This window comes from Sapajus apella, unplaced genomic scaffold, assembly GCF_009761245.1.
Source record: "Sapajus apella isolate SASKATOON/1434 unplaced genomic scaffold, GSC_monkey_1.0 scaffold108, whole genome shotgun sequence".
In the NCBI taxonomy this organism is placed as follows: Eukaryota; Metazoa; Chordata; class Mammalia; order Primates; family Cebidae; genus Sapajus; species Sapajus apella.
Genome location: NW_022437048.1, coordinates 5,283,502 through 5,355,590, shown reverse-complemented (window position 1 = coordinate 5,355,590; position 72,089 = coordinate 5,283,502). Strand labels below are relative to the sequence as shown.

Here is a 72,089-nt window from a genome sequence, read left to right as displayed (position 1 = left end):
TTCCCAACTAAATCTTTAGAGTTCCCTTTTGGTGTTCCTTAATATCTTTTTGGGGGGTGCTTTCTGATATTACTTTTTATGAACGCCCCTCCATGTCTAGAAAACATTAATATAGAATATAAATTACATATATATGAAGAAAAGTGATAAAAATAAAGTGATATGCCAACCGAGTACAATGGTATACAAGATATAAGATAAATTTATTAGCAATGAAGAAACAGAGTAAAGGAGTGAACAGAATGGAGTGACATTAAAACCTATTTGAATTAGTTTGAAAGATTTTAGGATTTTTCATGAGCATGAGCAGGAAGGAAAGAAATAAATTTATCGTAAGGAAAATGATAGAATAAAAAAGATTCTGAAACAGGAATTAGCAGATCATATACAGGAAAAGGAAAGCAGACAGATTTGATTAGAGCAGAAGCCTCTCCCAGGAATCAATCAAAAGTTCCCTTAAAGCAGAGAAAGACCAGACCACTGGAGTGGATGAAATGAAGGGAGCATATTCTTGTTTGAGGGGTATCCTGGAAACCTTATTTTTATTATAGTGTCCCTAGAGAGATTACTATGATATTTTTTTTTTTTTTTTTTTTTTTTTTGGTGCCATGACTTGGATGAGAGATTACCATGAAATCTAACCAGATTTTTTTCAAATGAATTTTTGGAAATAGGCCCTTTTTAAATTAGGATCTGCCAGCAGGTAACATGGTGAAGGGAAATAGCTCTGTGTGATGATCAAACCACTGACATGTAATATCTCAAACAGCAGTTCTATGAAAAGCCACTGCAGGTGCAGGTTTATTTAAAAGCCGACCACAACACAGGTGCAATTCTCCATATAAACATTTAACCACAGAAGACTACCCTAAAAGTCTATATGGAAAGCTGTTGGAAAAAAATGTCAGTTTTTTTTGTTTGTATTTTTAAATTTTTAGTAAGAATTTGAAGTTTCTTCCTCATATTTTGAATTCTTTTAAAATTCAGCTTTTGCTTTTATTTATTTATTTTTTTGAGATAGAGTCTTACTCTGTCGCCCAGGCTGGAGTGCAGTGGCACAATCTTGGCTCACTGCAACCTCTGTATCCCAGATTCAAGCAATTCTCCTGCCTCAGCATCCAAGTATCTGGGATTACAGGCATGAGCCACCACTCCCAGCTAATTTTTGTATTTTTAGTAGAGATGGGTTTCACCATGTTGGCCAGACTGGTCTTGAACTCCTGACCCCAAATGATCAGATTGCCTTGGCCTCCCAAAGTGCTGGGATTACAGGCGTGAGCTACTGTACATAGCTGACTGGATTTTCCCTCCTGATATCTAAATATAAATTTTTCATATAATGTGCTTAGATAGAGATCAATATTTGAAGAAACTCTGCATATAAGAGCAAAAATGTTTGTGGTTAAAAAATGCCAATTAGTATTATCAGACATTTAATGAAGTAGGAAGTCACAAAGACTGGGAAGGAGGGTAGCAAAGGGTATCAAAAGTTGAGTAAAAATTCTCTGTTTGACTTTTAATCATTTAATGCTCTTATAATCTCAGGGCAAAAAAACCATTCAGTGTATAAATAAGCTAAAGATTATTTTTGAGACAGAGTCTTGCTCTGTTGCCCAGGCTGGGGTGCAGCAGCATAATCTTGGCTAATTGCAGCCTCTTCCTTCTGGATTCAGGCGATTCTCCTGCCTCAGCCTCCCAAGTACCTGGGTTTACAGTTGTGCTCTACCACACCCAGCCAATTTTTGTATTTTTAGTAGACATGGTGTTCTACCATATTGGCTAGGCTGGTCTCAAACTTCTGACCTCAGGTGATCCACCAGCCTCAGCTTCCCGAAGTTGTTACAGGAGTCAGCCACTGTGTCCAGCCAGCTAAAGCATTTTTTTTTTTTAGATAAAATCATTTCTCATTATTTCACATAGCTACTTAAGTTATGGATTTCTAAGTTTTTTATCTATATATTTATGGTGTACAATGTGATGTTTTGATGTATGTATACATTGTGAAATGATTAAGTCTAATTTTCAATTCCCCCAACTCCCAAAAATGCCATTTAGAAGAAATTTCTCCATATGGATGTGAAAACATAGTATTAATGGGTCTTGGTATTGTGAGAGGTAAAATGGACCGGAAGTTAAGAGGCTTAGGCTGTCTACCTTTAGCTTTAGAATGACTAAGATTGATTCTGAAATTCAAAATAGATTCTAAGCTTGTACAATTGAAATGGGGGAAAGAACTGGGCCCAGTGTCTCAAGCCTATAATCCCAGGACTTTGAGAGGCTGAGGTGGGTGGATCACTTGAGGTCAGGAGTTTGAGACTAGCCTGGACAACATGGAGAAACCCTGTGTCTACAAAAAATACAAAAATTGGCTGGGCCCGGTGGCTCATGCCTGTAATCCTAGCACTTTGGGAAGCCGAGGTGGGCAGGTCATGATGTCAGAGATCGAGACCATCCTGGCCATGGTGAAACCCTGTCTCTACTAAAAAACAAAAAATTACCCGAGTGTGATGGCATGTGCCTGTAGTCCCAGCTACTCAGGAGGCTGCAGCAGGGGCATTGCTTGAATCCGGGAGAGGTTGCAGTGAGCCGACAGTGTGCCACTGCACTCCAGCCTGGCGAAAAAGCAAGACTGCCTCAAAAAAAAAAAAAAAAAAAAAAAGCAAAAATTAGCCAGGTGTAGTGGTGTATGCCTGTAGTCCCAGCTACTCTGGAGGCTGAGGCAGTAGAATTGCTTGAACCCAGAGGGTGGAGGTTGCAGTGAGCTGAGATTATGCCGCTGCACTCTAGCCTGGGTGACAGAGTGAGGCTCCATTTCAAAAAAAAAAAAAAAAAAAAAAAAAAAGAGGGAAAAAAGTTAATCCTATAAAGTGCATAGTATTGTTATCTACTATGATTCTCCCTCTCACTCTGCTACAGCTACAAGGGCCTTCCTTCCTGCTCCTCATCCTGTGCCCTTTCTTATTTTGTGCCTTTTACTTGCTGTTTCCTTTCTTGGAATAGTATTTGCCTGACTCTAGGTTAGGCAGAATGTCCCTCCCAAACATTGCAAATACAGTTGCAATTGCTTCTGTATTCCTTAATATTATTAAACTTATTTAGACACTTTTTTTGATAATGATTCTGCGTAAGTCATGTCTGCTCTTGTGGGTTTGGACAGAGAGTGCCCTACAGTAGTTTAAGGAAGTTCAGAGCAACCCAGCAAGGATCTTGGTAGGACAACAGATTGTCAGATCAAGAACTTTAGCTCAGTTTTGTCATAGCAACCAGGCTGGGCACAATTACTCTCACCTGTAGTCCCAGCACTTTGGGAAGCTGAGCCCAGAGGATCATTTGAGGTCAGGAGTTCAAGATCAGCCTAGCCAACATGGGGAAACCCCGTCTCTACTGAAAATACAAAAATTAGCCAGGTGTGGTGGTGCATGTCTGTAGTCCCAGCTACTTGGTGGGGCTGAGGCACAAGAATTGCTTAAACCTGGGAGGCAGAGGTTGCAGTGTGCCAAGGTTGTGCTACTGTACCCCAGACTGGGTGATAGAATGAGACTCCATCTCAAAACACACACATACACACACACACACACACACACACACACACACACCCCTCTTTCTCTTTATCCTTTGTTAATAATTTTATACATGAATGATTTTCGAAATTCTGGGATATTGGGGGAATTTTAGTTTTGTAGTAATAGCAGTTATATATTCATGATATGCATATATACACATACATAGAATGAATTTTCCACGTTGAAAGCTTTGTCTTGTTTCACTTCCCTTGGAGATGGTTTTTGCTGTTAGGTTCTCTTGGCAGCAGATCTTTCCTCTAGTGACGATAGAATCTTCCCTCGGTTTATTTCTCTGGGTTGATTCAAAAGTTACTTTTGTATTGTCTAGTGTCTCAAAAGTATAGAAGTTAGAGATATGATATATATGGAGAAGATTTAAAGGCTGTGCTTTTGATGACCCTTTAATATTTTAGAAGCTATATTTTAGGGAAATAAATATCTCAATTTCCTCTCCATATTCCTTGCAAGTGTGTCATTTAATTCTGGGTTTCTGGGGTTGTTATGTGTTCCTGGGGTTGTAAAAGTAGACATGGAATTCCTCTGTAATAGACTTTGTAAATTTTTCAGATACAAAATGCTTATCTCACGTATACATTTTACAGTGTTCTTTTACAATTATTTCTTTGTATATCCTCTGAAATAAATAGATTCTGGAATCTATTCATGAGAGTGCTAAGGAGATGAAAGCAGATACTTTTTAAGGAGATCCAGGACTGATAACACTAAAGATTCTGTCAAATATATTTAGGGTATTACACATGCAAAAAAAAAAAAAGATTTCTTTTTTCTAGCATATTTGGGAATGCTAATAAGTTATTTCTAAATCTAAAAGATTTTTGGGTTACTTGGAATTTACAGATTGACATTTAATTCAAGGTTTCATGTAGACTTCATATTTTCCCTCCTGATTTTTAGAGCCAATTGAGCAATACTGTTTATTAGTAAATTTTTTTTTTTTCACATAAAGTTCAAGGACAAATGGGAAATGTGAATTATTACACTAAATGTAGAAATTAATCCATTAAAAGGAAAACCACGAGATTTCAGCTGTGTCTCAGATTTAAGGCCAAGAGGGCTATTAAAAAACATCATCATCCCTTTTAAGAGTTTAAGTGGCAAAATGCCAGGCTGCTATCAGGACTCCTTTTATATTAGGGAAGGCTTTCAAGAGGAGAAATGAGATGATATTAAAAATAGAGAATAAAGGAGAGATTGGTCTTTTATGATAAGTATTTATATTACCTTATGGATGAAACTCAGACTTTGAGTCTGTGTGATAGTATGGATGTTTGAGTTAACTTGAGCTGAACTACTGTACCCAAAACGTGCTTATTAATGGACTGGTGTTAATAGAGCTAGGACTTTAGATGTGTGCTGCAAAAGTCTATCTTAAGTACTATCCCATAAAACATTTTTCTTAATGACTTCAATAAGGATCTGATGACGTGTCAAGTTTGCAGGTACTGTAAAACTGAGAGAAATAACTAATGTGCTAGGTTTCCGAATCTGGATTTAAAAAAGAATCTAAGACGTTTTAATGTTGGTCTGTGTTTAGCAAGATAAAACTTATGGACCAATGCTAAATATCATGCCCAAACCTAAGTTGTTTAAATATTAAATATGGGAAAGTCATTACTTTATAGAAACACTTATTTTTTAAAAATGAGATGGTACACTTTAATTGAAGCCAAAAGTGTAACATAGCTGCCAATAAAGAGATATTATCACCTTAAGTGGCATTTATTGAGAAATGTTAAGTTCTGCTATTATTTGTACTGGCCATTTAACACTTGACTATTGAATATGTATCTAGATACTACTCTTTAAATAGGACATTGATAATATGGAGCCTATCCACAAAATAGACTAATGTTGTTAGAAGATGTAAACTTAGAGGCAGTTTTCAACTTCTTATAAAAATGTTCTCCATTCATCTTTCATTCAGTCAATATACGTGAGGCAATCCTGCACTTGTTTTTGCAAATAGGAGTAAGCAGCAAGACAATACCACTGTTAAGGAGCTTTTATTCTAATGAAGAGGAGACAGATATGACTAAGTAAACTAAAGAATTTCTAATAATAATAATAAATACTGTGAAGAAAGTAAAATAGGGCAATATGATGGTGATTGGTGATTGGTTAGGATGATTCTCAGCCAAAAGAGTTCTCTCTGAGGCAATGACAATGGAGTTGAGACTTGATGATAAGGGGCCAGCCATGCAAGGCTATGGAAAGTGTTGCAGCCCATAGAGGGACTAAGACAATACGAAGGCCTTGAGCAGAGTAGCTGGAGAGTGATGAGTGGAAGGGGGAGTTGTGGGAACTCAGGAAGGCTAATGACTCTGAATTTATTCTAAGTGTAATGAGAAGCCACTGGAGGGTTTTAAATCAGGTACGATCTGGTTTACCTTTTGAAAAGATCACTTTTCATGGTAAATGGACAATGAATTGTGGCAGTTAAGGCTAGAGAAGAGTTTGGAACAGTGAACTGTTTAATGAGTTGTAACATGAAACCATATTTTCCTCCAATTATTGCCTCTCATTTACTATAAATGAATCTTTCTTTGCCTTTTTGACAAGGTTTTAAGAAGATTCCATAATTTTAAAATACTTTTTCATTATTATAAATCTAGCTTATTTGCTGTGATCCTAAAACTGCTATAAAAAGTAAAGCTCATTTTTAAAAAGTCTAGTTCAGTCTAAAAATTTGTATCTCAAACTCATTTTAGTTGTACATTTGAACTGTACAATTTGATCAGTTTTGACATATGTGGTATGCCTGTGAATTCATTATCATCACAAAGATAATGAACACATTCATCTTCAAAAGATCCCTTATGCCCTTTTATGGTCCCACCTTTCCTTCTCTGTGTCCCCACCTTCCCAGATAATCACTGATCTGCTGTCACTATGCATTTGCTTGAATTTTCTAGAAAAAAATTTACATATATCCAAATATGGAATCATATATACTTTCTTTTTTTTTTTTTTTTTTTTTGGGACGGAGTTTTGCTCTTGTTACCCAGGCTGGAGTGCAATGGCGCGATCTCGGCTCACCGCAACCTCCGCCTCCTGGGTTCAGGCAATTCTCCTGCCTCAGCTTCCTGAGTAGCTGCGATTACAGGCACGCGCCACCATGCCCAGCTAATTTTTTGTATTTTTAGTAGAGATGGGGTTTCACCGTGTTGACCAGGATGGTCTCGATCTCTTGACCTCGTGATCCACCCGCCTCGGCCTCCCAAAGTGCTGGGATTACAGGCTTGAGCCACCGCGCCCGGCCGCATATATACTTTCTTTAAAAAAATTTATCTGGCTTCTTTCCCTGAGAATAATTATTTTGAGAATTCATCCATATTGTGTCTTATCAGTAGTTTATTCATTTTTATTACTGAGTAATGGATATACCACAATTTGTTTATCCAATTTGTTTTTGGACATTTAGACTGCTTCCAGTTTTAGGATATTACAAATAAAGCTAACGTTTCTTCCAGGTGTCTTCACCCATCCTAAGTGGGAAACTTTGGATATTTTCCTTTTTACTTGCATGATCATGTATTCTTTTTGACGTTCCTGCATGTCCACAACCCAAGGGGACATGTCAAGTTCTCCCAGGAATGCTTTCCCCAAGCCTCATTGCTGTTGGTAGCTGCATTTTCTGCAACTCCATGAGTTAAGACATAATGATGATAAAGATGATAACAATAATAAGTAACTAGTACTTATATAACACTTATTGTGTGCCATGATCTAACTTCTTCACATGGTGTAACAGATGTAATGCATATTAACCCTGACAACAATCCTATGAGGCATATATTACTTTTACAAATAGAGGAACTTAAGTGAGATTAAGTGATTTGTTCAAGGTTTGTCCAGTGTTACCCAGTGAGAGAGGGGTGGAGTTGGAAGACAAACCCGATCAGTCAGGCTCAGAGCTCTTTCTCTTAACTGTGCTATATTGCTTCTCAATTTCCCCTTCTTTCAGGGTCCCTGATCTCTTTTGAGTGATTTTCTTGAAACTCTCCCCACCTGAATAGAGGAAAGTGCCCCACTTTTACTCTCCCAAGGGTGAAGCAAGGTGGGATATGTGTGTGAGAGTCTCTTATTACAAACACTATGATTTCGACAAGGTGACAGCTGGTGTTATGACATCCCCCCTCTTTCCTCCCTAGTCTTCTAAAGACTGGAGATGGGAGTATATGGAAATGGTAGAGTGCTGGTTGATGGAAGTAAATTGAGTTCTATTGCCTCTTTTTAGAAAACATGTTTATGGGTTATAGAATAGTTATACATTGAAAACTCCTGCTGTCTTCCTTAGCCTGGACTTGAATTCCTGGCCTCAAGCGATACTCCTGCTTTAGCCTCCTAAGTAGCTGGGACTACGGGCATGCACCACTGTGTCTGGCTTTGTTGCCTCTTAACAAACCTTGGAGGAAGTATTTGGCTTGCTTTAGATTTGTGGTATTTAGTCATTCTTGTTTATGATCTGTGTGCCTTAGTCACCAATGCTGAGGGAGAGGAAAAGTTACTTTTTATTTTAGAAGCTATTGTGGTAGTCCAGGAAAGAGGATGGAGGCTTGGACTAGGTTGGTGGTGAAAATGAAGAGAATCAGATGAATGTGGGATATATTTTGGAGAGAAAGCCAACAGGTCATGCTGGTAAATTGGATGTGAGGGAGAGGAAAATAAAGGAACTGAAGAAGAGGATTTTGGCTTGAGTAACTGATAGAAGTACCATTTACTGAGATGGGAGAAAACTTGAGACAAAAAGAGATTGGTATGTGAGTGTGAGGGTGGATTGGTCATCAAGAGTACCATTTTACCTAGTGAAGTTTTAGACGCCCATTTAGATAGCTACATTGAGATATAAAATAAAAAGTTGGACATAGGCATTCAGAGATCAATGGGCAAGGTCAAAGTTAAAGTTATACATTTGAGAGTCCTCAGTGTGCCCTAAGTTTAAAGGCATGGGATAAAGTAAAATTAATTAGGTAGAGGCTAAGATGATATAAAAGATGAGGATTAAGGCTTGATGCCTTCAATATTCAGAGAAAAATTTAGCAAGAGACCCAGAAGGAGTCGCCAGTGAGATAGGAGGAAAACTGATACATATTCTCTGTGTCCCTTAAGAATAAAGTCTTGTTACGACTTGAGTATCCCAAAATATAATAAGCTGTGTCCACAGGGAGTGAAGCATCCAATTATTTCGGATGATTTTCAAACAAATGATGAACTCAGTTAAATAGAATATTGAAAAATAAATTTGAGTGAGAGTCATGAAGGTGAGACTAAATTACCTTTAAGATCTCTTTTATACAGCTGAGTCTATCACTGAGCATCTTACTACACAAATCTTAAACATGAATGTAGAAAAATAAGCCTTTTTTGGCTAAGAATTTAGAACACATGGCTAAGTTCTCAATCACTTAACACGCATGTAAAGGGTTCTACTATTCACATTTTACATTTTTTTGTGGCAAAAAGTAACTAAAACTGGAAAAGAAATGGTTTAAAAATTAAACTGGAACTTCTATGTGTATATAGCAGGTTAATGCTAAAAAGAATATACAGCAGTTCACCTATAGCACAGAATTATAAGCCAATACAAACCTTAGCTGACTTTTCAGTATGGCTATTTATTTAAAAATTACCTTTATTAAACTTTTGTTCTTTCCGTAAATAGCTAATGTTGCACCCCCTTACCTCCTACTCCAGGCCAGGCTTTTTGTCTATTAGTTTTCAACCTTCAGTGCACATCAGAATCAACTGGGATGCTTTTGAAAATATATATTCCGGCTGGGCGCAGTGGCTCACGCTTGTAACCCCAGCACTTTGGGAGGCCGAGGCAGGTGGATCATGAGGTCAGGAGTTTGAGACCAGCCTGGCCAATATGGTGAAACCTCGTCTCTACTAAAAATACAAAAATTAGCTGGGCATGGTGGCATGCACGTGTAGTCCCAGCTACTGGGGAGGCTGAAGCAGAAGAATGGCTTGAACCTGGGAGGTGGAGGTTGCAGTGAGCTGAGATGGCATCACTGCATTCCAGCCTGGGCGACAGAGCGAGACTCCATCTCAAAAAAAAAAAAAAAAAAAAGAAAGACAATATGTATTCCAAGGGTACATCTCCAGAAATTCTGCATGTAGCCCATAAATCCATATTTTAACCAGCACTACGGGAGGTTCTAGTCAGATGATCCCTAGAGCACACGAGGCAAAACACTAGTCCAGATCCTAAGTTGCCAGCATAGGTAATTCTCTTTTAATGGCAAATGTGTACACCTTATTTTTATTAACACAATTTATTTGAGATTTATAGTTTACATAATAAAAATATAAAAATGCAGGATTATAAGAGTGAAAATATCAAATATAGAGTTTTCTCTAAGTTAGTAATTTTAAGTTAAATAATCTTTGCTGTTATAAAAAAGAAGATTTGGGGGAAACTTTAATTTGTTTCCAAGGATTTGTCGAACTTGCTTTGGGAAGACAGTCTAGCCTTGAGTTTATTTTTCGAGAATTAACATGGTATTCAGCTATTAATTACTTTTTTTGTGATTGAACAAGTCAGTTATTTAGAAACTTCAGTTAGGGGTGAGGACATTTTAGAGTGGTCATTTGTTTTGACATTCTGACCACAAACTAAAATAATGTGCTTTCAGGTCTGTTTCTTTTCTTAATAGGTAAAACTGTTCATGCCATGTCAGTATATTTCCCCTGAACTCAAGTAGTTGCTAAGTCCTACTGATAGTAGAAATTAAAATAAGAATAAACTTTGACAGTATAGTAATATTGCATGTGATAGTGCCTGGCACTTTGTTCTTGCAGACTTTCAGAACATATGCTTTGAAGAAGTGCAATCATATGCTACCCTTTAATGTCTCTCATCTTGTCATTTCCTGCTTCTAGCTATGAAGTCTGTTTGCCTTATTTATGATCATGAAGTACTCCTAATTACCTGTTAAAATTGTAGGAGTCCCTCCAAAAATTAGAGCTGAGAACTGAAAGTAACACAGATTTGATGCATTTGTGTAACTAACACATTCTTGGAACCAACCTTGCTTAAAAGACAGGAAATTCTAGCACATTGGAGTGGGAGTGTTGGGGGTGCTCTGTCCAAAAGCTCAGTTAAAAAAAATGACATTAGGCCGAGCATGGTGGCTCACACCTGTAATCCCAGCACTTTGGGAGGCTGAGGCGGGCGGATCACCTGAGGTCGGGAGTTTGAAACCAGCCTGACTAACATGGAGAAACCTCATCTCTACTAAAAATATAAAATTAGCTGGGCATGGTGGTGCATGCCTGCAATCCCAGCTACTTGGGAGGCTGAGGCAGTAGAATCACTTGAACCTGGGAGGCAGAGGTTGCAGTGAGCCAAGACTGCACCATTGCACTCCAGCCTGGGCAATAAGAGTGAAATTCCCTCTCAAAAAAAAAAAAGACATTAAGTGAAAAAAATTTTACACAAAATACTGCAGTGATTCAGTTTTCTGTTGAGGCATCTCAAATAAAAATCATCTTACGGGTTTACAATTCTAAAAGGTATAACTAGACACAAGGCCAGCCTTAATGCTATCAAATTGAAATATGGCAACTTATTTATCTAGTATCTACCAATCTACCAGCTTTTTCTGAGTCTCATTCAGTTGCCCAGGCTGGAGTGCAGTGGCACAATCTTGGCTCACTGCAACCTCTGCCACCCGGGTTCAAGCGATTCTCCTGCCTCAGCCTCCTGAGTAGCTGAGATTACAGGCACCTGCCACCATGCCTGCTATTTTTGTAGTTTTTAGGAAAAATGAGGTTTCACCATCTTGGCCAGGCTGGTCTGGAACTCCTGACCTCGTGATCCACCTGCGTTGGCCCCTCAAAGTGCGCTGGGATTACAGGTGTGAGCCACTGTGCCCGGCCTTTTTTGTTTTGTTTTGTTTTGTTTTGTTTTGAGATAGGCTGGAGTGCAGTGGCGCCATCTTGTCACTGCAACCTCTACCTCCCAGGTTCAAGCAATTCTCAAGCAGAGAATCAAGTGGAGGCCCCAGCCTCCTAAGTAGCTGGGATTACAAGCGCTGGCCACCACATCCAGCTCATTTTTGTATTTTTAGTAGAGACAGGGTTTCACCATGTTGGTCAGGCTGGTCTTCAATTCCTGACTTCAAGTGATCCACCTGCCTAGGCCTCCCAAAGTGCTGAGATTACAGCCGAGAGTCACCGCGCCCGGCCGGAATATAGGCATGAACCACTTTGCCCAGCCGAGTATCTACCAGCTTCTAATTCCAATTCTATATTTGAGTTTATAAGATAAAGTAGTCAAAATATATACAAAATGTGTATTTTGTGAAATATATACAAAATATATATTTAAGTCCGGTAGCTTGGTTAATTAAGGACTAGTATGAAAAATTAACATGAGATACAGTTGGGACCTTAAAGGGCTTTCATTTCTCCTTTCCTTCCTGCATCCCTCCTCCTTCTCTTCCCTTCATTTATTATTCTAGGCAGGACAAATGTCAGATATCTGATTTGAAAACTGATATGAATATATCCAGGTAATAAAATGGAAAATCCCTATTTCAACATTCTTAATGGAATCCTGACTTGAAATTATTATTAATCTTCTGGTTTAAACATTTATATAGGGTAGATGCAAAATAAAAATGACTGCATCAAATGATGTTTTTCTTTTCTTGGGATGCTTTGCAAGAAAATACTTAAATGTGAGTCATACATTTTTCCAGTTCAGCATTTAAACTTCAGACTTTAACCGCAGTTGTGATTGTTTTTAGTTTGTTAGCTGCCTGGAGTGTTATTTTAAGAAAGCAGAAGCACCATCATTTGCACACTCCTTATAGATCACACACCTTAACTCTGACTTTTGCTCCAGTTTTTCAAAAGAAGTGAAGTCAAGATGAAGAACCATTTGCTCTTCTGGGGAGTCCTGGCCATTTTTGTTACAGCTGTTCATGTGAAAGGTATGTGATATTTAGAAAATGAATCCAGATAAAAGGAAAAACATAGGACAGATCTGTTCTTCAGTTTTAAACATTTATGTCTATGCTTTGGTTGGCCAGCTAGCCAGCCACTTTTTCCTAACATGCTTTTATCTCTCTATGGCAGTTGTCTTTACACAAATAAGATACTTTTTATTCTTTTTTCCCTTTTCTTAGTTGTTTGCTACAACCTAGAGAATAAGAAATTAGCTAACTACAGATAGTCCTATTTACGTGAATGTCCGTATTGAATCTTAAAAATCAAGAATCCTTTCCTTGAGTCTCTTAAATTAACATTCTGGAGAAATGAAATAATAATTACTGTAAATACAACATGGGATGCATTGGGATTTTATTTCTCCAAAGAGGCTGGTATTGGTTTTAACAGCTTTCCTGGATCTAAGCCCACAGATTTATTATGATCCCTTAACGATGTTTAATGTTATACAGGTTGCCTATAACTTAATGACTGAACTTTTGTTATTTTATTTATTGATCTTTTTTTATTTTTTCTTATTTTTATTTTTATTTTTTGAGGCAGAGTCTCCATCGGTTGCCAGGCTGAAGTGCAGTGGCGCAATCTCGGTTCACTGCAATCTCCACCTCCCGTGTTCAAGCGATTCTCTTGCCTCAGCCTCTCGAGTAGCTGGGATTACAGGTGCACACCACCACACTCAGCTAATTTTTTGTATTTTTAGTAGAGACAGGGTTTCACCATGTTGGCTAGGATGGTCTTGATCTCCTGACTTCGTGATCTGCCCGCCTTGGCCTCCCAAAGTGCTGGAGTTACAGGTGTGAGCCACCGCACCTAGCCTATTGATCTTTCAAACAGCTTCAGAAAGTGAAATACATTCTGAATTTAGAGGTACAGTATTAAATAATTTTCATTGAGAAGGTCACATTAATAATTTTTCTGGATTGTTCCTAACACTGAATCTATGGTTCTTATTTCAAGACAAAGAATGACAGAAATGTAATTAAGAATAGTCATTTTATACTAACTTACCATTAAGAATAACTTTCTAATGATTTAAAATATAAAATATTAGTAGTAAAGCATGTACAATATAAGTATATATAAACATCTAAAAATATGTGATATTTATGATAGGGTTACTTCTCTGTAAACCCTATAAAGCTGAAAGTTGAAAATATCATGCTTTCAACTTACAGTGGCTTTATAGGGAAGTAGCCCCATCGTAGGTGAGGAGCATACTGAATGCATATTACTTTCACAGCATCATAAAGTAGAAAAATTGTAAGTAGAACCATGTAAGTTGGGGACCATCTGTATATAAAATAGCTATCACTTACTGAATATGATATTCTAGGTATTATACTAATTCCTTTACATATAATATTCCATTTAATTATCTCAGTAACCGCCTGAGCATAAATACTATTATTATTTCTGACACACAGTTGAGTCAGTTGAGACTTACAGAGGTGAAATAACTTGCCAAAGTCATACAGCAAGCAAGCAAGTAGGTAGAACCCGGGCAATCTGACCCGATAGCCTGCACTCTACTGTCCTATTCTGCCTTGCGTAAGGCAATCACTTTAGTAAACTCATTATGGTCATATCTGGCATATGTTGTTAAATCTATTTTCTTATTTGTTTGAACTGAATTAAATTAAATTTAACAAATATTTATTGAACAGCTACCATGTATCAGATGCTCTTGGAATAAAGTAGGGCACAGTCCTTAATAATAGGCTTGTTAGGAGAAAATACTGCCTGTTGGTGAGAGCAAATGTTAGACTCTAAGTCTTGGTGAATTGAAAGTATTTGTACCTTTCTGACAGCTATGTATTTCTGATAGATATTAGGCTGCCTAATATTTTTATATATTAACTTCCCAGGTTTCTGGTAAGGAAATAATGATATGTCATAATAGAATATAGACATTTTTCTATTTAAGACTTAATAATCAAGTCATTTGTTCCTCAATAATCTATATTTTTGGTCAGACATTATGTGCTCATTTATATTTCATTGAGAAAAAACATTTAAGAGTCATGGATACACAAGTAGGAAAGAGGACATCATTTAGGTCATTTTACCTCTTTCAGATGTTAATGAGATATTTCATTACCTTGAATTGACTCCATAATGTTTCTTTTCAATATTACACAGACTTGTGTCAGAAGATTCATTAAGAACTTATGAATAATGGTGTAATAATGCATTATAAATTACTTCAAACAATTACAAGTACAATAACAATGGTCTTAAAATGTTTTTGTAATGACTCTTATCATTAAGGCTGAAATACTGCATTAGGTCCTCTCTGCTCTGGGAATCATCTCAGGAATAGATTTCCAGTTAAAATGATAGCTATTCTGATCATTTAAGCTTTATAACTTGAATTTGTGTGCCAAATCTGTTTTTTTGTTTTATTTATTTATTTATTTATTTAGTTGAGGCTTAATGAGAGGAATTGGTAAAGGTCAGTTAGCTAAAACTATAGGAATAAAAAATATTTAATATCATTGTTATTGTTTAATTAGCACTCTTAATAGTATTACTTAAGTAAAGTTATTATTTAATTTTTAAAACCTGGTAATTGGCTGGTCACTGTGGCTCACACCCAACACTTTGGGAGGCCAAGGCAGGTGGATCACCTGAGGTCAGGAGTTTGAGCTCAGTAGAGACATGGTGAAACCCTGTCTACACTAAAAATACAAAAATTAGCCAGAAGTGGTGGCACATGCTTATACCAGCTACTTGGGAGGCTGAGGCAGGAAAATCGCTTGAACCTGGGAGGCGGAGGTTGCAGTGAGCCGAGATCTCGCCATTGCACTCCAGCCTGGGCAACAAGAGTGAAACTCTGTCTCAAAAATAAAAAATAAAAGTAAAATCTTTTAATTGATCCAAATCCAGATCATACAAAATTACCTTTGTTTATTCTGTGCAATAGTTATCAAGGCTGGGTGTGCTCGCTCTGTAATCCCAGCACTTTGGGAGGCTGAGGCAGGCGGATCACTTGAGGTCAGGCGTTCAAGACCAGCCTGGCCAACATGGTGAAACCCCATCTCTACTAAAAATTAAAAAAAAAAAAAAATTATCTGGGTGTAGTGGCGGGCGCCCATAATCCCAGCTACTTGGGGAGGTGAGGCAGGAAAGTTGCTTGAATCAGGGAGGCAGAGGTTACAGTGAACCAAGATTGTGCCATTGTACTCCAGCCTGGGTGACAGAGTGAGACACTATCTCAAAATAACAACTAAATAAACAACTTATCAGACCTCTTTGTCTAATATTCAGATTAGACAATAAATGTTGACATTGAAAGTTAAGGCTGTAATGGTCATATGTGTATTAATTCATTTATTTATTTTTTTCTGTATACAGGCATATTTAATTGAGTTTATACCTCAATATTTCTAAATTGCTTTTGCAAATTTATAGCACTTTATGTCTATATATACTCTATCTTTTAAAATAATTCTTATAAGAAATATAGCCCTTATTTTTTGATTGAATCATGTATCATGATAATCTGATTGTTATTATGAAAAGGCAAATAATTAGCTTAGGAAAGCTGGGGTAGAGAATATTTAAAACTCTTACAAAATAAGGTTATCTTGGAGGAAAACATGCCTGTTCTTAACTATAATACAATTTATGCAAAAAAATTTTAAGTACAAATGAGAGTTCAGGAAGGTTGTGACATTTTAAATTGGGTTTGTAAAGTCGGGTGCTATTTTTTTTTTGTTCACATTTGAATGAATTGCTTTGGTCTGGGAGAAATCCAATCTAGATTTTTGTTTTCTGTCTCACATTGGCATTTGACACTGGTTTTCCCAAGGCTACATCATTCAGAGAACTGTGCCTCTTTCAGAAGCATTAGATGAAAATCAGAATTTTTTCAGCCCAGATTTCCATAGAGTGGTTCAAGAAAAAAGTGAAATTCCTTTTAGAGTACATTTGGATTTCCTTCACTGCGATGTGAGATTCTGCTTAGAGAACAAATGGAGAAAGCTCAGACTAACCAACAATAAAACTATTTTTCTGCAGGCAAGAAAGATAAAATAACTCAATACAAAATATATAAATTGACTTTTGTTTTCCTTTCTTTTTAATATGTTTTACCTTTCAAGCCCAAGAAGATGAAAGGATTGTTCTTGTTGACAACAAATGTAAATGTGCCCGGATTACTTCCAGGATCATCCGTTCTTCCAATAATCCGAATGAGGACATCGTAGAGAGAAACATCCAAATTGTGTATGTGGCATTCCGTATATTCTTTTTCTCCTGTTCTAAGCAGAGATACTTTCTGATACTAAGCCATTGTTTGAATGTAATACCTGTGTCTTTACTCCCCTTTTTGCTGTGTAGCACTTTACATGAGTAAAGAATTGAATCTTGTGAATGAGCTTGAGGCACTTTTATTGAAATTAGGGGCAAGAATGAAAAATTACAGGCAAGCTAAAATCAGTGGGCTATACAAATTATAAACAAAGGTTCTAATCTAGTAATCAACATGCACAATTTATATGGAGTTATTTCTATTTATTTATTTTTGTTTGTTTGTTTTTGAGACAGGGTCTCACTCTGTTACCTAGGCTGGAGTGCAGTGGCAAGTTCACTGCTTACTGCAGCCTCGAACTCCCAGGCTCAAGCAATCCTCCTGAGTAGATGGGATTATAGGTGTGCACCACCATACCTGGATAATTTTTTATTTTTCTCTAGAGACAGGGTCTCACTGTGTTGTCCAGGCTGTTCTTGAACTTGTGAGCTCAAGCTGTCTTCCTGTGCTGGCCTTCCAGAGTGCTAGAATTACAGGTCTGAGCCACCATGCCTGGCCTAATTATTTAAGTTTGAATCAGAACTTTCAATTGCCCTTGAGCAGCTCAAACTGAAACTTCAGATAACACTAAAGCTTTATTTTATACCATATATATATGACTGAGTCTTTTACACTGTAATCAGATGTCTGCATCAAGATAAGGCAGACTGATCACATTAATTAATTTGATTCAGTCTCACTTTTAGGTTGGATTTCAGATATTCATTTCATTTCACACACAGTACAGACTTATATGCTATATAGCTCTTTTTCAATAGCAAGAATGCTGATACAGTTTGAGAAATTAGATTTCTATTGGATCCAATCAGTTATAAGCTTTTCTTGTAAACTACTCCTACCTTAATAGTTTTCCTCCAATCAAATCTCCTATAGAAAGAGAACACAGTATTCAATCCCATTCAATCAATGGGAAAAGTATAATATGTTTAAAAATTTTATTTTAAAAATTTTTAAAGATTTCTGGCTGGGCCATTTAATAGCTTTGTGTTCTTCTATGCAAGTTACTTATCTACTTTGAACTTCAACTTTTTCATCTTTAAATAAGGAAAAAAATCATGCTTAACCAATAGGATTATTGTAAAAATTGAGAATATCTATTCCTTTTAGAGCTTATATATTTCTGGGATATATTAAAAATATTTACTGTTATTAGTCACCTAATCTATGTGCCAGTTATTGTCACGATCCTGCTTAAAACCCTTGTGATGGTTTCCCCAACATTGATCTTAGGATATATTACAAAGGGCTTGGCCTCACCTACAAAGCTTACTATAACTCTCAAGATCATTCATTGCCACTTTTCTTTTACTTTATGTTTAAAAATTCAGCACTACTGTAGCGTTTCTATTTCCCCACATTCACAGTGCTTTCTCCTTTTACATCTGCTAGTTACTCTGTTTGAAGAACCCTGTTCCACTCCTCTTAGGCTAGTTAACTCCTTCTCAATCTGCATGTCTTAGTTCAGCCATCACTTCCTCTAGCAGGTTTTCTTTGACCACTCAGATCCTGCCCACATAGCTTTGTGTTAGGGATGGAACAGCTGAACTAGTGGGTAATTAGAAAGAATGGTATAAATGACATTGGCACTTAAGCCATGGAGAGATTTTTAAAAATGACTCTCCAAGATCCTCTAATTCATCTTTTTATTTTATGAAATGAGTCTTTTTATATTATATTATTTACTGAAATCAGATAATTCAGTTACTTTATGACACTTTGCCAGATGTGTTGATGTTTCCTGTTCTGATTTCTGAAAGTATATTACCATTGCTATGCCATTATGGTATTTTTTCTTTTCCTTTTTTTTTTTTTTTTTTTTGTCAAAGTCTCATTCTGTTGCCCAGTCTGGAGTGCAGTGGCATGACCTTGGCTCACTGCCACCTCTGCCTCCTGGGTTCATACAATTCTCCTGCCTCAGCCTCCCGAGTAGCTGGACTACAGGTGGGCATCACCACGCCCGGCTAATTTTTGTATTTTTAGTATAGGCGGGGTTTCATCATGCTGGCCAGGATGGTTTTGAACTCTTGACCTCAAGTGATCCACCTGCTTTGGCCTCCTAAAGTGCTGGGATTACTGGCATGAGCCACCACGCCCGGCCTGCCATTATGGTATTATTCCCAACTCTATCACTTAATAAAATGATGTGACGTTAGGCAAGTTACTTAACTAAGCCTTTTTCCTAAACCTTAAAAAAGGAATAATTATGTATGTATGAATATATACACATATACTTTATAGGGTTGTGAGAATTAAATATGATAATTCATAAAAGAACAGTGTTTGGCTTATAGTAGCCTCTCAAAAATGTTTATTCCCTTGTCGCTCTCATTATGTAAAGCCATTCAAGATATTACTAGAGTCTTTAAAGTCTTATTAAGAATAGATTCATGCATTAATTCAACAAATGTTTATTTAATAACTGCCAAATATTAAGGGTTGGTGGTGGAGATAAAACAGTTTATTTAAAATACAGTCCATTTCTTTTTCTTTCTTTTTTTTTTTTGAGACAGAGCTTTGCTGTTGTTACTCAGGCTGGAGTGCAATGGAGCGATCTCAGCTCACCGCAACCTCCGCCTCCTGGGTTCAAGCAATTCTCCTGCCTCAGCTTCCTGAGTAGCTGGGACTACAGGCACGCACCACCATGCCCAGCTAATTTTTGTATTTTTGGTAGAGACTGGGTTTCACCTTGTTGACCAGAATGATCTCGATCTCTTGACCTCTTGATCCATCCTCCTTGGCTTCCCAAAGTGCTGGGATTATAGGCGTGAGCCACCGCGCCCGGCCCATTTCTTAAGAGGATTTACAGTCTAACAGGAAACGTTAAACAATGAAAAAGGCAATTAGAATTCTGTATTGTAAGTGCTATGATAGGAACGGGCAAGGATTGTTATAGGAGCACTGAGGAGGGGCACCCAGTCTAATCCTCAGGGAGAGGAGAAGGGTAGCAGTGGGAGGCAGGAAAGGGTGTTTGGAATAAGTGGCGGGATGAACAATGGCTGTTAGCTGAATGGGAGTTTGCTGGGTAAATGTGTGTGGGGTGTGAAATAATTACTCAATTATTTCAGATTATTGAGGGGGTGGGACAGATCATTCTAGGAAAATGAAACAGGATTGCTGTGAGGATTATATGAGATCATTATATAATATGCTTAGCGTAGTACCAGGCACACCGTAAGTAGTAGTATATGTTAGAACTGTTATTGTTAAAATTGGAGATGAGAAAAGCATGGTACATTTGTGGAATTGCAGTTGTTTATAGCTGACATGTATTGTGGAGGGTGACATTGTGAGAGATGAAGCTGGAGAGTTAGGGGCGTATTAGGAAGGGCCTTCTATGCTATTTTGAGGACACCCTGTCTTCTGTGGAGAGACATTAGAGGTTTTAAGCAGAGAAGGAAATTAAGCTTGCATTTTAGGAAGGGTGTTTTGGCAATAATGTGGCCAGTGGTTTGAAGGGGTCAAGACAAAAGGAAGACATTGTTGCAATCTAGGAGAGGATGGAGGTATCCTGAATTAGGCAATAATAATGAGAAGAGAGGTAAGTGTATGGATTTCACACATGAAAATAATTAGAAAACTGGACTGTGAGATTGATTAGGTATGTGACAGAGGGGAGGATTCAGGTATGATAACCAGGTTTTTGGCTTGGATACGTATGTGGATGGTATTGCTAAATACTGAGTTAGAAAACACAAGTTTTTTGTTGTTTATTTTGGTAGGGAGGGGTGCATATGAGAAGGAATGATGAGTTAGTTGAAAAAAATTTAAAAGTTAAATCACCAGAACTTGTTGACAATCATTATCTAATTTTTCATGGGATATCGCCATGAAAAAGTTCCAGCTTTGCTACTTAGTTGTTGTGTGAACTTGGGTGGATCAGTACCCTCTCCTATTTATGATTCCCTCTCCTCTAAAATCTGGATAACAATATCCGTCTGTCCATTTCACAAATATTGAACATACTGCATATGCCACATACCTAGCACTGGGAACACATAAATGTTTTTGCCTCAAGGAACTTATACAGCCCAGGGAAGTAACTACTCTGTAGACAAGCAGCTATGATATGGCATACACATACACACACACACACACACACACATACACACACACACAAACACACACACACACACTCGAAATAAATATATAGGAGCATTAATGAGACTGCAGAGGAAGAAGTTTGTTGAAGGGTGGGAATAACATCAATGTAATTATTACAGAGGTAAAATGTGAGTTTTAGAGGAAAAGCAAAGGAAAAGTTTTAAAGGAGAAGAAAAAATTGCCAAATCAGTAAAGATAGTTGACAGTGGAGTTGCTGTGAGGTTTATTCTGAATGAGAAATATTTAAAATATAGCAAGTCACTGTAAAAAACTGAGTAATGGTATTATTCTAGAGTGCTTATAGAGTACTAAATACAGCAACTACTGTTCTGATGAGATAGTGGCAGTATACCTATTATCAAAAATAACAATATCTGCATTTCATTATTTTACTTTGTTTTCTTTCTTTTCTTCTAGTGTTCCTCTGAACAACAGGGAGAATATCTCTGATCCCACATCACCATTGAGAACCAAATTTGTGTACCATTTGTCTGACCTGTAAGATATATGTCTTTCCCATAGTTTGTAGATGTGGAAGTCAATAGCTTTTAATTAACCTTGTTAGTAAGAATGTTTTTGTAAATATGGTGGGGTATAAACATTTACAAATATAATCTGAACTTCTGAATACATTAATTCCTATGTTAATTATTAGGTAACATAAATTCATAAAACTTTGTCACAGATAAAAATTAGCTATACATTTTTTCTAAAGAAGAAATTGTTGCCATTTATAGAAGGGCCAATTTCTCTTATTAGTTCAATATGTGGATTTGATCTTATAAACAAGCAGGTGTTTCTTTGGAAATTAAGACTCTAACAGAAATATTAAAAAAATTCCTTTCTTGTTACTATAAATAACTTGTTTAAACAGGTATGCAGTTGGGAATAAGCCTAACACAGTAGAAATTGCTGTATGGTGTACAGAAAACAATCGTATTATCATATCATTAATTATATTGCTTACTTTCAACTAATATTTATAAATTAAAGATTGGAAAATCTCATAAGCTATTCTGTATTGTGGAGCTGCTTACGTCTGAGAGGAGTCATCCTTTGTTGTCAGGTCAGAGCTGCGAGACTTAATTGATTTTGGATTGAAATGTGTAGTCAGATTTTGAGACAGCATTTGAGGAGATTGTCTAATACATGTATTTGCTTTTCAGCTGTAAAAAATGTGATCCTACAGAAGTGGAGCTGGACAATCAGATAGTTACTGCTACCCAGAGCAATATCTGTGATGAAGAAGACAGTGCTACAGAGACCTGCTACACTTATGACAGAAACAAGTGCTACACAGCTGTGGTCCCACTCGTATTTGGTGGTGAGACCAAAATGGTGGAAGCAGCCTTAACCCCGGATTCCTGCTATCGTGACTAATTTAAGTCATTGCTGACTGCATAGCTCTTTTGCTTGAGAGGCTCTCCATTTTGATTCAGAAAGTTAGAATTTAAAACCTAAGGGTTTTTTTTGAATAATGATGTAAAACCAACTCCCTGCCACCAAAATAATTACAATAGTCACATTGTTATCTTTATTAGGTAATCACTTCTCAATTATACGTTCATACTCTAAATATTAAAATCTGTCAATTATCATGCTTACCTGAAGAGGTATGCTCCATTAAGAATACGGTTTCTAGCATTAAACAAATAAACAAAAGGAGTAAATAAAACTCAAGGAGTGAAAATCAGGAGGTATAATAAAATGTTCCTCATATTCTCCCCCCACCTGCCTTTTTTTTGGCCTTGGAGAGCCAGAGCTTCTGCATTTTCTTTACTATTCTCTTTAAAAAAAAGTTTCACTGTGTAGAGAACATATATGTGTAAACATAGGTCAATTATATGTCCTCATTAGAAAAATAATAATTGGAAAATATGTTCTAGAACTATTTACAAAATAATTTAAGGCGAAATCTCTAATATTTATAAAACTAATGAGCTAAATAATTAAATGCATAATGAAAAATATATTTGGACATAACAGACTTGGAAGCAGATGGTACAGATTTTTCTTTTTTTCATAATCAGGTTAGTATAAGAAATTTCCATTTGAAACCATCCATTTTGTACCTGAGCTTTATGAAATATATGTATTTCATGATATGTATTCTCTAGCACAGTCTGAACAATTAAATAGATTCATAAGCATATACCTGTGTGAAATAATTTGTTGGAAAAAGTTTGCTTTGCTCATGTTAACCTTCTTGCATGTAAGTTAACTCTATTGATGAACAGTTTGTAAGTATGATGTAACGATACATTAATCACTGAACTCATACATGTACATAGTTGAGGTGGCTTTGTCATTTTATACCCATAATTAAATAAAAGGGCAAAATCCATCCTGATAAATACCATATTTATCATGGCACATAAAACTTCTTTATGGCAGAAAGCCGAAGCCATTGACATATATACCTAAGGGTACTATGGAAAGTAAATGCTAACTCTGAATTTAAAATAGTGGGAGGATGTTAGTAAGGGTTGGTTTCTTGAAAAGGAATTGTTCGGTTTCCTTTTTTTAAAAAAATGGTAATAGTCATTTATTAGTGACCTCTACCGATTATTCAATGTTTCTTTAGGGATATGCATAGGACACTCTGGTGCTTCAGTAGAAACCATAGTTTTGTGTTGAGAAATGCTGAGTGTATGATAAAATTATATTGTTTGCTAAGAAGAACAATGGCAAGGAAAACCTAGCTGCTGCCTCTCCCCCCCAAGTTGAAAACCGCTTGAGGCATTCTAAAGTGGCAAAACAGTATACAGTATGTACATCATATACTGGTTAAAACAATTCCTTAAGCACGAGATGTGTGACCCTGCCTTCGTGGCTCCCTAATGGAGAATACTTTTTAGTTTGCCTGTGATCAGTGGTAAGCAGGTAAGCAGGCACCAGCTGCTCACCTGGTTTATCTTGGTGAAAACACAGAACACCTTTTTTTTAATAAGAATCACCTGTTCAGAGATATTAACTACGTGGGTCAGAATCTGCTTGAGGCTCTCAGCCCAGAATGCTGTCAGTCCTCTGAGGCTACTCAGAAGGTTGTTGGTCCTTGGATAGTCCCACTTTGCTGTTCTATCTGGGTGTCTGCTTCTTAATGCCTTCAGTGCCACCTGGGTTGGGGTCTCTTTGGCCGAGCCGGACTTAGTAGTTTTTTTTTTTTTTTTTTTGAGACAGAGATTTGCTCTTGTTGCCCAGGCTGAGAGTGAAATGGCGTGATCTCGGCTCACCGCAACCTCTGCCTCCTGGGTTCAAGCGATTCTCCTGCCTCAGTCTCCTGAGTAGCTGGATTACAAGTGTCTGCCATCATGCACAGCTAATTTTGTATTTTTAGTAGAGACGGGGTTTCACCATGTTGGCCAGGCTGGTCTCAAACTCCTGACCTCAGGTTATCCACCCGCCTCGGCCTCCCAAAGTGCTGGGATTACAGGCATGAGACACTGTGCCCGGCCAGAAACCATAGTTTTGATGTATTAAAGATATATCCGTTCTTGACTGATCTTTGATCTAGAGTGTGATTTTAGCCAAGTCTTTGAATTTCCTTTAATTAGTAAACATCTATTAAATGTTAACCAAATGCACAGGATTGGTCTGCGGTGGTGAAGTTACGGTAACTGCCCTTGAGAAAGTCACTATCACTGCTCACTCGTCAGAACTGTGCTTAGGTGTCAGTCTTCTCTGTGAGACCCACCCTGACTACTTTTTAAATATTTCAAACCCCATTTCTCCATCTTAGCCTACTTCCCGCCATGTACTTATCTCCCTTTAGCAGACTATATGATTTACTTATATATCATGTTTATGGTCTGTCTCCCCTCACTAGAGTGTAATCTCCACAAAGGCAAGCACTTTTATTTTGCCCACTGATGTGTCCTCAGCATCTAGAACGGTGTCTGACACATGGAGGCCCTCAATACATATTTGTTGAATGAATGAACATGAGTGTAGCTTAGTTGAGATAAGGCATACACATAAAGAATTATAATTATCTGGCAGAGTCTGCTGAAGTCAAAGAAATAGCTTCCCAAGTGCTTTGAGAATTCATGGGAGACTGCTTCTGAAGAGACCCCTTACTTTACCCCTATTCTAGCATTATTATCTCATTAAATGCTAGCTGGAAGAAGACTTCAGCAAACTCTGCCAGATAATTATAATTCTTTATGTGTCTGCCTTACTTTCTCAGTGTACCCTGTAGAAAAAGTTTTGTAGATCCACATTGCAGATCCTTATGGGAAAGACCCCTCTTCCAGCATTACCTCATTAAATGCTAGCTGAAAGAAGACTACAATTTGTAGTCCCACAAGTCTTCCTTCTTTCAGAAGTTCAGTAAACTCTGATACTACCCCAGTAGTAACAATTTAGTACTTACTATGTGCTAGGCAGCAATGTAAGTGCTTTTTTTTTTTTTTTTTTTGAGACAAGGTTTCACCATGTTGGCCAGGATGTTCTCGAATTCCTGACCTCAGATGATCCACATGCCTCGGCCTCCCAAAGTGCTGGGATTACAGGCAAGAGCCACAGCACCCGGCCTGTAAGTGCTTTATAAATATTAACTCATTCAATATAAATCTGGAGTAACTGGTGACTCTTAAACGAGTTATTGAGGATAGATTAAAGCCGTTTTTTAAGTTGTATTCAAACATTTGCTGGAATTAGTGGAACATTTAGAGGGGCACACTAAGGAATCAGTTTAAGATATGGTGGCCATGAAAGGAGCCTCTCAGTTCTCTGCAAGGAATGTAATTGACCTATAGTCCTGAGATGTACTGTGTTTGTGGAAGGGACTCTAAGACAGGTCAGTTCCTGGGAGACACAGGACTCTTCTGATGGGGCACTGACTTGGGGATGCCTTATCTTTGCTGAAAATTTATTAGTACTGCAGGTATTACCTGGCCAATCATCCTTCCTATCCTCCTTGATCCACATGGGTAATACCTGCATCAGGATCTGATGACTCAGCCTTCTTCAGATACCTGAAAAACTCAGTGGATAATTAGCCATTTGAGTGGTTCACTTACCTAGTAAATGGCAATGAAATGTCTGAATCACTGTGCCATAGTCTCAACAAATATCAATTGAGGCCCTTAGAGAATCATTATGTCTGCTGTAAGATTTTCTTAAACCTCATGTGATATTTTGAGGTTAACGTGACCAATTCATTGATGGGTCATAGTCTGTTATAATGTTTGCACTTTTTGTCCTCCCTTTTTAACTTGAATTAAATGGATGACATTTGAAAAGACAGGCATAAATAGGTAGAGTTGGTGAGAAATGTTTTTCTTCTGCATAGTGCTTGACAAGTTGCCATTTGCTCTGGTAAGCACACTCAGCACCAGCCAGATAAAAATTATATTAATTAGCAATAAGAGAAGCCCTTTAATGGGATTTCCAGGTCTTGGCTTTGGGGTAGCAGTATAATCTAGTGGATAAATCCATGGTCTATGTTGGAATAGACTCTAAGTAACATTGGTCAAGTTAATTCAAAGATTGCTTCCTCATTTGAAAAATGGTAGCAAAAATAACTACATAGATTTTTATAAAAATAAGGCTGCATGCTGTATGTGTCTGTATATCACTTATTATCACTGTGGTAGCAGTTAGCAACAATCCATAAATTACAGTTGTTATTATGTGTTAATTGCCTTTGGCTCTTCTTCCTGCCTAAGCAACAAATAAGAAAATAATGTAGAAATATATTGAATCTGTGATTTTCTTTTCTTTTTTTAAAAAACATTTTATTGCGTTTTAGATTTTGGGGTACATGTGAAGGACATGCAGGATTGTTGCATAGGTACACACATGGCAATGTGGTTTGCTGCCTTCATCCCCATCACCTATATCTGACACTTCTTCCCATGTTATCCCTTCCCAACTCCCCACCCTACTGTCCCTCCCCTAGTTCCCCCTCACAGACCTAGTGTGTGATGCTCCCCTCCCTGTGTCCATGTGTTCTCATTGTTCAACACCCACCTATGAGTGAGGACGTGTGGTGTTTTATTTTCTGTTCTTGTGTCATTTTGCTGAGAATGGTGGTTCCCAGGTTCATCCATGTCCCTACAAAGAACATGAACTCCTCGTTTTGTATGGCTGCATAGTATTCCATGGTCTATATGTGCCACATTTTCCCTGTCCAGTCTATAATTGATGGGCATTTGGGTTGGTTCCAGGTCTTTGCTATTGTAAACAGTGCTGCAGTGAACATTTGTGTGCATGTGTCCTTATAGTAGAACGATTTATAATCCTTTGGATATGTACCCAGTAATGGGATTGCTGGGTCAAATGGAATGGCTATGTCTAGGTCCTTGAGGAATCACCACACTGTCTTCCACAATGGTTGAACTAATTTACACTCCCACCAACAGTGTAAAGGTGTTTCAATTTCTCCACATCCTCTCCAGCATCTGTTGTCTCCATATTTTTTAATGATTGCCATTCTAACTGGCATGAGATGGTATCTCAATGTAGTTTTGATTTGCATTTCTCTAATGACCAGTGATAATGAGCATTTTTTCATGTTTGTTGGCCTCATATATGTCTTCTTTTGGGAAGTGTCTGTTCATATCCTTTGCCCACTTTTAATGGGTTTGTTTGTTTTTTTCTTGTAAATCTGTTCTAGTTCTTTGTAGATTCTGGATATTAGCCCTTTGTCAGTTGAGTAGATTGCAAACAATTTTTTCCCATTCTGTTGGTTGCCGGTTCACTCGAATGATTGTTTCTTTTGCTGTGCAGAAGCTCTGGAGTTTAATTAGATCCCATTTGTCTATTTTGGCTTTTGTCGCCAATGCTTTTGGTGTTTTAGCCATGAAGTCCTTGCCTACGCCTATGTCCTAAATGGTTTTGCCTAGGTTTTCTTCTAGGGTTTTTATGGTGTTAGGTCTTATGTTTAGATCTTTAATCCACCTAGAGTTAATTTTAGTGTAAGGTATCAGGAAGGGGTCCAGTTTCTCCTTTCTGCACATGGCTAGCCAGTTTTCCCAACACCACTTATTAAACAGGGAATCCTTTCCGCATTGCTTGTTTTTGTCAGGTATGTCAAAGATCAGTTGGTTGTAGATGTGTGGTGTTGCTTCCGAGGCCTCTGTTCTGTTCCATTTGTCTATATCTTTGTTTTGGGACCAGTACCATGCTGTTTTGATTACTGTAGCCTTGCAGTATAGCTTGAAGTCAGGTAGTGTGATGCCTCCAGCTTTGTTCTTTTTGCTTAGAATTGACTTGACCATGTGGGCTCTCTTTTGGTTCCATATGAAGTTTAAGGTGGTTTTTTCCAGGTCTGTGAAGAAGGTCATTGGTAGCTTGATGGGGATAGTGTTGAATCTGTATATTACTTTGGGCAGTATGGCCATTTTCACAATATTGATTCTTCTTAACCATGAGCATGGAGGGTTTCTCCATCTGTTTGTGTACTCTCTTATTTCGTTGAGCAGTGCTTTGTAGTTCTCCTTGAAAGGGTCCTTTACATCCTTTGTTAGTTGTATTCCTAGGTATTTTATTCTCTTTGTAGCAATTGTGAATGGCAGTTCTTGATTTGCCTCTCTTTAAGTCTGTTATTGGTGTATAGGAATTACCTGGAGGACTCATTAAAGTAGACTGCTGAGCCCTACCCAGAGATGCTGATCAAATGGCTCAGAGATGCAGCTGGAGACTGCAGGTCGCACACATTCCCAGGTGCTGTTGAGCCTGGGAATTGCAGGAGAGCCCACTGCTTTAGAATTATAAACCTCTACTTCCATCTAGTGGTTGAGTTACAAAATACAATGAATATATGTTTTTAAAATGCATTGTTTCATTTAATTCCTCTTAACACTTCATAAAACAAGTACTGTCTTCACTTCACACATGATAAAACTGAGCTGTGATAAGATCACATGCCTAATGTTTTTCAGGTATTTGGAGAAGTGATGATTAACTCCAAGGCTGTCAGACTCCAAAGTCAAAGCTCTCAGTATATTATCCTGTCTAAATGTCCTTCAAATGGTCTTCCTCAGTAATTTCACTTATGTGGACATAACCAGAAATATGGACAAAGAGGGATAGAGATATCTATTACAACATGATTTATAATAGTGATAATTCACAGGAAACTTTAAGTCCGTCATCAAGGGAATGGTAAGGTATACTTCAAAATATTTTACAGACAACAGAAATGAAATTTCATGTGTTTTAAAATTTATGGAAATTGATGTACAATGTGAAGAGGAAAATGTAGGATTTTGCATAAAAGAGCGACTTTAAGAAAATTCTCTTCACAGCTGGGCATGGTGGCTTATGCCTGTAATCCCAGCTCTTTGAGAGGCCAAGGTGGGCGGATCACGAAGTCAGGAGTTCAATATCAGCCTGGCCAATATGGTGAAACCCTGTCTCTACTAAAAAAAAAAAAAAAAAAAATTAGTCGAGTGCGGTGGTGCATGCCTGTAATCCCAACTACTCAGGAAGCTGAGACAGGATAATTGCTTGAACCCGGGGGGGCAGAGTTTGCAGTGAGCCGAGATCACGCAACTGTACTCCAGCCTCGGCAACACAGCAAGACTCTGTCTCAAAAAAATAAAAAGAAAAAAAAAAGAAAATTCCCTTCACTTCACATACATGGGAAAAGACTTGAGGGAAATAGGCCAAAATGTTATTTTTTGTTTCCTTTTACTTTTTAGTATAGAATATCCCAAATATTCTACAAAGACTTTATATTTTATAATTGGAAAAGTGTTAATCATTATTAGTTAACTTTTAATATTAGTTAATTAATACATTAATACTAATTTTGGTGAAATTCTAAATTTTTATTTATTTGCATAATATAAAGACAAAGTGGTGTTTACTTAGAATCTACTCTGTACTCAGCACAGTGCAAGTTGCTATGAGGGTCTCACTTTTTCAGTTTTTCTATTTCTTCTACAGGCAAAACTAAAACAGGAAAAAATTAGCACACAGTATAAGACACATTTGTGATTAAATATTAAAGATTGGCTGAGTGTGGTGGCTTACACTTGTAATTCCAGCACTTTGGGAGGCTAAGGCAGGCAGATCACTTGAGGCCAGGAGTTCAAGACCAGCCTGGCCAACGTGACAAAACCACATCTCTACTAAAAATACACAAATTAGCTGGGCATAGTGGTCCACATCTGTAATCCCAGCTACTTGGGAGGCTGAGGCATGAGAATCGCTTGAGCCCTGGAACAGGAGGTTGCAGTGAGCCAAGATTGTGCCACTGCACTCCAGCCTGGGCAACAGAGTAAGACTGTCTCAAATAAATAACTATTGAAGATCATGTGCTGTGAGACTTCAGGGAAGCTGGGTTAACATCTTGGAGGAGATGATAACTGAATGGGGCCTTTTCCGATGAAGAGAACCTTCTAGAACTACATGAGCCAAGCAATGAAAGAGGAAGAAGCATAACACAAATGTCAGAATAGAGACAGGATCAGTCTGCTCGTCTTTCTCTTTCTGTCTTGAATCTTTCACTTATATACATCCCCTCAAATTGGTGACAATTTTTTCAGTGGTCATGACTTTTCTGTTCCTTCTCTGTTGAGTGTGAAGTTGTCACTTATTTAGAGGAAGCAGCTTATCATTTTGTCACCCCTACCACTTTGTCCACCGATTGGTTGAATCACTACCTGGGAACATGTTAATACCACAGAATGGTGGGCCCAACTCCAGAGCCTCTGAATGAAAATCTGCATTTTAACACAATCTGCAATCATATACACATTAAAACATGAATAATGCTGGTATGGCATGCAACAGTGTCAGAAAACAGCCTGAATCTAGGGGCATCTGCTAGTGTGGTTTAACAGCTAAGTGATGGAACTGACAAGGTCTTCCCTGAACAAAATTTTCTTTTTCTTTTCTTTCTTTCTTTCTTTCTTTCTTTTTTTTTTTTTTTTTTTTTTTTGAGATGGAGTCCAAGCTGGAGTGCAATGGCCCGATCTTGACTCACTGCAACCTCTGCCTCCTGGGTCAAGTGATTCTCCTGCCTCAGCCTTTTAAGTAGCTGGGATTACAGGTGCCCACCACCATGCCTGGCTAATTTTTTTGTAGTTTTAGTAGAGATGGGATTTTACCATATTGGCCAGGCTTGTCTTGAACTCCTGACCTCAGGTGATCCACCCACCTCAGCCTCCCAAAGTACTGAGATTACAGGAGTGAGCTACCACACCCGGCTGAGAAAAAAATCTTTTTACTGAGTTAAACCACAGCAAATACTGTAATATTTTCTTAAAGCTAATGTGGCATTTTGAGGTTAATGTGACCAATTCATTAACTTGTCATAAGTCTATTATAATGTTTGCACTTTTTGCCCTCTCTTTTTAACTTGAATTAAGTGGGTGACATTTTTTTCTTCAAATTAGTAATGCAGGTGTTTTTTTCTTTCTCACTCTCTCCTTCTCTCTCTCTCTTTTTAAATTGCATTTTAGGTTTTGGGGTACATGTGAAGAACATGCAAGATTGTTGCATAGGTACACACATGGCAGTGTGGTTTGCTGCCTTCCTCCCCATCACCTATATCTGGCATTTCTCCCCATGCTATCTCTCCCCATCTCCCCACCCCCTGCTGTCCCTCCCCTATATCCCCCCAACAGACCCCAGTGTGTGATGCTCCCCTCCCTGTGTCCATGTGTTCTCATTGTTCAACACCCACCTATGAGTGAGAACATGCGGTGTTTGATTTTCTGTTCTTGTGTCAGTTTGCTGAGAACAATAGTTTCCATATTCATCCATGTCCCTACAAAGGACACGAACTCATTGTTTTTGATGGCTGCATAGTATTCCATGGTGTATATGTGCCACATTTTCCCTGTCCAGTCTATCATCAAAGGGCATTTGGGTTGGTTCCAGGTCTTTGCTATTGTAAACAGTGCTGCAATGAACATTCGTGTGCATGTGTCCTTATAGTAGAATGATTTATAATCCTTTGGATATATACCCAGTAATGGGATTGCTGGGTCAAATGGAATTGCTATGTCTAGGTCCTTGAGGAATCGCCACACTGTCTTCCACAATGGTTGAACTAATTTACACTCCCACCAACAGTGTAAAAGTGTTCCTATTTCTCTACATCCTCTCCAGCATCTGTTGTCTCCAGATTTTTTAATGATCACCATTCTAACTGTCATGAGATAGTATCTCAATGTAGTTTTGATTTGCATTTCTCTAATGACCAGTGATGATCAGCATTTTTTCATATGTTTGTTGGCCTCATGTATGTCTTCTTTTGTAAAGTGTCTGTTCATGTCCTTTGCCCACTTTTGAATGGGCTTGTTTTTTTCTTGTAAATCTGTTTTAGTTCTTTGTAGATTCTGGATATCATCCCTTTGTCAGGTGGGTAGATTGCAAAAATTTTTTCCCATTCTGTTGGTTGCAAGTGGGTGACATTTTTAAAAGTCAGACATAAATAAGTACCATTGGTGAGGAATGTTTTCCCTCTGCACAGTTCCTGACAAGTTAGTCATTTTCTCAAGTAAGCATACTCAGTATCAGCCATGTAAAGATTATATTAATTAGCCATAAGAGTAAAGCTGTCCGGGTGCAGGGGCTCACGCCTGTAATCCCAGCAGTTTGGGAGGCCAAGGCAGGTGAATCATGAGGTCATGAGATTGAGGCCATCTTGGCCAACATGGTTAAACCACATCTCTACTAAAAATACAAAAAATAGCTGGGCGTGGTGGTGTGCGCCTGTAGTCCCAGCTACTTGTAGGGCTGAGGCAGGAGAATCGCTTGAACTTGGGAGGCGGAGGTTGCAGTGAGGGAACATTGCACCACTGCATTCCAGCCTGGTGCCAGAGTGAGACTCCGTCCTCCCACCAAAAAAAAAAAAAAAAAAAAAAAAAAGAAGAAGAAGGAAAGTAAAGCCAAGTAAGCACATTCAGCATCAGCCAGATAAAAATTATATTCATTAGCAATAAGAGTAAAGCTTTATATAGTGTAGAAATGAATAAGATTATTTGGATAAGCTCAGAGGTAATTACTGGTCAAGCTCTGATGAGGCACAGAAACGGAGGTTGCTGGGTGCTGAGGCCATGAAATGCGGGCATCATGAGAGAAGAGGACCTTGCCTGGGATGTGAAAGGATCCTAAAAATAGCTTCATCTATTTCACAATGATATCTTTGTCAAATTACAGATCAACTTCCTCTTTGCTTCTTCATTTGAAAATTTTTTCTCTGCCAGCATAGAACTTTGCTTGTTACCAGTTGAATTCTATTTCTAAATCTAATTGACTATAAATTCAAAGCAAGAAGAAGAGTTTCAGTGACTGATGTTATTGGACTAGGGTGAGGTGGAGCCACATGGAAGTGCATGTGGACAAAACCTAATGCTGTATTTTACTGTGAAACGGTGAATGTCTATTTTCCATCAAGTGAAGTTTTCTTCTGACTTTTAATTGGGCAATTGGTGAGAGAGAGCTGTTGATTTTTTAAGTTCAACATTTCTGGTTTCTTTTTTAGTTATTAGAAATGAAGTTTGGTTTCCTGATGAACTTTTTTTGTTTTCTTAAGGTCATGATTGAAGGAGAATGGGGTAAACAAGGGAAGAGAGAACAAGTGTACAAATAACTCAAAGGTAATTTCTTCTGAGTTTTCTTTAAAGGTGTATAAAGTTAAGATGTTGATGTGAGTGACCAAAGTGAAACATGTTATCTACATGTTTAATAATCCAAAAAGCCAGAGGAAGACTCTCCATGCTAATGGCTACTAGGCTGTTTCCGAAGGTCTAGCTGGACCCTATATTTTGTCATCCTACTTTGCTTCCTGTATCAGGTGAGGAAATGCAAGATTTCCCAGGCACCTGGATTAATGCCCAATCATCCTTTAGAGAAGTTTATTGTAGGCTGTGCATATAAAGCAGATATGTGTCAGCCTTGCTGGATTATCTCTTGTGTTTATAATCCTCACATTTTTTCCTTCTTCTTTATTTACCTTATCAACTAAAGACATCATAGACTACATCCAGCTATTTTTGAATCAGCAGATGACCACTAGATGTAGGAACTCATCATAGAAGTGTAGTAGTAGTGGTAGGGTTCAGATACTAAGACAAAGTGTTACTTTTAGAGCCTCCCATATCCACTGCATGCATCTTAACTTTGGAGTAGACTTAAAAAGCTTTATCAATAGCTTCGCAAGAGCATAGAGAATAATTGATTTCTTTACTGGTATCCAGGCTTGCAAATGCATACCTGTGTTGATGACATCAAGAGTCATTTTCTGGGCCAGGCACAGTGGCTCACACCTAGAATCGCAGCACTTTGGAAGGCCGAGGCGGGTGAATCACTTGAGGTCAAGAGTTCAAGACCAGCCTGACCAACATGGTAAAACCCTGTCTCTATTAAAAAGACAAAAATTAGCTAGGCATGGTGGCACACATCTGTAATCTCAGCTACTCAGGAGGCTCAAGCATGATAATTGTTTCAACTTGGGAGGTGGAGGTTGCAGTGAGACAAGATCGCACCACTGCTCCAGCCAGGGGGACAGAGCAAGATTCTGTCTCAAAAAAAAAAAAAAAAAAAAAAAAAAGAGTCACTTTCTGGAGGGACATTTTCCCTTCTTTTTACTGTATGTTTTTAAATTCAAAATATGTGATTTTTGGGTCACACTATACTTTTTTAGAAAAAATATTTACCTATACTCAAGACAGCTTGGAAGTGTCACACTATACTTTTTACATTTTACATTACAAAGATCTCAGATGGTGATTTATAGAGCAGCATCCCGTAAATTCAGATATGTCAACATATCTGCCAAAACAATTATGTGAACCCATACGTTTTGGTGAAATATGAAGTGAGTATCTTGTAATGAAGTTACTCATATTGAGATTTTTTGGGAAAAAAAGATCATTTGGAAAAATAGTGATACAATAACGTATTTTTATTTTGAAAGGATAAGTCTTAAAAGACAGTTTCATACAGAATAAGTTAGTGCATTTTTCAATGTGTGATTAAAATATAAAACTGGCCGGGGAGAGGGGAATGTAAGCACTAGGGGATGGCCTGGATAATCTACCTCTAAGATCCTGTCTTATGCTGAAATTCTATGATGCAGATGTTGCTGAATATATAAAACTACGGAGTGGCGGCTCATTCAGCATCCCAGACAGTCACCTTTCAGGAAAAGCAAACTATGGTGTTTTCGTGGGAGTGCTGAAAGTCATTAAAAAAATCAATCGATATAGATTTATTGGGTATATTCTATGTTCAGGACACTGTGCTAGGTACTTTAGAAGATTCAAGGGGAAGATTCCTTTTCTCAGGAAGTTTTCAACATTGTGTTTCCTCAAATTTCTGAAATCTTCTTATGAAATCTGCTCCTGAAAATGTACCCTAAGAAGTCCCTTAAAGTTATAAGGTATGTTTTTAGGCAATTCTGAGAACTTTTTCTGCTCTAGGCAAGGGATATGCAGATAATAGGCCAATATGCTATTAATAATAATAATATGCTATTAATTAATAATCCCAGATGTATCATAAGTGAGGCATATAGAAATATCTACTTTACAAAATAATTTACACAATTTATTCAAGATACCAAGAAAGGGTATCTGTGAATAATTCTGCATGGACATGAAGAATGTTAGTAGTAGCACATACTGGTAGAATAGCTTATGCTGAACTAGTGAAAAAAAAAAAAAAACAACTAAACATTGAGTTTTTATTTGTTTAAGACAGTGTTTCCCAAAATGTCTTCAGCAGATCCTGCGGATTATGAATTGGCGGTGTGTGGCAAGTCCTAATCTTTTTTCCTGGATGTGCAGTCTCAGAGCAGCGGTTTCTTCAGTTCCTCATTCTCCGTCTTTCTAAGCCTTTTTCCTAGGTTGCTAGTTCTGGGTATGCTGCCTTCCCTTCTCCTTAAATACGTCTCTCTAACTGAACTGTGTCTACTTGGTGGAGACCCTAAGATAACTAAAAGCAAAGTAGCTATCAGTGTCTACCATTTCCAAAATATATTCTGTAATGAGGGTTAAGCTGGGTCAAGAAAAAATTAGGGTAGGATTTAAAGAGTAGATAAAAAAGGAAGAGAGTGACATACAATCTTAAGATGAAAATGGTGTAGCAGGGAAAAAGATAAATTGAAGGGAAGAAAGGAGTCAGAGAGGAGAGGGATTAGTTGACAAGTGGTACACTGGAGGACAAAACAGGTGGGAAGAGAGGAAGACATGATGGAGGAGGTAGACATAAAGAAAGGACTAGTAGACTGGTGCAGTGGCTCATGCCTGTAATCCCAGCACTTTGGGAGGCCGAGACGGGTGGATCATGAGGTCAAGAGATCGAGACCATCCTGGCCAACATGGCGAAACCCTGTCTCTACTAAAAATACAAAAAATTAGCTGAGTGTAGTGGCATGAGCCTGTAGTCTCAGCTACTCAGGAGGCTGAGGCAGGAGAATCACTTGCACCTGGGAGGTGGAGGTTGCAATGAGCTGAGATCGCACCATTGCACTCAAGCCTGGCGACAGAGCGAGACCCCGTCTCAAAACAAACAAAAAAGACTCCTAATGGTTAAAATTGCTAGTTTAATATGTAATAAGCGATACATAGAAAAAGATGAGGAATAGCTAAATACAGAATGGTTGAGGGAGAGAGAAAAGAAGGAAGAAAGCTAAGCAAAGGAAATGATAAAGGTAAAGAGAGTGGCAGTGGCAGTGGAAGAAAAAAATGCTTGAAGAGAATATTGAGTAGGAAAAAAACCTGTCAAGATCAACACAAGGTAATCATGTACAGTGCATCAGGACTATACTGATGTGTGGGTCTCCATATGTAAAATGGAAAGTTAATCTGCCTTTCAGTCTTGCAAAACCAGTTTTGCAAGTATGGAACTTTGAGAGCAAAAGGAGAAGTCAGCAAGCAAAAAGAAACTAACTCAGCCAAGTGGCTTCCAAGTTTCTAGGCAGGGATGGTCTGCACTAATTTGTGAAAGTGCTAGATCTGGTGACCCCCAGAGGCCTAATCTCAGCTCCACCTGGGTCACTACTCACATTGCTGAGAGGGGAAAAAAACTTCAGGATCACCAAGATAGATACTTAATTGAGTCTTGGGGAAAAAAAATTTTGGGAACCATTGGTATAAAATGTCAGTTATTTCCCTTCCCCTGAAAATGTTTGGTTGAGATAACCCCTAGGCCTGAAGCAGTAAGCAGTCTTGTATCTGGTCCTGTGCATTGGTCCCTCTTTGAAGGAATTCAAATGGAGTGTGTTCCCCTGCATCAGGTGGGTCTACATTTATACTCGTAAATTGTTCCCCAGTAGCTAACTCAACCAATGTGTTAGGATTTTCAGTAGGCATAATTGAATCCCCATCAAATGGGCTTTGCCTTCCATTGCTAGATGGAGATCCAATGCTGGAAGAGAGATGCTTTGCTAATTTGGAGCTAAAGCATGGCAAATGCAGGATGTTAGATGGTCTTTGTTGCTGCCTCTCACTCTCATTTCCTTGGATTTGGCTTTGGATGCCTTCTGGATCGGAGCCTTCATCAGGTGTACCAATAACAAGCTGCTCAGGAGTAAGGTCAATAGTTCTTTCATTGAGCTGGTTGTCTTCAAAAATTTGTTCCAGAATGTCGTTTCCATCTCCTCCAAGATCATTTTTGAGACAAGGTGTATTCTTTGATTGAAGGGAACCAGCTTCAGTAAAGGGCATATTTCCCTTTTGGCCCAGTTGATTCTTTATAGAACATGGTGTGTTCCTCCTCAGAGTGGACACATCATCTCTGAAAGGACTCGGGTTTTGGCTTTCCCTCTTCTCTGAGCTGTTTCTTTGGACTGGTATGATGTTTGTTGGGGAGACGATATGTCTTGAGTGCTTGGTATGACTACCTTCTGTATACAGAGGACTGGTGTCTTGGTTCTCCCCAGGTGCAAGACCATATGATGGAGTGTAGTCTTGTAGAGCTAGTGGATTGTCCTTGAGCCCTGCGGAATTCCCAGCACAGCAAGAGCCTCTCTGGCTTAGGTGAAATAAATGTGCTTCTTTTTGACCTGATGGGTAACTTTGTGGGATAAAGTCAGGGAAAGATGAATGTTCTCTCTCTGGAGAATTTATCCTAGTTATTTGCATGCCATAGTTCAAATTCTCGCCTTCATGCCACATTGGATTTTTCTGAAGCCCAGCTGGGGTGTTGCTGGAATAGGGCTGGTTACCTGTTTGGTCTGGTGGCCTAGCTGGGGCTTTTTGTAAATGTGTCGCCTGATCCCAGGTATTTCTGTTAAAATACGGCCTTCTTTCTTTCTGCCCTTGGGCTTGTATCCTGCGGTCCCAGGAGTTCCATGAAGGAAACAGAGTGCTTTCTTCTGGTTCAATGGCATTATTAAGATAGTAGCCCCTGCTCTCTATAGGTGGTGACATAGTAGGAACTGTATTATATGATGGAATATTTTCACCCCGGCTCCATGGGTAGAATTCACTATAATAAAAACCCTCCTTTGGTTTTGATGGATTATCTAAAGAATAGGGAAGATATTCCTTTGGCTGATTTGAGGTATATTGTTCATCTTCATAGTGCCTAATTGTTGGGCTTCCTTTGAAGCTTAACTCTTCACCCCATCTATTTTGTCCAGGAAAATATTCATCTCCAGTTGGATCAATTGTGTCCTCTTCATTATAAGGGACTGTCTCTTTCTGGTCTGGGGTATTTATTGGGTACAGTGGACTTTCTTTTTGCCCCATAGTGTTTGGAGAATCCTCTCTCTCATCCCATGTATTGCTTCTACGATATGGTGAGTTTTCCCTGGGATAATAGGGATTATATTCAGGGTAGAAAACACTTCCTCTAGAACCATGGGAAGAATGAGGTAAATGTTCTTCTTGCCTCCCAGGATCTTCCTTAAAAGGTGGAGGAATTTCAATTTCTTGGTGGTTCCAAGTATTTCTTCCAGCAGGAAAATCTTCTTTTGCAGAAGAAGGGATTTCCTCAGGGTATACAGGCTTTTCCTCAAGGTATACAGGCTTTTCCTCAAGGTATACAGGGTGATATGAGCTGTGCTTTAATTTTGGCTGATTAGTTTCTGATTCATATGGGATTCTTCTTGGCCCTAAAACAATCCCTTTGGGCAAATTCTGGCTTTGGGTTTGTCCATCAGAATTTGGGACTTTTCTGGAATCTCCTCTTGGGTAATAGGAGTTTTCATGTTGATCAACAGAATTAAAATTTGGGACTGGCGTGTAACCTTCAGAGTGAGGCAGTTTATAATTTGATTTATTAACTTCATACTGTTGAGAGTTTCTCCAGGGGCTAGTTGGAGTCTTTGTAGGAACAATTATTTGTTCTTTTGGACTTGGCGGCTTTTCCCTTGGATTTTGAATTTTTTCATTTTGAACAACAGGGTCATGTTTGGGACCCAGTGGGGCAACATTAGTTCTCACGGGGTGTTTATTTGGCCTCTGAGGCGTTCTTCTGAGATTTGCTGGATTTCCTGCATAATTGGGATAATTACCTCTTGAAGTAGAAGGGTAAGCTATGTGATAAACTGGATTTCTTGGACGAGCTACTTGTTTGCCTTCCCAAGCAAATGAGTTCCACTGAAGACCCCTTTGAACTTGTTGATTTCTGTAAAAACGTCCATTCTGTCTGTGCCCCATGGTAGAACCAGTGGTATACCACTGTCTTCCTGAAGGAAAATTTCTTATATTAGGATTTGGATGATGTGCACGAATATTTGGCTGACTTGGTCTCCATGGGATTTGACTTCCTGGCCCTCCCTGGCCTGAAGCATTGACTGCAGGGACTGGGCTGGTCCCATTTTGATCTGGAGGATTGTTCCCAGTGTTTGGCCCTGGAGTACTGTTGCCTGTGGGGCTAGTATCATTTCCACCCTGACTCCCTCTAGGGTCTGGTTGGGTAGAATTTGTTGTTGAATTAGCTGTGGGTTCGGTACCTGGACTTTCTGCTTTAGGAGGATCTTCTTCTTTGGGTTTTTCAAAATCTTGTTCAAACATTTCTTCTGAATAATAAGGAGGGCGACCCCCAAAGCCATGATATCCAAAATATCCAAAGTAAGGATTCTGTGGGAAAGAAGATAGAAATCAATAATTACCCTTTGTTTCCCACCATGGTGTTGCTTAGAATTTTTTAGTATAACAGGGAAATCTTATCAGCCACATGTTTGTTTTAAAATCATAAGCTTTACTTTCTTGAAATTTGATTCCTCCTTGGTTTCCATGACCATACTCTTTCTGTTTCTCTCTTCTAGTATTTTTTTCTGACCACTGCTCAGCTTTCTCTTTTTAGTTCTTATACATCTGAGCCTTTTTTTTTTTAAATGATTTCATTCTCCATCCTTCTAATTTTTCTGTTCTCTGTTTATATACCTCTTAAGAGTTCTATTGCATGCCCATGCTTTCAATAGGCATATATGCTAATGACTCACAAAGGCGTAATTCTGACCCACAACATTCTTGCCCAAGGTTGAGGCAGCAAAACATCTCTACTAAAGCTTTCATGAGTACCTCCAACTGAATGTACCCAGAACTGGGCTCAACTCCCATCAAACCTCCTCCTCCAGTGTTCTGTATTTAAGCAGCATTCACCACTATCTATACAGTTTTCCAAGTTTCTGCTCTCTTATTTCTCCAGACTATTGATAACCAGGTCCTATAAAATCTCAACTTTCATCCTTGTCCCCACTTCCTTACTCCGCAGTACCCCCTGAACTGTTGCAATAGTTTTCTTACTGTCTACTCTGGATGCAGTCTTAATTTCCTTTAATCTTGCTTCTGCACTGCTATCAGAGTAATTAGTAGAGGCTGAGACTGGGTATATGGAAATTCTGCCCCTTTCCTCTTTAAATTTGTATTTAAAGTTCTCCATTACAAAATAAACTCTAAATTCCTTAGCATAATGTACAAAGCAATACAACATGCTGCTAAATAGTGGGGCCTCTAGACAGATGTGCATTAAAATCCCCATTCCACCAGCATTAGTACTGTGACTCTGGGCTAACCTTGGTTTACTCATTTGTAATACGGAGATGACAAAATAATGTCTACCTCATAGGTTGTCATGAGGGCTAAATGAAACAAAATAAGTATAGCTCAGTGCCTGGTACTTAGGAAGTGCCTAATAAGTGTTATATATTATAATACTATAATGTTTTATAATAATCTGGGTCATTTACATTCAGCCTCATTTCCTCCCCCTTGCACTTTATAAGTTGCAAATCACAACTGCTCTGAACTCTCTGGGTTCTCTATTCTTTTCATGTTTCAGTGCCTTTGCACATGGCTTATTCACATTGTAACTTCTTCTACCTACACATTTATTCCTCCTGGCAAACTGGTCTCATGCTTCAGAACTCAGTTTGACTTCTACCTTCTGTGTCTTGACTTCCATGGGCAGAATTAGGTTCTGTTCCTAGGAGTCCACAGCAGTACAGGTTTTTGTCATAACAATAATCCCACTGAATTTCAGTTGCCTATTTTCCTGGGATTCTTATATTTAATTCTCCCATGTGAAGGTTTTGAATGAAAACATTATGCTTCTCATCCTTGTTTTCCAGTACCTAGCACAGTGGGATGGTCTTAATAAATTTTCATTTAATGAATGATTTAATCATCACGAACTCTGTCAGTCACTATGTTTGTTAGACATTTGTGTGGCATTTAGATCATTTGATTTTTCTTTTAAAACAAATGCAATATAAAGAAAAAGTATTTTAATCCCCATTTGTGGATGAAGATGATGAGACAGGTAAAAAAATATCTCCAAGATCATGCAGGAAATCAGGTAGTGCCCTCAGGAGGTAGAATACAGACATTTTATTTTTTTGAAATGGGGTTTCTCTTTGTTGTCCAGGCTGGAATGCAGTGGCAAGATCAGGGCTCACTGCAGCCTTGACTTCCCAAGCTAAAGTGATCCTTTCACTTCAGCCTTCTGAAGAAAGAAGGAAGAAGAAAGGAAGGAAGGAAGGAAGGAAGGAAAGAAATAAATTGGCGGTTGTTGCAGGGAGTGAGCAGAGGAGTGACAAGATTAGACTATTGTTTCACAGGGTCACTCTGGCTGCTATGCTAACAATAGATTGTGGGAGATGAAAAGACTTAGTTACAAAACGTATATGTACATAATCTTAAAGTTGAAAGGAACCTTTTAGAACAGGTAATGCCAACCTCTCTTTTGTTTGAGACAGTCTTGCTCTGTCACCAGGCTGGAGTGCAGTGGCTCTATGGCTCACTGCATCCTCCACCCCCAGGCTTAAGTGATCTCCCACCTGTCTCAACAACAACAACAACAAAAAACCAATCTGCCCCCCACTCCTCAGTCAAGCTATTAGGTTACCACAGTTCACTGAAGACATATCACATACTTAGGGAAAAAAGAATTTAGCTCTAGGTGGGTGGGGTGCTATGCCACAATCACTAAGATGACTTTTTAGTTGACATAGTGCTGGAATATTAGTCACTCTGTGATACAGATTTGGTTCTTCTCCTAGTGTGGTATAGTAAAAAGGACTTTGAGCAGAGTAACAGAAGACTTGGGTTCTGGGTCAAGTTTATCCAGAAACTTACTAAGTGAAATTGAGTAGTAATTGATCTTCTCTTGGCTTCAATTTATTTGCATTAATATAATCAGGAAGTTAGATAATCACTTAATTTCCTCTTGAGGATAACATTCTAAGAAACTCTTACTTCTTTCTCTGTTTATCACTGTCTGGAGTCCACCATCAACCTTTAGACCACTGGCTTGATTTGTTTCACTTTTTTATTTTCTAAGAATCACGGAAGCTTGAACCCAGGTTCATGTATTATATTCTAACTTTCTTATTAGATGTGGATAAAAAAGCAGGGACAAATGGATTGTAATTTCTAGTGAAGAATGTAGCTTTACTTGTACTTACCCCCCCTTCTTCATTGCTTATTGGTGGCCGTCCATAACCTGGTGGCGGTCCCCTCTGAGAAGTGAAAAACACAGAGAACACAGTTGAGAAAGCACTTTCTATGCTGCCGTTTGTTTATAAGAGCAAGGTATCTAAAAATAGCTCAAGTCAGTGATTGAGCTCACTTAGTACCATGAGCTTTTAACTTCTGAGTGGTTAGGTCTCACAGTCCAGCTGCTAAGAATTGTGATCTAACAATGAAAATACAAAGGCTTCAGCTGGATCCTAGATTATCCTACTTAAAATACTCTGCATGGCTTCTTCTCCTGGCAATCCTCCTTACCACCTCTAACACTTAAAAACACATCCCCCGCAACCCCCCACAAACACACACCATGCACACACATAAAGAGAGAGAGTGTGAGAGAAAGAAATTTGAGTGCTGTTAGAATCCAAGCATCTATATTAGAACATCTAATAATAGAGATTACGTAAAGATGTTATTTTTAGAATGTGGCTTCATGTTTAGGGGATTATTACTATGATTTTTTATTTGACTAAAGTTAATTCTCCTAATCAAACTTGGAGGCTAAGTTTCTCTCTTTCAAGTTTTTTTTTTTTTTTTTTTTTGGTTCAGGCAACTCTCCTGCCTCAGCCTCCTGAGTAGCTGGGATTACAGGCACGCGCCACCATGCCCAGCTAATTTTTTTGTATTTTTAGTAGAGACGGGGTTTCAGCATGTTGACCAGGATGGTCTCGATCTCTTGACCTCGTGATCCACCCGCCTCGGCCTCCCAAAGTGCTGTGATTACAGGCGTGAGCCACCGTGCCCGGCCTCTTTCAAGTTTTATGTAGATGAGAGTAATAGTTACTTCAGCGTGAGAATCACGTTTATCTGCTTTTAAAATCTTTACTTTGTACTGCCTTAATTTCCTTAGTTCAGTATAGCCAATAAGAGGAAGTCACTCTTTTAAGAAGGAAAAAAGAAGGAACTCTTATTCCTTGAGATGAATTCTTCCTCATTGATAAAAAACCTTCTTGGTTATAGAGTTGCAGACAAGGAAAACCTATGTCATAGCTGAATAAACAGTCAACAAATATTTCCTGTTGTTTTGTTTAACAGCAACTGACCATTAATATTTCTTTAGCTCTAAAAGTTTATTTTACCATTCATATTTTTAAAGCCTATGATGCAATTTCAATATTATCTTTTCTTTTAATGATTTTAAACGTTTAAGATTCGAGGCTTATTGTAAATAATATTTTGCAAGATTCTTTTTTTCTTTTTTTTGAGATGGAGTCTCGGTCTGTCACCCAGGCTAGAGTGCAATGGCACAATCTCTTACTGCAACCTCTGACTCCTGGGTTCAAGTGAGTCTCCTGCGTCAGCCTCCTGAATATATGGGATTACAGGTGACTGCCACCACACCCAGCTAATTTTTGTATTTTTAGTAGAGATGGAGTTTCAACCACGTTGGTCGGGCTGGTCTCAAACTCCTGACCTCAGGTGATCTGCCTGCCTTGGCTTCCCAAAGTGCTGGGATTATAGGCATGGGCGACTGTGCCCGGCCAAGATTCTTTTTTTTGAGACAGAGTCTTGCTCTGTTGCCCAGGCTGGAGTGCAATGGCTCTATCTCTGCTCACTGCAACCTCTGCCTCCTGGGTTCAAATGACTCTCCTGCCTCAGCCTCCTGAGTAGCTGGGATTATAGGTGTGCACCACCACGCCTGGCAAATTTTTGTATTTTTAGTAGAGATGGGGTTTCACCATGTTGGCCAGGGTGGTTTTGAACTCCTGCCCTCAAGTGATCCACTGTCTCGGCCTCTTAAAGTACTGAGATTACAGGCATAAGCCACCGTGCCCCGCCCTAAGATTCTTTAGAATGATGTATCTGTGGCTAGAAACAGTAAGATAGGATGAAACTGTCTTAGTCTAATCATAGCTTACTCTATGGTTTTCAAATTCCATTTTGCCCTGTGTCCCAATTTCCCCATTACATTAAACGAAGATAATATATATATTTTTTTCAATTTCTCAAGGATGTGGGGAAATCGTAATGAAATAGCACAACCTTCTAAATTAATTTATTAGCTAAGTTACTGTTATCTGTTTGGTGATTTAGGTTGTATTTATGTCACCAATTTGAGTATGAAATTCAAAAAATTCTCTATTCTTTTTCTGCATAATTACTGATATGATGGTTTTATTTCATACCCTCTACTGATTGGTATATGATATTCCATTACAGTGTATGACTTTACATTAATTTAAATTATAACATACTAATATTATTTTTCATTTATGGTGTAAAGAAAAAAGAATTCTCACCTGTGGAATTTGCCATGGTGGTGGTTGATAGGGGAATAGCCCATTGCCAAATGGTGGGAATGCCTAGAGAGAAAGAATCAGAGTGATGTGGAATTGAGAAGAATACATTTAAAAAATGAAGCAAACTAACTAAATACAATTGAAACTTGGGAGTCTACCTTTCACTTTACATTAAGCTGTGTGTTTTTTATGGGGCAAAGATGATAATGATAATAACAATTAGTATTATTGGACACTTGTTCCAGGCTCTGTGCTGAGCATTTTATATTGTTAAACTCACTTCATCCTCAAATAGCCATAGAGGATGTGAACTATTACTATTCCCATTTTACTTAAGAATATGTAGTTCAGAGAAATTTGGTCACTTGCCCAAAATCTTGTAGCTAGTAAATGATTGAAGCCAGCATTTCAATCCAGGAGAGTCTTTTCATTCAATTTTGTATTCCTTACATCTGTAATACTGTCTGATAATAAGTGTTAACTGACTAAAAGCCAGTATTATTATTATTTTTTTTTGAGACGGCGTTTCACTCTTGTTACCCAGGCTGGAGTGCAATGGTGCAATCTCGGCTCACCGCAACCTCCGCCTCCTGGGTTCAAGCAATTCTCCTGCCTCAGCTTCCTGAGTAGCTGGGATTACAGGCACGCGCCACCATGCCCAGCTAATTTTTTGTATTTTTAGTAGAGACGGGGTTTCACCGTGTTGACCAGGATGGTCTCGATCTCTTGACCTCGTGATCCACCTGCCTCGGCCTCCCAAAGTGCTGGGATTATAGGCGTGAGACACTGCGCCTGGCCTTTTTTTTCTTTTTTCTTTTTTTTTTTTTGAGACTGAGTCTTGCTCTGTCACCCAGGCTGGAGTGCAATGGTATGATCTTGGCTCACTGCAACCTCGGCCTCCCAGGTTCAAGCGATTCTCCTGCATTAGCCTCCTGAGTAGCTGGGATTACAGGCATGCACCACCATGCCTGGCTAATTTTTGTATTTTTAGTGGAGACAGGGTTTCACCATGTTGGTCAGGCTAGTCTTGAAATCCTGACCTCAGGTGATCCACCTGCCTCTGCCTCCCAAAGTGCTGGGATTACAGGCATGAGCCACTATGCCCTGCCTAAAAGCCAGTATGTTCGAAGCTCCCTTCACACTGGATGAGATCTTGAGAAACCATTTGCACATCTTTTTGCCTTATGTCACACTAGTACTGGAAGCAGTGTTAATTTCAGAGAAATATTTTACAGCATCAAAGCATAGACCTGGATGAAACTTGGAAACCATTTAATTTACTCATGGGGAAACTGGAACCTAGAAAGGTGAAGCAACTTGTTCAATACCATATGACTAATAAGGACCAGGGCTAGGACTTGAACTTTTGATTCTTGACTGTTAGATTAGTGCTCATGTTATTATACTATGTTGTCTCTGTAATTTAAAGGGAGCTTTTTAAAAGCAACAGTGTTTGGGTAATTTGAACCAAACAAGAATGGAGTTGACTTGCCATGAAGTTTTGGATGCATGTCAAAACAAAAGATGGTATTGCAACATAGTACCTGTATTGAAGTGTGTATGTGGGGGCGGCATGGCCCTCCAAATCTCTCTGAGGCCATTTGCAGATATGGAATTTTTCTGTGCAAGCCTCACCTGAGGTGGCTGATCTTCCTCTTTAGGCTGAGCTGGAGTATGTGATGGCTGCTTGAAAGGCCGCTTTTGTGGTGGCTTTTTCTGAGTCTGATTGGGTTTCTGGGTTTCTTGGGTCTGATCAGTCTTGTTATGTCGTTTGGGTCCTGAGGGTTTCTGTGGGTTGAGTGTGTTGGGTGGTGGATGAGGCCACATGGGCATCTGGTACTGTGGAAATTGCTGAGGGAGTTGCAGACCATTTCCAAAGAAGGGGCTCAGGTGTGCCAACTGAAAGGGTAGCAAATAACAGTGAAATCATAATAGAGTTGAGATTCAGGCTCTCTCCATCCTCTGTCAGCCTCTAAAACTCAGCCAAAGAGCTTTAAGGTCCTATAGAACATGACTTAACAATGAAAACTTCAAGATCTTTAGTTAGAATTTCTTTACACATTGTCTTACAGAATGAACTTCAGTCTTCTAGAAAGCCAAACAACCAAAGCACCCAAAAGGCAGAATTAGGTGAGACATCTCAGTTTAAGAATTTGACTGATGATTTTCTAATTCCGAAACGCTAACTCAGGTAAGAAGTATGCAAGTCAGGTTACAGAGGATTTAATGTCATATTCAGAACCCATGTAATTTGTTATAAGGCTGGATGAAGAAGAGAAAAAGCAAAAATAAGATAAAGGAAATAAGACTGTAAAGCAAAAAATAAAAAACAGGAAAAAAAGGAAAGAGAATAAAAATTCAGTCTGTATAAACACACTTATATTGTGTCTATGTTTCTTAGTTACAGGTAGATCCTCCTTAATTCCATTTTTAAGAATCCCTTGTAATTTCAAGAATCCCCACAATTACAAGGTTGGGCAGGGAAGCAAAAGTAGTTATAATCTGAAAATGTTAATTTACGAATTTATGATAATTTATAAAAATACTAATTTCTAAATCTGTGATAATTTATGAATGATCTGTGTTGCAACATCAGTTCTCATTCAAATATTTCCTCCCTGGTCTAACGCCTATCTCTATCCCAAGTCTTCATTAATTAGTCTGTTTTTATCTGTCAGATGATGTAACCATGCTTTGTGGATTGCTGAAATTCAAAATCGCAAATCTTGCATGAAGACACAGGATTTCATGACAACTAAGTTAGTAAAAATTTCAAATCATGGGCAAAGTCACTAAAACTAATAATGAGAATATGAAAAAGTTGAGCCAATCAAAAGTTGAGGAAGAGAAAATTTACAGTGATGATTATTTTAGGCAAAGGGCTTTAAAAGAGAATTACTTGAATAGTTACAAAAAAATTGATGTAGTCCTTGATTTTCCCCTAAAAGTGGCCCTCATGATCATTCCACAGAAATCAAAAGTGATGTGTAGTGCTATTGTGCTAACATACAATTTTGTCAGAAAAATTGTGCTAAAGAACCACCTGATACTTGATTTATTATTCCTTTGTTTGGATAATTAGCATGCAGTGACAGGAATAATCTATATTTATTTAAATAACATAAAACTTGCTTCATAATTACAACATTGTCTTTCAAGATAATCCAAATAAAACTTACTCCCCACCAATACTTGCTACTTACTATATTATTTTTATTGCCATTATTTGTGAAATCTTCTGAGATATTTTCCCAGAACATTTTTCTTGGATATAAATAATGTTTCTGATTAATAATTATTTTGATTTACATGAAAGAATAATAGAAATGAATAAGAAGAAATCTGATGTGAGGGGATGGGCGAATATTTTTTCCTCATTGAAACTCTTGCAATGATTATGTTATAATTAAAACATGGATTGGTGTCTCTATGGAGTTATCTAGAAAAACAAGAAATCATCAGAAATAACATATAGAGAAACTTACATGTGGGGAGTTCATAAAGTTGAATTGATTATACCGCATCATCTGCAACCAAAGGAATCCGTTAATGTGAATCAAAGTGAAACTTTTATTAAATCAATGCACAAATCCTAAGAAATAGGCAAAATTTCTTTTTTTTTAACCTTAGAACTTCCCAGTATAAAAATTTCTGATTTTAATGCACAACAGTCATATTGCCTTTTACTTGTTATGCTTGAATTTAAAGTAAGTGTACAATTAAAGAAGCTTCTCAGGCACTTTAACTTTTAAGTCAGAATTTTGTTTTGAGAAGAATCAATAAAGAATAATAGAAAATAAAAATCCAGTCTACTCTAAAGTTTTTGAATGTTCTGTTCTATTATTTCAGAGTTCAGGATTTGAGAACATGAGACTTATTTGACAAGATGATTCATCTTTCTGATGTGTATTGAATTTGATTAACGATCTGGGATATGGGTCAAGTAAAAGATATTTATTTTTTTAAGCATCTACCTTCTAATAACCCTTGGTACAATTGGTCACTTTTGCTAGCTAACAAACTTAGCAAATAAGGTAACATCAACTAGATTTTAACACAAATCCACATTTACCTTGAAAAGAAACGTTGAAGCACATAGGTAGGCTGATGGCTGGGGAAATTACTATTTTTCCTCAATTTGAGAGTTTAAGACTTTCAACTCTCCCTCTTTCTACCCATTTCATAAGAAATATTAGATATCAGACAATTGTCCAATATTCTTGTTAATAAACGTATAGGATAGGACTGTGGATAACTTCTCCCCTGAGACTGAACTTACATACCTCCTCACTTTTACTGCTAAATCCAGGCATTCGGGGCATGTGCATCTGGAAGTAAGAGAATGTCAGTGACAAATGCAGAACATCAGTTGAAATAAGCTCAACAATTGTTCCTAAGCTACACAATGATAGAACACAAAGAGAAGAGCTAACATTTAAAAAATACTCACTGGCATGGCAACAGAATTACCAAGAAGCCCTAGAAAGACCAGGAGAATCTTCATTTTTCCATTTGGCACCTAGAATAAAAATAGATTTTTATTTTTGGTCTGTGAAATAAGTATGCTTAGGGCACTGTGCACCTATCTAGGTGCTAGTCTAATTGTCTATCAAGGAGAGTATGGAAATAGATGGGGCCCCTGCTGCCATTTTTATTTTATGTCAAGAAACTATTAGATAGTTATTACCTGGTACTTTTCAAGTTGCCAAAAGAGTTAGATTAAAAGGAAATACAAAAGTGTGTGTGTGAGAGAGAGACAGACAGAGAGAGAGAGAGAGAGATAGAGAGATAGAGAATTTCATAGCACCAGAATGTGAAAATTAGAAATTAGGAGATTATCCCCAAAATAGGAATATTGATGGGTTTGAGTTTCTAGTTGCTAGTTGATTTATAAAGGCATAGTGATGTCTAGCTACATTCACTCTATGGAATAATCTCAGTTTCAAGGAGGGCATACTCCAAAATCAAAACTTTGTGCTACTTTCTGAGATGCTGTAGATAATACTCTGTTATATAGAGACTAAGTAAACTGGAATATTCAGAATCCTATTTTTTCCTTGTTTCCTCTATTGTTCCTATTATTATTATTATCATCATCACTTCCTTTAAAAATCACTTATGTGGCCAGGTGTGGTGGCTCCTCCTGTAATACCATCGTTTTGGGAGGCCAAAGCGGAGGCAGATCACCTGAGGTCAGGAGTTCGAGAGCAACTGGGCCAACATGATGAAACCCTGTCTCTACTAAAAATACAAAAATTAGCTGGGTGTGGTGGCTGACAGATATTTGGGAGGCCGAGGCAGGAGAATCACTTGAACCCAGGAAGCAGAGGTTGCAGTGAGCTGAAATTGCACCATTGCACTCCAGTCTTAGTGACTGAGAGAGACTCCGTCTCGAAAAAAAAAAAAAATTTATGCTCTAAGGTGGTTAGGAAAATAGGAAGAAGTAGGAAATAGGCAGAAAAGTACATTTATTTCTTTATTAGATACTTTGATTAAACATATAGACTTATGTATGAAATTTGGAGATTGTTTTTAATGGAGTTCATTCATTTATCTCACTCTAGTTAATTATGAAAGCCTTGTAAAATTAAGTCTTGAATTTACATCTTTGAACAAGCTTTATTCTGAAATATTTACTTGAGTAATGTCTTAAGAAAACTTTCTATTTGCATATACAATAGAGGAAAATAAAAGGTTTTAATCAGAATGATTAATTTTCATCATATGTCAGACATAGCCCAATTTCTATCATAGTAACCAACATGTAGACACCCAGTAGTTGCTCATTCCTTTCGTTCTTTCTTCCTTTTCTGGACATAAAATGTATCTAGCATGATTGGACCCAATGCCTACCCTTCTGCTTACTTCCTGTAGGAGCACCATAAATGACACTTTAACATTTTTATAATGGACTTTTCCCTAAATTGTGGGTGTAATCAGTTATCTTTCGTATATTAGAAAAATTGGTAGAATGTAATTAAACAAAGGAAGCAGTAATATGTAAACACCTTTCCTACTATTTAAAGATTTTCAGAGTTATAACATCATAGAGAATGAAAAATGACAGCTGAAACTAGCGTGTTTAGTATAGGTTACAACAATATGTGTAAGCTAATAAAGAGAATACTGGTGAAAGCTTTCTTTGCTAAATGTTTCTAAGACTAAGGCCCAAGATTTAAGGGTGCTTTTGGATGGTTAATTTCTGTCTTGCTTAATCATTCATCTCATCTCTCTAGCAGCTGTCACAGTGATTTTTGATAATATGTGTGGCCTTTATATTTGCAAATATAAAACTCATTTTATCTTTTGTAAAATTAATGTATTATGTTGGATGACTGAGATCCCTTCCATCTCTAAAAGTTCATGATTAAAGTCTATAGTTACTTTTCGAGTTGAAAGTAACACTCATAATGATTACCACAAAGTACAATGACTTTGTTCTTCTTCCATTCCATCTGTGAAAGCAGATGCTATTTGGTTCTTCTGACATATTTCAGTGGTGTTTGGCCCTCTCAAGTGTACTTCTGAGAATGTCTAGTTTGAAAGCCTGAATGCATCGTCAAAAATAAATGAAAGTACTCACCAAGTTATCTAGTTTAGGAAAAGAGGTTCCATGCCCGCACCGCAGCACCAACATTTCTTCACCCAAATTTTTATAAGCCTTTAAGAAAAATACAGATTTAGCATGAGAAGAAACTAAAATATAGAAATGGAACAAATAAATGAAATGATTAGAGAAGCTTCAGCTCTAAGGCAGCAATGTGATGTTAATTATTTTATCCAGTCATACTTTTATTAGAGGGCCACAAAATCAAGTTTAATCTTCTCTCGCTTTAAGAGTAGAATGAAAGCTAAATCAGAGAGGAAATGACACAGGCACTGTGTTTTGAGATACTTCTAGGGCAATGTTGACAAAACTAGACTTCACTATGGGGAAATGTACAGAATCACAGTATTAAAGGAGATCTAAGAAGGCTGGAAAAAACTTATAAGAAAAATAAATACACCAAATAAGCCAAGGAGTTTAAAGTTTTATCAGATTAGTCTGCATACAATGATTATATAACCAACAATAAGGAATGCAATAAGGAAAATTAACCAACATCTATGAATTAAGTTCATCATTTGGCACTATATGTAATTTATGTTGATAATCTCTAATACTCACCCAATGCCAATTAGAAGCTGCAATATATAAAAAATAATTTTTACTTGAACTTTATTAGCTTGTCTTTGAAATGTATTCTTAATGGTCTATAGTGAAAATAACTACAAATTGCTGAAACCAGGGAGAGCTCAAGAAGCCATACACATTTATTTCTTAATGATAAAACAAAAATTCTTCAGTCAATATCATGTTCAGTACAAAAAAGGCTCAAAATAAAAAGATTCCTCCTTGTAAGAAAGCTTGGCACAGCAAGGTTCCATTTAAGCACTGTCGTAGACCTGCATAACCAATCAGCTTTGAGGAAAATGGTTTTGCCATCACAAGAGTTTAAGGTAAAAAACATGCATCAGATTTAAAGTTTGTAATGTGTTATTATAGGAGCTGTCAAGTCAAGTCTCTTATTATGTATAATAACAGTCCAGGAAAATGAGCTTACAGCAGTAAAATTTAGAAGATGCTTTCCTTGATGAATTTGGGTTTCAAGGTATAGAAAGTTTGTTTTATAACAAAGATATTTTGGGAACAATGGTGAATATTAACTATATGCTATTGTCATAAGTTAGCTGCCTTCATCAAAAGACAGGCTAATATATATATTTAATTAATACACATTTTATATGTAATTAAAATTAACTAGATGTTATATCTCTGGATGACAACTCAGTGACTTGATTTGATATGTATTACATAAGTTTAGCAGGACATAGTGTTCTTTTTGAAGTCAAATGTGGTTCAGTCACTGGGGATGCAGAATTTTAGATGAGTCGGGTACAATGGCAAATGAACTCTCAGTTATCATGATAATACAACCTAATGAAAATAGGACTTAAGAAATTTACTGAAGGGATTATGTTATGGATTTTTTTCCTGAAATCTCTCTTTCCATAATAAAGATTTCACTTTCAAATAAATGGGCCAATTACACTTTTAATTGACAACACCAAGGTTCACTATCTTTGCTTAACTTGGATTCTCCTGTTCTTTTATGGCTTCACAAGAGAAAACATTTGTTGTGATAGTTGCTTATTTTAATGTTGGGATTTAAAAACCAAGAATGATTGAATTTAATGGCAAAAGCTGGCTCCTACTTGGTATGATTGTGTATATAAGTTAATCCAGTGGTTGCCCATGGTGCTATTCTTCCAAGGACAGAAAAGTGCCATGTCATTCCTTTGGGTCAAATAACATTTCTTAGTGCCTCCCTGCTCCACAAATTTAGTGCCACAAATAATAAAAATGTGCTAGAATATTTGACTTTAAATGAAGCTATGACTATCTTTTAACTCTGTGTGTATTCAAGATGTGAAAATTTATATCTTCTTCAAGTACCTGCTTGCCTTTGTTAAATTTTGTAGAAACTGAGTTTCTATTTATCTATTTATCATATTTATCTATTTATCTATTTATCATACCGTGTGCACATTGAGGTGAATTTGTAAGCGGTAGGCCACTTATGGGACAGTGACCTATGGTGTGTTCTTGGAGGAGAAATGGGAGTTCTGATGCTGGATGACCTAGCTTATGCCTGTGCCCATTCATGTAGAGGGTAATTTTTGATTTTGGCTTTACCCATATAGGTTATTGGGGGTTACCCCTAAACTCACTTTTGATCACTTTCTCCATTTAGCCTTGTTCTCTTGGCCACAAAGGTGGTTAGTTGTCATGAAATAATTCATGTTTCTAAAATCTAGCCAAACTATCGAATGAGTGAATTCTTAGTAGTGTTGAATTGGATTGGGAAAATTACCAATTTTTTTTTTCATTAGGAAAAAAAAAAAAAAAAAAAACCAAAAGAAGTCTCAAAAAAAAAAAAATGGAAAATGCCTGGTTTCTAGTAGCGGACTATCAGTGACTATCTGATTAATACACGAAGGTACTTTTATGGTTCCACACTACACCCTGTAATGATTCATTAAGGATTTAAGAACAATAAATGCAGCCATAGTTCTAAGAGCAAATAGGTCCTCTTCTAAGTTCAACTCCGAAGTTTAAGTTCTGTGGATTACTATTATCAGAGCACTTCAACACTGCAAGATTACTGAAGTACCTGAGACAAAGTAGTGTCTTGGGGTCCTACTGGTGCCAAATAGTGTCTAAGCATCCACAACCTTGAATTCTTTCTGAAACCATTCATTCCTATAGCATGTTCTCAAGCTGTAAATGTGAGAGACCTTTCTATCGTAAGAGAAGAGGAGGGGAAATTTAATCCCTCACAAATTAAAGGGTTAATAATGTTTTATACCACAAACAGTTCCTGAGCTTCCTCTTCATGCAAAGCCCTGACTTGAGTGCCCACTCTATCTGCACAGAATATTAGAATAGCAAATTTTCTGAGAACTCAGTAGTGGGTTCAAATTCTGGCTCCTACAACTTACTTGTTTTAGAATCTTGGTCAAACAACCTAATCTCTTTAGCCTCAGCTTCCTCATTTGTAAAATAGGAGATAAAAGTCTCTTCATGGGTTTGTCAAGAATTTAATGAGATAACTCATTTACATTTCTTAATATATACTTCAACTAAATGTTATAAATGAATAGATGAATATCACCTATTACTTATTATTATCATTAGAGCTTTCTCAATAGTTGTTTTATGCCCACTGTCACATTTCCTAAATATTTCTAAGGAATATTTCTCATCATTGTGCTTACTTATTGATGAAAAAACGACAGCAAACAAAAGGCCCCCAAAAGAAAAACTGAGCATCTCCATAGAGTATAGAAAAACGTAAACTAGACTGGGCATAGTGGCTCATGCCTACAATCCCAGCACTTTGGGAGGCTGAGGCAGGTGGATCACCTGAGGTCAGGAGTTCGAGACCAGCCTAGCCAACATGGTGAAACCCCATCTCTACTACAAATACAAAAATTTAGCCGGGCATGGTGGCGAGCGCCTGTATTCCCAGCTACTCAGGAGGCTGAGGCAGGAGAATTACTTGAACCCAGGACGCAGAGGTTGCAGTGAGCCGAGGTGGTGCCATTGCACTCCAGCCTGGGGAACAAGAGCAAAACTCCCTCTTAAAAAAAAAAAAAAAAAAAAAAGGAAAAGAAAAAAGATAAAAGGAAACTAGATGACAGTGTTTATCAGATTTTATTTAATTTAGATTTAACTTTTGTCTGCTAATACGACAGTTACTCAGTGAAGTCGGTGACTAACTTCTTGTGGGTGGTGATTTATTAATATTTGGACCACCATCAGAGGTAGTGTTTATTTCTTGGGCTTCTGAGCAATAAGAACTCTCTTTATGTACTCAAGATCAGCATTAAAATGATTTAGAATGAAAGAAGACTGTGGTGTTTTACCACCTTCTTTCTCTCTTCACCATGAGGAGAAAATAAAACCCAGTGGTTAAGAAAACAGGCATTGGGGTTGGAGATACTGAATAATATATATGCTGTGCTTACAACAATGCCTGACCCAGTAAGTGTTTCAGATGGGTTAGGTGTCATCTCATCATGGAAATAGCACATTATATTTTATTACATTTCTTATAACTATTTTATGGTTTATCTCCTCCTTTGCCATAAAAAGAAGTTTGTTACGTTCTGTGTTTTCCTGTCACTCTGGTTACTAGGAAACTCAGGGCTAAATTTGATGCCTAATTAACAGTAGATCCAGGTTATATGAAGCCAAAGTTAATTAGATTTTAAAGGATCTCTTTAAGAACACAAAATTAGGTACAAGTGTAAATATTTGTTGTGATGAACTACAGAAATGATCCCTGAAAGTATAGTCTTATATTTGTTTTCGTATGACAATAAATTGTAACAAAGTTCAGAATTTAAAAAGGTGACAAATAGTACAAATATCACAAAATCCAGAAAAGCAACTTAATATTTTTTCTAACTTCCTGAGGCACCTCTATAATAACATCTGATTCTGTACATTTCAAGCCTTATTTCCCCTCTACCTCACATGTTTCTAGTGCCAGCTGCAATGGATGCATACATGCTGAAATATGAGCCTTGGTCCTGCATCTTCAGGTTGCATGTTGCATGAGTAGGCATTGAGAGTTAGGCTTGGGAGGTAGAGATATTTCTGGAAGCCATTCTTAGGTGGGGAGGGTCAGAAATATTTTAACTATATATAGAACTTGTCTGTGAATCACATAAATATATCCCAATAAACCCAAACTAAATGTCTCCCTATCTCAACTTCCTCAAAATACCCATGGGTATCCCAATATCATTTGATTTGACAGAAGTGTGATGAAGGGAATATGGGAGTAGAAAGAGACAAGAGTCTTAATCATTTGTGGGAAAATTTTACAAAATCTCATGGTCACGTGAACACATTGTCTGGGCTCCTCTTAGGGTGTGGAAAAAGCCTGTGCTTTGCTAGTTTCATGGTGACTCTCTGATCCTTTATTAAGCCTGTCTGTGAACTTTCTGCTTGGGCCTACCTCCTAACTATCCTAGCTTTATTACTATTTCTTGCTGTGAACTATTTAAAAAACATTTTGAAAAGAGATATGTGTCTATATGTATATAATATATATACACATGCATACATATATAAATTTTTATATACATATATAAATTATGTGAAACATGTATATGTGTATATACATATATAATATAATTTTATTTACATGTATATATACATATATAATATAATTTTAATTAATAAAATAAAATAGTGACAATAAACCCTTTCTAATTTCTGTTGTCTTATAGAAAAGCACCTTGGAATTCATAACAAGAATAACTTCATTCACTATGTGCTAGGCACTGTGCTAAATGCTTAGAGGTTTATTTAGTATTCACAGAAACTCTGTGGGATAGGTACGATGACCCCTCACCACATTTTGCCATTGAAAAAATAGAATCTTAATGAAGTTAAATAACTTGTTCAAGACTAAGAGGTAGAATAGGAATTTGAACCCAGCTCTGCATGTGGATAACCACTTCACTGTCAGTAGTGTAGACATACAATATCTATGTTTTTCCAGCTGTCAGGATACCAGGACCAATATTCTATAAAGTTATTTTCTGTAAAAATCAAGCATGGTATGAACTTAAATGAAATGGGCTTGAGAAATTTCAGTTCTGAAGACTGACATAAATTAGCATTTTTTGAAAGTCCAATTGCATAGAAAGTAGGAAAAAAAAAGGCTTTCTTCTCTTGAAATCAAGAAAGTACTCTCTTCATATTGGAAATGAAGTGCATGCTGGGTGGGATGAATCAACTTTTAAATAAACAGTTACAGCAGACTAGATAATTGAGTAAGTTGAAGCTTGTTGCGTCAATTATATCATCTCTTACCAGACATCATCTAATCATTTTTTCCAGAAATGTTAGCATCTACACTGACACATCAATATTCAAATGATGCATACATTTCAAGCCTCTCTTCCTAAACAGGCCCATATATTGTGGGAACAGCCCTCAGTTTCTGGCTTTTGCATTGTGTGGGTCCTTTTGCCACTGTATTATTCCATTTTCACGCTGCTGATAAAGACATACCTGAGACTGGGCAATTTACAAAAGAAAGAGGTTTAGTTGGACTTACAGTTCCATATGACTGGGGAAGTCTCACAGTCATGGCAGAAGGCAAGGAGGAGCTGGTCTTGTCTTTCATGGATGGCAGCAGGCAATAGAGAATAAGGAAGACACAAAAGTGGAAACCCCTGATAAAACCATTAGATATGGTGAGACGTATTCACTACCACAAGAAAAGTATGGGAGAAACTGCCCCCATAATTCACTTATCTCCCATGGGTCCCTCCCACAACACCTGGGAATTCTGGGAGTAAAATTCAAGATGAGATTTGGGTGGGGACACAGCCAAACCATATCATTCTACCTCTTACCCCTGCCAAATCTCACGTCCTCACATTTCAAAACCAGTCATGCCTTCCCAACAGTCCCTCAAAGTCTTAACTCATTTTATCATTAACTTAAAAATCCAGAGTCCAAAGTCTTATCTGATACCACCTCAGCCTAAACCTTATTGTCCATATCACTATCAGCATTTTGGGCAGAGCCATTTGACAAGAATCTAGGAAGTTCCAAACTTTCCCACATTTTCCTGTCTTCTTCTGAGCCCTCCAAACAGTTCCAACCTCTGCCTGTTACTCAGTTCCAAAGTTGCTTCCACATTTTCGGGTATCTTTTCAGCAATGCCCCACTCTACTTGTATTAATTTACTGTATTCCATTTTCACACTGCTGATAAAGACATACCTGAGACTGGGCAATTTGCAAAAGAAAGAGGTTTAATTGGATTTACAGTTCCATGAGGCTGGAGAAGCCTCACAATCATGGCAGAAAGCAAGGAGGAGCAAGTCATATCTTACGTGGATGGCAACAGGCAAAGAGAGAATGAGGAAGATGCAAACGTGGAAACCCCTGATAAAACCATCAGATCTGGTGAGGCTTATTTACTGTCATGAGAACAGTCGGGGGGAAACCACCCCCATGAGTCAATTAGTTCCCACCAAGTCCCTCCAACAACACATGGAAATTGTGGGAGTACAATTCAAGATGAGATTTGGGTGGGGACACAGAGCCAAGCTATACGAGCCACCAGTCATCACACCAGTTAATCCATCCATTCACAGGGAATGGACCTCATAAGCTCCCCCTCAGAATGTTAGATGAATGTATCCTGAGACTCTAAGGTTTCATACTTCAGATGCATTGTCTTTTTCCTCACAGTAGGTATTTAACACATGTGGAAACTGAGGCTCAGGGTGATGAGGTAACAAACGTAGACTTAGGATCCGTGGAGCATGGATTTGCACCAAGGTCTGTCTATCTCTGCTTTCCACTTGCTATACAATACCTTCAGCACAGGGCTAGGTGAGCACCAGCACCAAGATCACTGCTTGAGTGTAGAGTGCTGCAGCCGGCTGACAGTTTCCCTGTTTCTGGGTTTGGGTCCCTCTTAGTTCCTCTGCTTCCTCTGGTGATCATTCTGAGTTCACCAAAAATTCAATAACTGCTTTATCCACAAGAAGTGTGGGGGTGCAGCACAATTTAGTATTCAAAAAATAAGTCACTGGAAAAGACTGGGTTTTTAAACAAATGCACATTTTTCAGTTTTTTCTTAAGAGTTTTGTCATATACTTTCCTTTATTGTAAGGCTATCTGAGGAGTGAAAAAATGACATATACTTTTAATTTTGTTTTTTTTTTTAGACCAAGTGCAGTGACACAATCTTGACTGACTGCAATCTCCACCTCCCAGGTTCAAGCAATTCTCCTGCCTCAGTCTCCTGAGTAGCTGGGACTACAGGCATGCACCACCAAGCCTGGCTAATTTTTGTATTTTTAGTAGAGATGGGATTTCTTCATGTTGTGCAGACTGGTCTTGAACTCTTGACCTCAAGTGATGCACCTGCCTCAGACTCCCAAAGTACTGGGATTACAGGCATGAGCCACCGAGCCCAGCTACATTTAGTTTTTTTAAGAACTAGTTTCTAAAGGAGTGGAAAAAAGAGAAAAAGCTTCTCCAAATTGCAGAATCTCAGAGCCATAAGAAAATGTAAGGGTCATCTAAAGAGCTGTGTCTGTTCCACAGACTTAAAACCTTGGGGCCATCCTTGACTCCTTTCTTCTGTCATTCCTGGGTAATCCTGTTAGCTCTGCCTTCAAGATCAGCTCACTTTGCAAATCTCCATACTGTGGTTCAATCCTACTACCTTCCTGGTTCTTCTGCTTCTTGCCCCTCTCCAGTTAATTCTCAAATCCCCAAGCAGTGATACTGTAAAAACATAAGTTGGATCATGACCTTTCTCTGGCAGCTCCTTGTCTCAGCCTGTGTTAGAGCCAGCCCTTACAGTACCCACAAGGCTCTATGGAATCTGCTCTCACCCCTCTGATGTCCAGCTCCTACTACTCTCTGTCCCTCCTCTGCTACAGCCACATGGGCCTTGTTACTTTGGATTATACCAGGCATGCAGCTGCCTCAAGACCCTTGTGCTGGCTGTGCCCTTTGCCTGGAATACTTTTTCTCAGAGTCTGTATAGCTCATTCCCTTGCCTCCTTCAGGTCTTCTCTCAAATCTACCTTCTCAGTGAGGGTTTACCTCATGAAAATTATAGCCTCATCATCTTTGTAAATCTCCTTTTGTACTTTATTTTTCTCCGTTGCACTCATCACTAATTAACACATATTTTCCTAGCTTAAATTTTGTTGTCTGTCTTCTTCCACTGCAACATAAGCTCGATGAAGACAGGGAGTTTTGTCTGTTTTGTTCACTACGATGTCCCTAGCACCTAGAGCATAGTAGGTCTTCAGTAAATATTTGTGGAATTAAATAAAACCTAGTAACTCAGCCCATTTATTGTGTAGATAAGGAAGTGAAGGCCTAAAGAGATTAATTTTTCTAGGGTATACACCACTGATTAAGGGTATTGGGAACGTTGACTTATGATTTATTGTTCATTTCATTGCATGGTATCATGTTTTGAGAAATTTCTAGGAAATATCACAGTCTATGTTCGAGGCTCAGTACATCAAGTGATAATAGAGGGAGAAGCAGAGAGACAGAGTGAGAGAGAGAAGGAGAGTGAGATAGAAAGCACCAACGAGAGTGTGACACACACACACACACACACACACACACACAGAGTTAGAGAGAGAGATAAGTCAAAGACAGGAACAAAGAAACAGAGGATGGAGGCAGACCTAACTGGATTCATAACTCTATCTGTAGCCCATCCAAGTACATTCTCCAGTCCTCTACGCTACCATCAGGACTATCAGGATTAATTTTCCCCAAACCACTTGTAATGCTGTAACACCCTTAGCGGTTTCCTGGGAGCTACAGAACAAAATGCAACCTTCTTAGCTTGGCATGCAAGTCACCATCTGCCTCCTCCTATTTTCCACAAAATAACATCACATAATTTTCCCTGACATGCTGGTACTCTTGTCTTAGTGTTCTGTTTCCCCTCTCCAGATTCTCTGGATCTTTCTACATATTTGTCCATTGGAATGTGTGGTTTACTGAGCCTAGATTTCCCTCTTAACTTCTTCTACTTGGAAAACTCCTCCATATTTTTTATGAGCCAGCTCAAGAATCCCCTCCTCTTGTGAAATTTCCCCCTTCTTTCCCAGCAGAGTCAGCTTTTCCGTCCTCTGTGTGTCGTTTTCCTGGTGGTAACCTTTATTACAGTGTTTAGGTTTCCTCATCATCGTGGTATCATTTTGTCTGTAGTGGCTAGCGGAGTGCTAGGGCCTGGTGGGTGCCAAAAACGTGTTAGCGGAATGAATTAAGATCAATCACAGCAGCTTAACTAACTTTGGTTCTTATGTAAGTGATTATGGACAATAAGTAGTAGGAGACCATGTACACACAGCTGGTTATACAAAGTAAAGTTAGGCTACTGCTTATGTAAAGCTCTCTCTTGTGACAACAAGCAGTAAATCTAGATTAAATCTTCATTAAATCAGTGTGCATTGGAGATTTTTATTGGCAAAATTTTCATCATCTGTGCTTTGTTTGTCAATGACTATGAGAATTATCCATTTTGGTTCATTAGCTCATTTAGTAAATACTTACTGAGCTCACATTCTGTGTCAGGCACTGTTCTGGGGTCTAGAGACACTGAAGTAAGACAAATGTTATCCCTACCATCACAGCTTACAGGCTAGCAGGGAGGCACATTTTAAACAAATGTTACACAAATAAGTAATTTTTGAATCATTGTAATGACATGATATTATATATATCAGTAGTCTAAAAAGCACAATCATATCTGATATTTACTGAGTTCTTAAAATGTGTGAGTCACTGTTATAAGTTTTACATGTTGAATTTTATTACTTCTCTTAACCCTAAGTGTTGGGTTCTATTATTAATATTTTTGTCTTGTTTTGTTTTCAAATAAAGAAGCTGTGGCACAGAGAGATTAAGTAACAGAGTCACAAGCAAGGAAGAGCAAAATTGGGATTTAAACTGCCATGCTATATTACTGTTTGTCATAAGAAGAAATGTTTTCAAGATCTAATGAAATCAGGCAAGGAGTGCAGGTTAATTTACATCTCTCCCCCACCCCACCTGTTTAATTAATTAATTTTGTTTTATTTTTATTTCATCGACGCTGGCTCTGAACTGATACCCCCACCTGTTTAACACCATGACTAGGAAGGTGCTTCAGAATGTGTCAGAAAGTAGTACAGAATACTAGACTGGAAATGTCTCAGTCAGGGAGGCATCAGGCCGTCTTCTAATTATGGGTCCCATAGTCCTCTCTGAGCAAACGAGTAAGTTATTTAGCTTACTTAGCATGCAGTTTTTTTTTTTCTTTTAAATGTGTGTATTTGGCAGTTGTTCTCAACTTCTCAGTTTTGAAATCTTTGCTTTCAAATGTCACTCCCCCAGAGCGTTCTCCTTGACCCTCCCAACATCCCTTCTCCCTCTCTTACTTCATCCACTTTAGTTTCTTTATAGGGTTTATTATGACCTGATGTGGAACATCAGATCTGATATTTTGTTTACCGTTTTCCTAATGCCTGGAACAGTGCTTAGTACGTGTGTTCACTTCAGTCGTTATTGAACAAATGTATTCTCTTGGAAACAGCTCTTGGAACCAGCATGGGATCTTTCACAACAATATATACACTTGGCACTGACAATTCCAAAACTGCAAAAAGGAGGTAAAAGCTACATCTTCTAGAATCTTCTTTCAAAGGGAAAGCTAAATTTCATAAACTTGGCTTGAAAGTAGCTGACTTGGCATAGTTGGGCTTTGGGTGAATATGAAAGAAAGCCCTAGAGATACCGGACAGTGAGATAGTCTCTACCAGGATTATAACAGTAGCCACTCATGGAAGTGCTGAAGCTTCTGCCTTCTGGGAACCTGTCCTCCTCGCTTCACGGAGGCAGCACAGCCCTAGACAGTCACATGGAAATGATATTCAAAGCATGCTAGACATATAACTTCAGGGTTGATCTTTTTTATGTCAGTTTTCCCAAAACACGTCTTCAATAACACCTATACATTTCTAGTTTGTGAATAAACTAGAATGCAAATCCACATCCACTCTGAAAAACCCACAGTCATTTCCTTCTCTGTGCTTGCTAGAGCTTATCTTTATGTAATTATCAAACTGGTTGTTAGGCGGGTCTCCGGGCGGAAAGCTGCTGAACCCTGGGGAAAGATGAAAGTGCAGGGAGACAGCTGAAGGCATCAGCAAAAGTTGTTATGACAAACGGTTTTATAATAATCATTTCTCAAAGCTGGGAATTTGTGTTTCTAATGTCTGGTTTCTGTGGAGTGTGATTGCTCCGGTTTCTGCTTTCCCCCCAGTCTCTAATGTTTATGGAAGAAATAAATCATCTAAACTTCTGGTTTGGTCTTTCTCTGCAAAATGAAGCAGTCTGTCTGTTGATGTCACTTGACTGGTAGCCACATACTGTCTACAGAAGTCAACTTTTTAGTACTGAGCAGTTTTGGGAGGAAGAGAAGCACACTTAGATGTTCAAAGCTTTTATGTGTTTGAGACTCAATTTCTCAAAGACAATATTTTTGAGTTCTAGAAAAATTCAGACACTTAGCCTGGGTCAGTTTAAATATTTGCCTCATCTTGTATAATATTCCACACTGGTGGGTATTTAAATGATTAGATGAGGGTTTTTTAACTTTAGGTCCATGTATGAACTTTGGGTCGTCTGAGTAATCACTAACATTGTAGGCAGAACTTTATGTGTTGTTTCCATTTACATTTTTGGGAATAATAATTCACAGCTTTCATTAGGTTCTCAGAAGAGTACTTTACTGCTATGGAGGATCTGTGTGGAAGAATGACAAATGGGAAATCCAGAGGCTTGCATTCTTCCACCTCCAGTAGCAACCAAAACTTCAAAATAGATGTTACCCTTCTGCACGGTTAGTCTCTTCACCCATAAATGAGAAGGTTGAATTAAATCAATATTTTCCTGAAGTTCATTCATATACATAGTCATTTATGGACTGTCTTTATGATTGTTGCCATATCCAATCACAACCTGTTCTATTTACTTAATATTGTTTCCTACAACTCAATACTTAAAAAAACTACTTTAAAAGAAATCTGTTTTGTGCATCTGTAAATGAAAAACCAATAATCTTTGTGTAGTAAATATTGATTTACTACACAAAGATTATTGTCTCTACACCAATAGTAGGTGTGCCATACCTGACACATTGGTATAATGGATGTACAGTCATACCTTGGTATCTGTGGGGGACTGATTCCAGAACCTCCCTGAGGATACCACAATCTGAGGATGCTCAAGTCCCTTATATAAAATGAAATAGTATTTGCATATATCCCATGTACATACTCCCAAATATTTTTAATCAACTCTAGATTTCTTGTAATAGCTAATACAATGTACATGCTCTGAATAGTTGTAACACTGTATTGTTTACAGAATAATGACGAGAAAAACAGTCTGTACATGTGCGTTGTAGGTCTAATGACATTTTTCATTTGCAGTTGGTTGAATCCACAGATGAAAACTTCCGGATACAGAGAGCTGACTGTATTGCGTTTACCCCTCTAGATTCACTCCTCACCCTTTTCTTCTGTGAAGAGCCCAGACAACACTTTCTTCACTAAAGCATTAAGAAATGAAGGCTGTGGTTTTTCTCCGTGGGCTAGATATGATAATGAGGGTTGCTACTTTGGAATGTCAATGGGCAAAATAGGAGTCTGAAATAGTAGACAGAGGCCAGGGGATGGTGCTTATCTTTCAGAGACAAGGAGGATGCAATGATCAATAAGCCACAGGATGGAATGCTAAGCAAAATGTTTTGACGAATAGGGTTCTGTTTGATGGCTACTTGATCACAGGTCTATAGGAAAAAAATAGAGGGACATCCTATTAAGGTGCTGCTTGACATAAAAAGACAAAAATATTCTATGTCCACTAAGCCTAACTCAAATGGCTGTGGTGGGATTTATAGTTTCTTATATAGTTTCCAGACCCAGAGCCCCTCAACTGAGGGGACATCAGGTTCCTATGAGGAAGGACCCTGAAATGTGGCCAAATTGTATGCCATTACAGTTTCCCTAAGCCTTCTCCAGAGGGACCTGAAGCAATTAAGCAGGGAGAATGTGTAAGTTGGGTGGGGGAAAAGAAATACCCAGACTTTCTAGGAGGTTATTAGGAAGTGGTTCTGAACCTTAGAAGCTTTCATAGTTTACTGGTTAAAGCTTATAGAAGTAAGAGTAGAGACAGATTTGTTTTGTTTTGTTTTGTTTTGTTTTGTTTTTGTTTTTGAGATGGAGTCTCACTCTGTCACCCAGGCTGGAATGCAGTGGCACAACCTCGGCTCACTTCAACCTCCACCTCCCGGGTTCAAGCAATTATCCTGCCTCAGCCTCCCAAGTAGCTGGGATTACAGGTGCAAGCCACCATGCCCAGCTAATTTTTGTGTTTTTAGTAGAGATGGGGTTTCACCATGTTGGCCACACTGGTCTCAAACTCTTCACCTCAAGTGATTCACCTGCCTTGGTTGCCCAAAGTACTGGGATTATAGATATGAGCCTCCACGCCTGGCCCTTTTTTTTTTTTTTTTTTTTTTTTTGAGACAGGATCTCACTTTGTCACCAAAACTGTAGTACAGTGGCTGATCATAGCTCACTGTAGTCTCCACATCCTGGGCTCAAACTCTCCTCCTGCCTCAGCCTCCCAAGTAGCTGAGACCAGAGGCATGCACCACCATGCTTAGCTAATTTTTGTAATTTTTTTTTTGTAGAGAAGGGGTTTCATCATGTTGCCCAGGCTGCTCTCAACTCCTGGGCTCAAGTAATCTGCCTGTCTTAGCCTCTCAAAGTGCTGGGATTATAGGCGTGAGCCACTGCATCCAGCCAGGGAATAGATATATCTAATAACTGGCAGAATCCCACAATGATTCTTACACCAGTGGAATGAAAGCTATAGTAGGAAGAGCCAAGAATAGGGAAGCCCTTGAAACTGTCCACCTTCTTCTTCACTCCCAACAGATAGCAAGTCTTTTAGGGAGAATTGCAAAGATTAGCATTACCACAGAAAACTTGAAAGATATAGGAAAGGTGTCCTACTACCTCCTCATTTAACTCACCTGTCTGGCTGGTAGAAAAGCTAAGTGGGTCATGGGGAATAAAAGTGGATTATTGCAGACTTAACCAGGTGGTGATGCCAGTTGAAAGTGTATTTTCAGATGTGATAACTTTATTGGAGCAAATTAGCAGAGCCATGGCACCTAGTACATAGCTATTGATCTGGTAGATGTTTCTTTCCATTTTAATCGGTAAGAAATACCAGAAGTAGTTTACTTTTAAAAAACAGGAACAATGTAAATTTATACTCTCTCGCCCTAGGACTATGTCAACTCTCCTGCAATCTATCCTAACAGTCCCGAGGGTCCTGGATCATCTTTATATTGCATAGAACCCCATGCCCATCCAGTACATTGAAGACACAATACAATAGGATTTGATTAACATGAAGTGATAAGCCAGAGGGTAGAAGATAAACACTGAGACATTCATGGTGCCAATGGCATTTCTAGGGGTCTAGTAGCCTGAAGGATATTGGGATAGCTAAAGTTATTTGCAAGTTATTGCATCTTGCACCATCCTACAAGAAGAAAGAAGTACAATTCTTATTGGACTTCTTTGTGTTTTGAAGGTAATCTATACTGCATATCGTATAATGAAAGGGGTCCATCCTTGTCACTTGGGCATTATGACCTGGAAGACTCAAATGTGTTGGAAGTAACAACACAGAATCTTAGAGGTTTCTTTGTGAAAAATAGTTCTTGCCTTGCTTCAAGATTTTAATAGAGACAATATGCCTGACGGTGGGATGCCAAGTGATTATGTTATTTGAGTCGCACATCTTGAACTGTGTAACATACAATCAACTGAACCATAAAATGGAACATAAGCAGCAGCATTTATTTTAAATGGAAATATATGTATCAGGCTCCAGCAGGTATGGAGGGCTCCATTAGATTGCACCAGTAAGTGGTTTAGACTTGCATGTACTTCCTCCTGATGAGTTTGTACCTGGCTCATGGATTTCTGTATGGTATTCTGGCATCAGTAGAAAGTGGACAATCCAGGTACTACAACCCCACTCAATGAGCAGACCTTTAAATGGAATTTCTGGTTGTCTATTTTGTGTGGAAGGAGATGATGGCCTGTGATACAGATCTACACTGACTCAGGGTTAGTCCCAGAGGGGTCACCTGGTCAGGGACTTGGAAAGAATAAAATTGAATGATTGGTGAGAAGGAGAGTCTAAAAGACAGGTTGTCTGGATAGTCATCACAGGATGGGACATAGTATGAAGATTTTTTTTCTCATGTAAATGCCTGGTAGAAGAAAATCAAAGTAGCGAAAATTGTCAATAATCCATAATCCATATTGCTTCTTCTGAGAATGACAGCCTCTTTCCCTGGCTACCTTGGTGTTTGCCCAATGGTCCAGTATTTGAAGTGACAATGGTGGCAGGGATAGGTGTTATTCAAGGACTCAACAACATGTTGTCCCCACTACAAAGTTGATCTGGCTATTACCCTCGTCAAGTGTCCAGATGGTCAATAAGAGAGACAAACTTTGAGTCCCTGCTACAGCAAGATTCACCTGGGAAACCAGTGTGCGTGTCTCATAAAGGCATGCTCTGAATTACAAAGAAGGACCAGCAGAGCAATGGTTGGAGGTTAATGGAGAAACACGAATTCATCAGATAATGGGAACAATTTCATTCTTCCACTGTTGCTGCTGCTGTTTTGCTGAGTTCTCTTTACCAAAAGGATCAGTTGGAAAAGAAGGAAACTGTTATGATTCAACAATTTCATCTGTATACTTTGTCTCATTTCATTCTCATGACAACTCTCTATACTAGGTCACAGCCCCATTATAGAAAATGAAAACACAGGCACAGAGAGATTAAGTTTCACATCTATTCTAAAGTCTCATGGATAATAAGATGTGATACCGAAGTTTGAACCCAGATCTGTTTATATCTGCTTTTTAGGAAACTGTCTGGGATGCTACGATAGATCTCAGTGGGTATCTGCTGGCTACTGTGGAGTCATTCTCCTACCCTCGCACCTTTGCCGGGACACTAGAGGAGGTGAACTGTTTTCTGTATCTCTCGTTCAGCTGAAGTCTATGGAATAAGGATGAGCAGAACCCTGCTTGAAGAGAGGGAGGCGATAGGTGGCGGCTACATGCTCCTGGGAAGGCTCCTAAAGTACCCTGGGCTGGGAAGCATCTCAGAGCTCTTTTTCCTGGGTTGCATCTACAGAATCTCCATCAAGGGATGGAGAGGAGTCTGAGTTTTATGGAGTCGAAGACCTGGAACGGGCCACTTAGGAGAAAGTGAAGACGGTGAGGTAGGAGGCTACTTTGTAGGAGTGACCAGATCCTACAAAGGCGAGCCCTTTAATTCAGGCATATGGTTCTGCTCCATATACACCTAGCCCTGGTGACAAGCAAGGGTCATTTTCTGCATCCCCCTTTCCCACATTATATTTCACAGGAATGAGCTAATTCTCACATGGAACCCTCATGGCTCTTTTTCTGTTTCTTCCTCTTGGAGAGTGAGGCCTTTCACTCCTGAAGCCATTTCTAGACACTGTTCTGAGAAAACTTGTCTGATTTCTCCTAGACCTTCCAATGCCCCTCCGTCTGGGTTAGGCACCTCTTCTCTGTGGCTCCAGGAACACCCTGCGCTTGGCCTTTTCATAGCACTTTTCACATGTGCTGTGGGGTTGAATGTATCTGTTTTGCAGTATTGTTGTGGGATAATATATGTAAAGTAATTAAGCTTGGCCTGCGGTTTTGTTATGGTGACTGTCTACTTGTCAGTCGTGTCCATAGTAAGCTTTGAAGGAAGGGACTGTATCTCTGATACCTTTCACTGAAACCAGGACATGAATATTCAGTAAAGTTCTGATGACGAATGAATGAATTGAATACAATGAGTTAAAGAGTAGCAAAGGTAGAGGATGAGTATGCTTTTCTTGAACCATTTAAATATATATATAAATAATAAGCATACAATTCCTGATAATTTCAGTGAGAAAAATTCTTTATTTAAAATAGCCTATATATTTTTACTAGATCAAATAAAATACTCTATAAATGAGAACTGTAAATTCAATATACCAAACTCAGTAATACCAGTCAGGAGTTCTCTACCAATCCTCATTTAATAAAGTTTAAACGAATTAGCCTAGAATTATGAGAATATGTGCCTTTGCTTAGGCAAAGCAGTGCCACATCTTCTGGATATAATAGTGTCATGCTAGTAAGAGAAATTCTATAATGCTTAAGACAGCAAAGAAACAGTGAATCAAATGCTGAGACCCTTAGACCATTGCTTTGATATTATTAATAGTATTTCTAAATCACAGAGACAATTGACACGTTTTATTTCAACAAGATATTGAAAGCAAGAAGGGGACCTACACTATTTCTAGCCACTTGCGTTTATTAGTATGTGCTTAGCACTTTTAATGCCTTTGCTGCAGAAGGGTAATAAGTGTTTTAGCAAAAAGGTACACTGTGGGGACAAAGCTGGGAAGCTTGTGCATACAGAAAGTAGCTAATCTCTTAGAGCTGTCAGGGCTCTGGGAAATGCCAAGTATCATGCATCATCTCGGGCTCCTGGGCTTTGTTTCCTGGCATGGATGTTTGCAGAGAATTTGGGGCCATTGTGGTATCCATGGTTGCTTCTTCCTGGAAATCCATGGATGTGGTCATGTCAGCACCATAGGTCCCATAAATATCAGCTAATTCAGGTGTCATCAGTGGGTCAGCAGCTGCTGGGGTGATGCTGAGGGCACCCTTCCTCTTCCCTGAAGGGCTTCTTGGCAGGGTGGAAACATCATCCTTAGGGACAGCAAGGAGCCCTGCGTGGGCAGCAGGTTCTAGGTCTGGAAAGACAGCTGGGTTTTCTGGATTGTCTGGGTTGGCCTCTGGCATAGGGGAGCCTTGTGCACCTCCTTCTCCCTCAGGGCCTTTGGTTGCAGCCACTGGTGAGTCAAATTCCAGAGTGAAGTCACCGCCCATAGCTGGGTTGTGAGGCATTCCGTCAAAGCTGGGCCTCATGCCTTCAAATCCTGGAAACATGGCTCCATAGCCCATTGGGCCTCCTCTCCCTCCCTGGAAAAAAGACATTCATCAAAGATACCATTATCACATGCTATTAACTATACCATGCAACTATACCTGGTCACATTCACCAAGGATCTCTAAAAAACTGGTAGAGAACAGGAAGTTGGCTGATAGCTTTGTGTGTGCTAATTTCTCACTAAACTGGCTTTGAAACATAATGAAGAGGATTCTGCACTTATCTGGGTAGGGGAAGGCCACTTCCACAAAAGAGAGATAGCAGAGCAGAAGCAAGACTTGAGGCAAAGTGAGTTTGAATTTAATTTTAAGAAAACAAGCAATTACAATGGGTACTACCATCATAAAACAATTAAGAACTGAAAGTCATAACTGCATTTGTTAAGGGAGAATACTGTTAATGGCATTTTTCAGTGTCCCCCAGATAAAGTTCCATGTAAGTTTTTTTTTCTTTTAGGGATATCATTATGTAGCTGATCTAGAACTCCTAGACTCAGATGATCTTCCTGCCTCAGCCTCCCTAGCAGCTGGGATTACAGGGGTGAGACTCTGTGTGCAGCTAAGACTTTTATTTTCTTAAAGCACAAAGTTTAAGAAAAAAGTTTGACTTCCCTGGAGTAACTAAAATATTTTCTTTCTGTGGACAGATAGAATTCCAGAACTGACCATGTTTCTTTCTTTACCTTTGCTGCCAGAAATATGAGGTCCAAAATCTTAGGCTGTTTGTAGCAATTGAGCAGGATTGTGTGACTTGCATATTATATTCTGATTTCCTTGAAATTATAACTCATTTTAAATCCTACCTTCAATTTTTGGTTATATTTATTGTGTGTTTTTCATAAACTCTGAAAAATCTTTTGGGAATGAGGCAGAATAGAAATAATTGATATTATATGATGGCAATTAATACCGACTTGAATTTTGAATTTCCAGCCACTTATATTGGTGTTATGTAGATATAATATTCTTTCCTTCTACTTTCTCCTGACTCTTCATTCTCTAAGTCTCAGCTTTCACATAATCTCCTCCAGGGATGATGCTGTGAATCCCTGGGCTGGGCTAGCTGCCCTTCCTCTCTCTGACTCTCACTAATAAAGCTGTTATTACTTTTATCCCATGATTTTGACATTAGATATCTGTCTTTGTACCTATCCTTTCCATTCATTAGATTATAAACTCCTTGAAAACAAGAATTTTTTTTTTTTTTTTTTTTTGAGACAGGGTCTCACTCTGTTGCCCAGGCTGGAGTGGGTACAATCTTGGCTCATTGCAACCTCCGCCTCCCAGGTTCGAGCGGTTCTCCTGCCTCAGCCTTCCGAGTAGCTGGGACTACAGGCTCGCATCACTACACCAGGCTGATTTTTGTATTTTTAGTAGAGACGGGGTTTTACCATGTTGGCCAGGCTGGCCTCAAACTCCTGACCTCAGGTGATCCACCCATCTCAACCTCCCAAAGTGTTGGGATTATAGGCGTGAGCCACTGTGCCCAGACAAAACCAAGAATCTTGTCTTGTTTATATCATTTTCCTATGTGGGTGGCACACAGAAGGCACTCAAAAATACTGAGATGTAAGTTTTTTTTTCACAGATAATATGTGTGTGTTTATTAACTCCATAGGATCTGCAGTTGACAATGATTTGTTAATTAGTATCGCTTTGTTTTGTCTTGCCTTGTGCTCTAACAGATGCAACAGATAAAAAAATCTCTTAGGAAAAAAGTCAAGCTGTATGCTTTATTAGATCTCAAATCTGAAACTTGCATGAATAATAACATA

The 72,089-nt window shown here is 38.3% G+C and overlaps 3 protein-coding genes across 3 annotated transcripts in view; 1 reads left to right on the top strand and 2 right to left on the bottom strand.

Annotated features, from left to right (window-relative positions):
* Nucleotides 1-12,289: 12,289 nt before the first annotated feature.
* Nucleotides 12,290-23,107, top strand: JCHAIN (joining chain of multimeric IgA and IgM). The gene is made up of 4 exons (XM_032259337.1): nt 12,290-12,526; nt 16,646-16,769; nt 21,373-21,453; nt 22,122-23,107. Exons 1-4 carry the CDS (start codon nt 12,463-12,465, stop codon nt 22,333-22,335), a joined length of 483 nt encoding a protein of 160 aa, XP_032115228.1. The 5' UTR covers nt 12,290-12,462; the 3' UTR covers nt 22,336-23,107.
* A 13,312-nt stretch (nt 23,108-36,419) lies between these two features.
* ENAM (enamelin) lies at nt 36,420-51,719 on the bottom strand. Its single transcript, XM_032259336.1, has 9 exons — nt 51,666-51,719; nt 49,533-49,601; nt 49,366-49,410; nt 48,568-48,609; nt 46,718-46,981; nt 45,083-45,145; nt 42,776-42,829; nt 38,910-39,947; nt 36,420-38,870 (listed from the first exon to the last, which is right to left on the bottom strand). The coding sequence occupies exons 1-9, from the start codon at nt 51,717-51,719 to the stop codon at nt 37,065-37,067; spliced, it is 3,435 nt and encodes a 1,144-aa protein (XP_032115227.1). The 3' UTR covers nt 36,420-37,064.
* A 17,936-nt stretch (nt 51,720-69,655) lies between these two features.
* The window catches only part of AMBN (ameloblastin), a 14,512-nt gene continuing 12,078 nt past the window's right edge, over nt 69,656-72,089 (bottom strand). Inside the window, exon 13 of the mRNA XM_032259335.1 lies at nt 69,656-70,347. Within this exon, the coding sequence (XP_032115226.1) occupies nt 69,805-70,347 (543 nt within the window). The 3' untranslated portion in view covers nt 69,656-69,804. The remainder of the gene's footprint in view (nt 70,348-72,089) is intronic.

Coding starts and splice junctions, on each gene's coding strand:
- JCHAIN (XM_032259337.1), top strand. CDS start 12,463: ATGAAGAACCATTTGCTCTTCTGGGGAGTCCTGGCCATTTTTGTTACA. Junction 16,770..21,372: donor GAGAGAAACATCCAAATTGT/GTATGTGGCATT, acceptor CTTTTCTTCTAG/TGTTCCTCTGAACAACAGGG. Junction 21,454..22,121: donor GTGTACCATTTGTCTGACCT/GTAAGATATATG, acceptor TTTGCTTTTCAG/CTGTAAAAAATGTGATCCTA.
- ENAM (XM_032259336.1), bottom strand. CDS start 51,719: ATGTTGGTGCTGCGGTGCGGGCATGGAACCTCTTTTCCTAAACTAGAT. Junction 46,982..48,567: donor ACTTTATGAACTCCCCACAT/GTAAGTTTCTCT, acceptor CTACCCTTTCAG/TTGGCACACCTGAGCCCCTT. Junction 45,146..46,717: donor AGGAAGATCAGCCACCTCAG/GTGAGGCTTGCA, acceptor CTTTCTCTCTAG/GCATTCCCACCATTTGGCAA.